General features: G+C 35.9%; 2 protein-coding genes and 2 non-coding genes across 5 annotated transcripts; 3 read left to right on the forward strand and 1 right to left on the reverse strand.

The window, feature by feature from the left end:
- Positions 1-6884: 6884 nt before the first annotated feature.
- LOC141662467 (small nucleolar RNA R71) lies at positions 6885-6991 on the forward strand. Its single transcript, XR_012550583.1, has one exon. It is a non-coding gene; the product is annotated as a small nucleolar RNA R71 (small nucleolar RNA).
- Positions 6992-31490: 24499 nt separating this feature from the next.
- Positions 31491-40526, forward strand: LOC141724525 (methylthioribose-1-phosphate isomerase). Of its 2 annotated transcripts, none has more exons than XM_074526695.1 (9): positions 31491-31738; positions 31867-31922; positions 36601-36759; positions 36890-36989; positions 37184-37326; positions 37465-37570; positions 38639-38777; positions 38892-39160; positions 40153-40526. In XM_074526695.1, the coding sequence occupies exons 1-9, from the start codon at positions 31670-31672 to the stop codon at positions 40225-40227; spliced, it is 1116 nt and encodes a 371-aa protein (XP_074382796.1). In that variant the 5' UTR covers positions 31491-31669; the 3' UTR covers positions 40228-40526. The 2 variants fall into 2 exon arrangements, with proteins under 2 accessions (XP_074382796.1, XP_074382797.1); XM_074526696.1 differs by having other exon boundaries at positions 31492-31738; positions 36584-36759.
- Positions 40527-42347: 1821 nt separating this feature from the next.
- On the forward strand, positions 42348-42797 carry LOC141660396 (uncharacterized). The gene has a single exon (XM_074467381.1). It carries the CDS (start codon positions 42348-42350, stop codon positions 42795-42797), a length of 450 nt encoding a protein of 149 aa, XP_074323482.1.
- A 27456-nt stretch (positions 42798-70253) lies between these two features.
- Positions 70254-70360, reverse strand: LOC141662438 (small nucleolar RNA R71). Its single transcript, XR_012550555.1, has one exon. It is a non-coding gene; the product is annotated as a small nucleolar RNA R71 (small nucleolar RNA).
- Between the last annotated feature and the right edge of the window lie 1729 nt (positions 70361-72089).

Raw genomic sequence — 72089 nt, forward strand, 5'->3', positions numbered from 1 at the left:
ACTAGCCATTTGACACCTAGCCACACTTAGCAACGAATTCCATTTTTTACTCCATTTTTCCTTTTTCACGCCTTTATCACTAAGAACCTATTATAAAATTCTAAGCATAATAATTAGATTAACCTCGAAAACAATCAGATCATAACAATAATCTAGTCCTTAAGTATTCTCTAAGACTTAGTGAAAATACAAGTGCTTCTAGCATGCATATCAACCTACATGACTCAATGTCACTTTAATGCTATCACTACACTCGCATCAACATCACAAATCAGTCGGTAAATCATCGCAAAAGGGATCATGGCATATGCATGAGCTACATGATATGATAAACAAATAAAACTAAATAAAAATAAAAAAAACTATATGGCAAAAAATTATGCAACTATATGAACTAACTATCATGAATATGCAGCTATATGACACACACACAAAATATTCCTTAACTACCACCCCCAAACTTAAAATCTTCACTGTCCCCGGTGAATGTAGTAGAAAGGAACACAGGGTATACCTACTCGGAGTCATCATCATCATCACCCTCAGTGGGTGGAGTATCAGGCAGCGAATACACAGAGTCCTCACCAAAAACTGGCCACTTTATGTCAGCTCCAAGGCCTCGAAAAGCAGTCCCTAGCGCAAGGGTGAGCTCTTGAGCAAACCTGCTCTGTGTCTCGTACATAGCATCCATTCGCCGTGACAGCCTCCTATACTGGGCATCAGTCATCCCAGCACCCTCCTGAGCTCTTGAAGAACCAGCCTCATCACGCCTCGGCCTCGCCATAGTATCACCTCGTGCTGGACGCCCTCCTGGAAGATGATAACCCAGTCCATGCTCCTCGGGCTCACCACCGGTCCACTCCTGCATCCCATTCAGAGTCCCAGAATCATTAGGAGCGGCCGACAACTGCAACTGCTCATGAGACGGCCAGCTCACTCCCACCGCTCGGCAAAGCTTCGTAACCGTGGATGCATAAGGGATGTTCATGTGCTTAGCTCCCCTCAAAAACTTCAGAATTCCTTGGTAGATGAACTCACCAAGGTCCACATAGTACTCCTCATTCAAAATTCTCCACAACAACTGTGCTCTCTCTACTGTGACCTCATGTGCATGCAAAGAAGGCAGAATATTAGAACAAATAAACGCATTCCATGCACGGGCATACCTGTTCATTGCGATCGCCGGAAAGTGATGATACTCCCTAGTTCCATTCTTGAAGGTCCAAACTGTGCCCGACCTACAGAGAGTAGCACAAATCAAATCCAAGTCAAAATCCTCAGCAGTCTTCTCGTTCCAGTTCTCCTCCGTGGGCTTCCTCTCTCGCTGCCCAATCACAAGGCGAATCGCCGTTGGGTGATAATCAACCGTCATCCCCCAGACCACAAAGAACCCATTCTTCTCGGCCTTCGCGTTCGCATAGAACTCGCGAACCACGCTCATCGGGACTGCTTCAGGTGACTCACAAAAAGCTATCCATCCCTTCTCAACAATCATAGGTAGCAAATCACCATCCCTCCCTGATGGTAAAAATCCCCTCTCCTTCAGAATCGGCTTCCCCAAAAGCCTAGTGTACTCCTCCTCCGCAGCTCTGTCATTCAACCGAGGCCACGCAGCAGTACCCCTCGAAGAATCAGCCGTAGGCACAGTGCTGCTGCTATCAATAGTCCTTGCTTTCCTGGGTGCCATTGAATCTGAATAAAAGTGCTTGAGAATTGTGTTTTTGTGTTTGGGAGAGAGTTTGAGTGTAGAAGTTGTGTGGGAGATATGTGGGATAGGTGTATGTATATATAGGGATTGGATTAGGGTAGAATTTGAATAGGAGTGGGTTTATGGGTAAAAATCATGGGAAAATGGGGAATAGGTCGTGGGTTTTATGGGCTGAATTTTGTGTTTTAATTTTCTGATTTTTTTTGGAATTTTATTGACTTAAAAACAAAAATTCTGGGAGCCGACCCCTGAGCGGGCGCTCAGCTTGCTGAGCGGGCGCTCAGGGGGTCACTGGAAAAAAATTTTTAAAGCCCAGTTTTTCTAATTTTTTTTTGGTTTTGGATAGGTTATTAACTTCTAAGGGTTCCTGTAACAACAAATCATGGGTTGCCTCCCATGCAGCGCTTCTTTTTCGTCATTAGCTTGACGTTGCGTACCTTCCTCAAGTTGACAATAAAACGGCACTAACCACTTCTCGGTTTGCCGTGTCCCCATAGTAGTGCTTCAAACGCTGACCATTAACCTTGAATTCTTGGTCCGGATCATTCTCAAAAATCTCCACCGCTCCATGTGGAAACACAGTTTTGACAATAAAAGGCCCAGACCACCTTGATTTCAACTTCCCAGGAAAAAGTCGGAGACGAGAGTTGAATAAGAGAACTTGTTGCCCCGGCACGAATAACTTAGGATGTAGCTTCCTATCGTGCCACCTCTTCACCTTTTCCTTGTACATTTTGTTGTTCCCGTACGCTTGGAGTCGAAATTCATCAAGTTCATTAAGCTGAAGCATTCTCTTCTTACCAGCTGCATCTAGATCCAGGTTCAACTTTTTCAACGCTCAATAGGTCTTATGCTCAAGCTCCGCAGGTAAATGACATCCCTTACCATACACCAGTTGAAATGGGGACATACCAAGTGGAGTTTTGTATGCTGTTCTGTAAGCCCAAACAACTTCATCGAGCTTTAAAGACCAATCCTTCCTTGATGGACAAACAACCTTCTCTAGAATGCGCTTGATCTCTCTGTTAGACACTTCCGCTTGACCATTTATTTGTGGATGATAGGCAGTAGCAACTCGATGATTCACATTATAATGCTGCATCATAGAAGTGAACTTACTGTTGCAGAAATGCGACCCTTCATCACTTATGATTACCCGAGGCGTTCCAAACCTTGTGAAGATCTGCTTATGAAGAAAATTCAACACTGCCTTTGCATCATTTGTTGGTAGAGCTTTGACTTCTACCCATTTTGAGACATAATCGACTGCCAGCAAGGTGTACTGATTGTTGCAGGATGAGACAAAAGGCCCCATGAAATTGATTCCCCAAACATCAAAGACCTCGACTTCAAGCATCAGATTTAACGACATCTCATCCTTTCTCGTCAAATTTCCCACTCGTTGGCAACGATCACACCTTAAAACAAATTGATGAGCATCCTTAAACAAAGTATGTCAGAAAAAACCTGCTTACAGAATACGAGCTACCGTCTTCTCACCACCATAGTGTCCACCATAAACTATGAAGTGGCAGTCTCGTAATATCCCCTCCGTCTCACAGAACGGGATACATCTCCTGATGATCTGGTCAGCTCCCTGTCTAAACAAATATGGTTCATCCCACATATACCACTTCACCTCATGCAGAAACTTCTTCTTTTGAGTTGAGGTCAAATTAGGAGGCATTATATTGCTGACAAGATAGTTTACAATATCTGCAAACCATGGCTCTTCCTCCTGAACTGCGAACAACTGCTCATCCGGAAAAGACTCGTTGATTAATGTCTTATCTTGTGAAGTAGACTCGGGATTCTCCAATCTAGAGAGATGGTCAGCTACTTGATTCTCAGTACCCTTTCGATCCTTGATCTCTAACTCAAATTCCTGTAGTAAGAGCACCCAACGAATGAGTCTCGGCTTCGAATCCTTCTTGGAAATCAAATAGCGAATGGCTGCATGATTAGTGAATACTGTCACTTTTGTCCCAAGCAGACAAGATCGAAATTTCTCGAAACCAAAGACTATAGCCAATAGCTCCTTCTCAGTAGTGGTGTAGTTCATTTGGGCCCCATTTAAGGTCTTGCTAGCATAGTAGACCACATGAAAGAGATTATTCTTGCGCTGCCCAAGAACTGCGCCTACCGCATAGTCACTCGCATCACACGTCATCTCAAACGGCTCTGTCCAATCCAGTGTCGTAATAACTGGTGCGGTGATTAAACTCTTCTTAAGAGTCTCGAATGCCGTCAAACATTCATCATCAAATTTAAAAGGCACATCTTTCTCAAGCAAGTTTCATAACGGCTTAGATATCTTCAAAAAGTCCTTGATGAACCGCCGATAAAAACCCGCATGACCAAGAAAACTACGGATTCCTTTCACCGAAATAGGCGGTGGAAGATTTTCAATGACTCCCACCTTGGCTTTATCCATCTCTAGACCCTTGCTAGAGACCTTATGCCCAAGAATTATGCCTTCACGCACCATAAAATGACATTTTTCCTAATTGAGCACCAAATTAGTTTCCACACACCTTTTGAGCACGGCACGAAGATTATTCAAACATTCATCATACGAATGTCCAAAGACGGAGAAGTCGTCCATGAACACCTCAACATTATTCCCAATCATGTCAGAGAATATAGCCATTATACATCTCTAAAAAGTGGTCGGGGCGCCACATAACCCAAATGAAACTCTGCGAAAAGCAAACGTGCCAAATGGACAAGTGAAGGTAGTCTTTTATTGATCCTCTGGTATAATACAAATCTGATTATACCCTGAGTAACCATCCAGAAGACAATAATACTCATGACCAGCCAACCTGTCAAGCATCTGATCAATAAATGGAAGAGGGAAATGATCCTTCCTCGTGGCCTTGTTCAACTTCCGGTAATCCATGCATACTCTCCATCCTGTAACTGTTCGAGTGGGGATGAGCTCATTCTTCTCATTTGCTACCATAGTGATACCTCCTTTCTTAGGCACACATTGCACAGGGCTCACCCAAGAGCTGTCAGCAATAGGATAAATGATGCCTGCATCCAGCCATTTCATAATTTCTTTCTTCACCACCTCCTTCATGATAGGATTAATCTGCGCTGTTGCTCAACAGTTGGCTTACTACCCTCCTCTAGCAGAATCTTATGCATGCAGTATGAAGGGCTGATTCCTTTGATGTCTGCTATGGTCCATCCAATAGCCGATTTGAATTCTCTCAAAATCCTTAAGAGCTTGTCCTCCTCACTACCTGAAAGGTCAGATGCAATAATAACAGGTAAAGTAGATGCATCACCTAAAAAAGCATACCTCAAGTGTTCAGGAAATGGCTTAAGCTCCAAGGTAGGTGCTTCCTCAATTGATGGTTTGAGCTTTCCTTCAGCATTCTTGAGGTCAGAAGTACCAATAGATTCAAACGGCATGTCCAGCTTTCGCCTCCAAGGAGAAGCATTAAGATATTGTAACTGCTCGTTGCCATCTTCATCATCACTGTCAAAATCCCCCACTAAAGCCTTCTCTAATGCATCAGACAGTAGCATATGATCGAGTTCGGAAGTAACCGCAGAATCAATCACATCCACTTTTAAGCACTCCTCATCTTCTGTAGGGAATTTCATTGCTTTGAATACATTGAAGGTCACATCCTTATCCTGCACCCGCATAGTAAGTTCACCTTTCTGCACATCTATCAAGGTACGGCCAGTAGCCAAGAAAGGTCTTCCCAAAATTATGGGAATCTTCTTATCTTCCTTGAAATTCAGAATAACAAAGTCGGCAGGAAAGAAGAGCTTATCCACCTTGACTAGCATATCCTCCACTATGCCCCTTGGGTAAGTAATAGAACGATCAACCAATTGTAGAGACATGTAGGTGGGTTTTGGATCAGGCAAATCCAACTTTTTAAAGATCGACAACGGCATCAGGTTGATGCTTGCTCCCAAATCACAAAGGCACTTGTCGAACGATAACTTGCCAATGGTGCAAGGAATGGTGAAGCTACCTGGATCTTTAAGCTTTGGAGGTAACTTTTGCTGTAGCACCGCGCTGCATTCTTCCGTTAGAGCAATGGTCTCAAGGTCATCCAGTTTCACCTTCCTAGAAAGAATACTCTTCATAAACTTCGCATAAGTAGGCATTTGCTCCAGAGCCTCAGCGAAAGGTATATTGATGTGAAGTTTCTTGAACACCTCCAGAAACTTACTGAACTGCTGATCCAGCTTTTGTTGTTGCAATCTCTTAGGGAAAGGTGGTGGAGGATAGAGCTGTTTCTCCCCTGTATTACCCTCAGGCAGAGTGTGTTCAACAGTAGTCTTCCTTGGTTCTGCCGCTTTTTCCTTTTGCTTAGCTTCTTCATCTTTAACTTCAACTTCTCCTTCTTTTGCCTTTTCAGCATCAGCAACTTTCCCAGACCTTAAGGTAATAGCCTTGACTTGCTCTTTTGCTTCCTTCCTGCCTGGTACTTCCATGTCACTGGGAAGTGTTCTAGGTTGACGATTGAGCACTGCATTAGCTATTTGACCGATTTGATTTTCCAAGGTCTTGATCGAAACCGTCTGACTCTTTCACAACAGCTTAAGTTCCTCAAAATCAGCACTAGTGGGTGCAGTTGCACTTCCCTGTTGAGGACATGATTGCCTTTGAGCATACTGCTGTGGTTGCTGGAATCCAGGTGGATTGAACTGTTTACTCACACCTTGCTAATATGGCGGCTGAATAACATTCTGATTATTACCCCAGCTGAAATTTGGATGATTTCTATTGTTAGGATGATAAGTAGCTGGCACAGGCTGCTGTTGTCACTGATAATTGTTCACATACTGAACAGATTCGCTGACAGGAGAACACTGATTCGTAGCATGAGAACCTGCATAAAGCTCGCAAACCATAGCTAATTGACTGACTCCATTGGTAGCTAGAGAATCGACCTTCATAGACAGTGCTTGGAGCTGCGTTGCAATAGCGGTGGCTGCATCGACTTCCAGAGTACCTGCTACCTTCCCAGGCATCATCTTCTGAGTTGGGTTTCGATGCTCATTTGCAGCCATAGTCTCGATAAGATTATAAGCCTCAGTATAGCTTTTGGCCCACAAGGCGCCTCCAGCTGCTGCATCGAGCATGGGCCGAGATTGGGCCCCCAAACCATTATAGAAACCAGTGATCACCATCCAATCGGGCATTCCATGATGTGGACACTTTCTCAATATTTCCTTGTAGCGTTCCCAAGCTTCGCACATAGATTCTGTAGGTTGCTGCGCAAACTGAGTAAGAGCACTCCTCATAGCAGCAGTCTTTGTCATTGGATAAAATTTCACCAGAAACTTTTATGCAAGATCTTGCCAAGTAGTGATGGACCCAGCTGGTTCAGAATGTTACCAGTCCTTAGCTTTGTCCCTCAGTGAGAATGGGAAAAGCCTCAGCTTGATAGCCTCATCAGTCACGCCATTATATATGAAAGTACTATAGATCTCGACAAAATTCCTTATGTGCATGTTGGGGTCTTCAGTCGCAGCTCCTCCGAAAGAAACAGAATTCTGCACCATCTGAATAGTGCCCGGCTTGATTTCAAAAGTGTTAGCTTGAATAGTCGGATGAAGAATGCTTGACTGAATGTCATCAATTTTAGGTCGAGAAAAATCCATAAGAGCTGGATTGGCCGGAACAATACGATCACCCATGATTACTGGTTCTTTCTGCTCACTTCCTGAATCCGAATCTTCAAAATCTATCTTCTCCGGAATATCAAGAACTTCGTCTGTCTCCTCAGCTGTGTCTAAAGTCCTCTTGCGAGTACGAGAACGAGTTTGCATAAACGCTCACTAAAGTACCTGAAACACAACCGGAAATAATAAGTAACAAAAACGTCTTAATCACTGAGTCCTAACGACCAATGATGGTAAGTACATAAACTAAACAAATACGCCGAGTCCCCGGCAGCGGCGCCAAAAACTTGTTAGGGCGAAAACACGCGCTAATAACACATGCAAGTATACGCGTTCGCAAGTAATATATAATACTTTCTAGTTCGTTCCCACAGAGACACAGACTAATTATGTTCAATTAAACTCACTCACCAATGTATATTTACTTCTCAATGTTAAGACACTAACACTTAGAATTGTTCACTAATTATCAACTACAATTAACTACTAAAATTAACCACTTAATTAACACTTCGAATTAACAATATTAAAACACTCATGAGATCACAACTTCATTACTACTTCCTTCAATAGTCATTGTTATTACCCTTAGCATGCAACAATGATGATATTAATCGAATAACACGAAACTGATAAAAGCCAACTTTCTTTGTACTAATACCATTCTACCAAACATCCAAAATTAAGATAGAAGTTGAATAGGCATCAATTATGTTGAGTCCCTATATGTCTACAGAAATTGACAACATAATGATTTAAGCACAAGTTATTCCTTTTGATTACACAAGGCGAATAAAACGGTTAGAGTTACCCACTAATCATGCAACATCATACATGAACCTATGCTAGCATGGCAAGTTCTAAATCTCAAGATCCACCGTCCCTTCATAAGAGATTAACACCCTATCTTATATGTTCGCGACGCACATAAGACGAATACGCACAACCAATACTAGATATCATACAATCATCACACACTAAGATATTAAACAACTAACTAAAGAATTCCATAGTAAATCCGTTACGACCCCATGATCACGATTAGCCCATGATAGCACTTATCGTCATCATGGGTTCATATGAAAACATGATAAATAAACACAGGATAATAATAACTAAACTAATTATATTAAACCAGAGTACGTCACAAGAGTAAATAGGTTCAAAGCAAAGAAAACTAGCATCCAATGTTACAACGAAATAAAGAATCACAAGAAAATATGCTTCCTCTTCATTGCGGTGTGCTAAAACGGTCTTCTTCCTTATCTCCTTCTCTCCTCGCTTAATACAATGATCCAACCTAGTGAAAACGTCTCTCAATTTACTTATATAGAAGTCCCATAAAACTCAGATTACACAGAAGTTGGAAGCCAAACAGAAATAGAAGTCTAAAATAATTTATCTTTTTTCCCGATCTTGCGCGACCGCTCAGCATAGCTGAGCGGGCGTTCAGCTTCCTGCGCAGCCGCTCAACATAGCTGAGCGGGCGCTCAGACCCCTACTGGATTTTTTCTGAGTTTGCTCCGTTTCTTCGCTGTAATCTGCTCTTCTCTTCCCTCTCTCAATGCTAAACACTTGCCAAGGCTTATCCTTGATGATTACTCCCTCGAAATGCAACTAATACCCTGAAATGCACAAACACTAGAAAAATGCATCAAATACACAAAATACTTGATTTTGTTAGGTCCCAATTTGTTTGTAGAAGGGGGGTTGAATGCAAACAATACCGTTTAATCGAATAAAATGCGGAATAAAATTGTGAAACAAAATTCAAGTTAAATAAAACTTTTATTAAACTTGAAAGGTGTTACAACTACGGTATCGGTTACAAGGGATTAATCTCAAATCAATTATTACAAATCTAGAATAAATTCGACATGAGCTTTTTCTATTTTTGTAATTAAAAGATCAAATGCTAAATGCGATTTGAGATTAAGTTCTAGGGATTTTAATCCGCTAGATTGATATACAAGAACAAGATAAATATTTCTAGTTGATTGGATTTAACTTTACAATCTAGAAATTTAATCTTGAAGAAAAGCAGATGAAAAATAAAATGTTATGCTTTTGTTTTCTGCTCCTTTTTCTCTTGTGTGTTCTGTTTGATTGGATTCTGTAAGTGTTGATCAACAAAAGTCTTCTGCTGCTTTTATCAAACACCGAACTGAAAAATGTACTGGCATGACAATCTCTTTGGCCAGCAAGACTTTCGGTATGACAATATTTACAACTAGCAAGACAATCAAAATGAACTAGCAAGACTTTCGGTATGACTATTGATTGTCATACCGATTGTCATATTAGTTCAAATAAATTGTCTTGCTGAATTAATAACAGATTTTAATCTAAACAGAAATTCTAATAAGACAATTAAATGTATTGGCATGACTTTCGGTATGACTATCAATTGTCATACCGATTGTCATACTAGTTCAAATGAATTGTCTTGTTTTGAATTTAAGCAGATTTTAAACCAATTAAAATCTTGTAAATCCTCAATATTAATTCTAAATTAATTAATCAATTTAATTCAATTAATCAATAAATTAATCTTTGCAGATATAATTTATTTTCTTAATTAAATTATATGACTTAATTAATTAATAGAGAATTAATACTAACCCTGAGCAGCATCCATTCTTCTGACAATCTTCTGAAAATCACTGAGACTTATGAATCAATTCCGCCACTTCAATGCTGACACTCGATGTACTGTCTGGTTCATGAGTGACTAACTTCCGTGACGTTTCTTCATGTCTTGACTTTGATACTCTGATTAAATCCTTGTAATAAATGATACCCTGACAAGATCTCTGTCACTTGATTAAATCCACGATCTTGATTTATATCACTGAGGCATGATCAAATTCTTGAACTTCTTCCAGTGAATCTTCAAGTCTGCAGGTTTCTTTATCCTTTGACAGATGTTACTTTGTGAGATCTCTCTGATGATAGATCCACTATTTACTTATTACATTCTTATTTGAGTTGAGTTAAATCCTCGAATAAACGAATAGGCTATGACATATGCCTTTCAATCTCCCCCTATTTGCTTGTTAGACAATAACAACAAATACCTAGAGGATAACTCAACTAACAAATAAGAAAAAGATATAAACAGTAATGTAAAGTAAATAGCAGAAAAGTTCTGGATTATATTTAACATTTTCCAGATTCCAAATGAAATTTACAAGTGAATACAAGATAGATGTTCCTCTAGCCTGAACATATAACTACATTAGACTATCTTGATTCATAAAGCTCTAATCATATTACATTGAGTTTTGAGCTAATTGACTTCAGTTGTCTTCTCTTCTGACTTCACCTTCTTCTAAATCTTGAAGCAATTCCTTGTCAAAGACACGATCCTTTTCTGAAGTGAAGCTTGCTGGTCTGACTGGTTGAACTCCAATTGACTTCAGCTTATTCTTGATCTGATTGTACCTTTTAATATTCTTTTCACAATAAGCTTGAATCAAATCAGCAGCTTGAGTCTTCAACATGGATGAGTATCCAGCAGTTCTTAAATGATGTTCCATCCAGACCAGATGCTTAGCTGAGTAGTCTTTAAGAGATTGTACATCTAGCTGACAGATTTGAAGACAATCAGACTTAAAGAATCTCACCTGATGAGGATTGTTGACCACTTGAGGACTAGCCCTGCTGGCAAACTCTTTAAGCCTTTCTCGAAGAACTTCATTCAATTCTGAGCTTCTTTTGACTTTGTTTAAAAGAACCCAAATCTCTGACAAAGAACGATTCTCAAATAGATGAAGTGACACCTTGAAAGATCCTTCACTCTGACAATATACAAAAATGCTCATCTCATTTAGGGATCTATCAAAAGCAGCTGTGATCCTTGAGACTTCAGTCTTGATAGCATTCATGTACATGTCATTGTTAGGATTTGAGATTTCCAGCTTGTCAAGAAGATGTAAGAACTGCCTATCATTGTTAGTGCTCAGCTGAGGCATATCAAGTACTCTCCTAGCTTCATCCCATTTTTCACCAATCTTCAGTCTGACATCTCTTCTCCTTTCTTGAGCCTTAATGTCATGAAGACGTTGCTTTTGAAGAGTTTCTGTTCTTTGAATGTCTTTCCTCATGTCAATGATCTGAGAGACCTTCTTGAGTTCAGCTTCTTTTCTTTTCATCTCTGACTGCTCCTTCTGAAATTCTTTCTCAAACAGAGGATCCACTTGAGCTTCTTCTTCCCATTCTCCAAAATCACTTTCCTCTTCAGCTTCAAATAACCCATCTTTATCTTCCTGAACTGGTTCAGTAGGAATGTTAAAAATATCAAAGTCATCCTGTTCTCCACTGTAGTAGACATCATCAGCCTTTCCTTTGTCTCCAGCAGAGGTATCTTTTTCCTTCCCTTTGGCACTCTTCCCTTTTGTTGTTTGTAACTACGGATCCTATTGTACGGGAGAGGTGGTAAACACAAGGTGATTTCCTAGTAAGGGAAGAAGCTGTTAGGGGAGTACCATTGGTTTTTATCTGCGGATCCTATTGTACGGGAGAGGTGGTAAAACGAAGGTGATCTTCTTTAATCAGTTGATTCTCATAGGGGGAGAAGCAAGAGATATGGGCTTCTCAACATGAAATGTGGTTGTACAAATGAAGATGGAACTACTTGAAGATATGTTCAGTCTAGAGGAACATCTACTTGGAATCTGGAAAATGTTAAATCTCATCCAGAACTTTTCTGCTATTTACTTTGCATGTATGTTTATATCTTTTTCTTATTTGTTAGTTGAGTTATCCTCTAGGTATTTGTGTGTTATTGTCTAACAAACAAATAGGGGGAGATTGTAAGTCATATGTCATAGGCCTATTTGTATATTCGAGGATTCAACTCAACTCAAATAAGAATGTAATAAATAAATAGTGGATCGACCGTCAGAGAGGTCTCGCAAAGTAATATCTGTCAAAGGATTCAGAAACAAGGTTCATCTACAGACTTGAGGAGGTAATTCACTGGAAGAAGTTCAAGAAGTTGATCATGCCTCAGTGATATAAATCAAGATCGTGGATTTAATCAAGTGACAGAGATCTCGTCAGAGTATCATTAATTACAAGGATTTAATCTGAATTTAATCAGAGTATCAAAGTCATCCTGTTCTCCACTGTAGTAGACATCATCAGCCATTCCTTTGTCTCCAGCAGAGGTATCTTTTTCCTTCCCTTTGGCACTACTCCCTTTCTTCTCCCCCTTAGTTGAGGGATCCTCTTCTGACCTTCCTTTGGAACCTCCATCACCTCCAGAGCCTGATCCTCCACCAGACGGTCCTTCAAAATAAGTTCTTTGTTCTTCATTAGGGCAATGAGAATTCTTGATCATGAAATATAGGTGCTTCATCCCTTCATTGAGATGTTCCATGCCCGTCTCTATCTTTAGAAATCTTGAGGAGTCCAGTGAATGATTCATCTCAACGAGGTCTTCAAGAGAAGTCATTCTTGTATGTAGAGAGCAGAAGTTGGATATGTCATCAGCTGATAAGTTGGAGTGTCCTGAATGGAATTGAGCTTTGGTATTACAGTGGTCTTGAGATCTGAGATGTCATTCCTTATGATTGCCAGCTGATTGTTGACAGAGGTGGAAGAAGAAGACCGTTCAACCACTTGTGCTTTGAATGCTTGAGCTTCAGCTTGGCTTTTAGCAAGTTCTTCTTTTAGAGCAGCAATTTGAGCTAACAGGTTTTGAGTATCTGTGTCTGTGTGTGCTCTCACCTAAATTTCACTCGTGTTTGGTTCACTCACCTCACGTGCTTGTGTTTCTCTCAATATAATTGCTCGTGAGGAGTCTTCCTGTTGCTGTTTTTCTGTACCTGCAGTAAAAATCACCCTAGCCTCTTCAAGAGAGGTCAGTGGTGGTGCAATGGGAATTCGCGAGTCCCGATCCTCAGTCAAACCTATCATTTCATGTGAAATAGATGTCTGAATTGCTTCAGGGATAGATTGACCGAGTTGCCCTCCACTTTCTCCAGATAAATCTGCGAGTGGAGAATCCCGTGAGGGAGCCAGAGGTGTTTGATCTGGGAGGGGAGAAAATGACTCTATTAAGGATGACGGAGAGTCAGATTTTCCCTCTGAAGCATGTGACTGCTCTTCTGCCGTAACTATGGCAGGCACTGTAACCGACTCTACGTGCACTCCTCGCTCTGTGTCCTGAGTATGATCTGGGGAAGTGTATGGTTCCATTGTGAGTAATGGAATTGTGCTTGACTCAGTACAAGATGCCATGGCCCTATGGCGAATTTCAATAGATGCATCCTGTTGAGAGAATGCCTCTAGTAACTGTTCATTGGCCATTTCAAAGTCCATGTCCTGTTGGGAGGACAAGGATGGGCTTTCAGATGCCTCAGTATATGTTCTTCTTTTCTTAGGAGGAGGCAGAGCTGAGGGTTCACTCATATTTAACAATGCACTACTTCCTAGTAATCTTCTGGGTAACATTTTAGACAGTGGGGGAGAGGTTGAGATAGAATGTGACTTTGTGTTTGGCTCTATGACCTGGGATTGAAGCTGTGGTTCTACAACTTCATGGTCAGCCCTATCAACCACTGGGGGTCCTTCAACAGAAGTAGGAAGGGAGTGAGAGTGAGGAATTACTACCTGTAATGGAAGAGCATCTGATGTTGGAGGAGCCTGGGTGGCTTGAACCACTGGAGGTTGAGGTTGCTGTTCATGACCGGGAAGATTGAAAATAGGTAAAGGAATATAAGTGGCCATGAAAGCAGATACAAGTACTGGAACTTGCATGAATTTGAAGGTTGTGTCTTGGCAAGTATAAATCTTTTTGCTAACTGGAGGGGGTTCGGTTACTGTAGAGTTAGCAAAAAGGGCTTTGTGTTCAGGTGTGAGAAGATGATCTGCTATAAGCATGAGAAAACGAGCATAGTAACATGATACCCTACGATTTGTAGACTGATCACGTAAAGCAGAAGTTAGACATCTCAAGAGAATGGGAAAAAGTAGTTTGCCAAAATTGATCCTTTGATTGAAAACAACCGCAAGACCAATATACTGCAGAGTGGAAGTGATGTTATGAAAATTGAATTTTGTGCAGTTGGCAAACACTTTGGAAAGTATATCGAAGAAAATATCCCATTCAGACACCAAATTGGATTTAGAAAGTTTGGTTAAATTGATCACCCCCTGATAGTGAATAGCATGGAAAAAATTTGTGATATCATTTTCAGAGGGTAAATTACATAAATTGTCTAGTGGAAAATTTAACGCACGATTGACGACTGTTTCATCAACTACATACTGTGTGTTTGCGACGGTGAATGAAAAAGATTTTGAATCATCGGCCACAGTAGAGGTTGTGCAAATCAGTCTAAGAAGATCGACATTTAAAATCACATTTGATTTTATAGCAGAGCTAACAATCGAATGGTCATTTAAAAATCTAATCCAAGGCTTAAATTTTTCAACATCACATTTTTCCGGATTAAAATAACCAACCTGATTATGCGCGACAATTTGGAAATTGAGAGCCATTTAAAATAATAATAAGACACACACTTTCAGAATTTTAAGAATAATATTAAGAAAATTCGAATTAATTAAATTAATTCAATAATTCGAATTAAATTAATTATAATCGAAAAATTTAGACAGGAATGTATCTCGTTAAAATCCTTAACTCACAAACACAGTTGAAAAACCCAAAAGACACAAATCAGAAATTAAAATTAAAATTTAAAAATAACCAAAATAAATAAATAAAATAAAAAACAGAAACTAATTTTGATTTGTTTTTGTTTTTTTTTTAACAAAAATCCAACAACACCTCTGTATATATATACTTGTATGTATATATCACAGAGTGATGAATTGGTATGCTGAGTAAGAACTCGAGCAAAGGAGAATCAAATGGCAGTTTAGTTTGATTTTGATCGAAGAGAGAGAAGAGAGAAAAGATAACTGTTGGAATTTGAAAAGAGAGAAACTGAATGAAAATAAAAACACACATAAACGATTAAGTAGTATAACTGGTATGACAATCCGGGATTGTCATACCGATTGTCATACCAGGTAAAAAGAAAGAAAACAAATAAAAGAATAAATACTAAAATTATAACTGGTATGACAATCTGATAGTCATACCGATTGTCATACCAGTATAATAATAAAAGGAAAATAATTATATATAAGGTTTATAACTGGCAAGACAATTGATAGTCATACCGATTGTCTTGCCAGTATAAAACTGTACTGAATAACATAATAAACAAAATTTAAACTGAAATGACTTTCAGCAAGACAATTTCAATTGTCTTGCCGATTGTCATATCAGCTTTAAACACAGAAACACACATATATAAATATGTACTGGAATAAAGACTTATATAACTTAGTAAAAATATCAGAAAATATTTACAAAATAGTAAAACTGAAATACAGACCTATAATATTTACAGAAACAAAGACAATATATCAGAATTTATTATTTTTATTCTAAAAATAGATTTCTATTGAATTTTAGAAAATAAAATTCATAGAAAAATATTTTTAGAGAAAATAAAATATTCTGAGATATTTTAAATTAACAAGTAGGGAAAATAAAAACAGATAAGATAATATAAATTACATAGAAATAAGCAAGAAATATGATAAAATGATAAAATAAATTTGCAAATGAATTTTTCATTTATGAAAAATTCATTCAAGAACAGATCCCAGATATTAACCAAATTAATCACTAAAACTATTCAACATGCCCAATTTACCAACTAATCTGGTAAATGTGGATTCGTCAAGTGGTTTAGTGAAAATATCTGCTATTTGTTCTTCTGTTGGAACAAAAAATAGTTCAACAGTACCATTCATGACGTGCTCTCTAATAAAATGATACCTGATATCAATGTGCTTTGTCCTCGAGTGCTGCACAGGGTTGTTGGTGATGGCTATTGCACTTGTATTGTCACATAAAATAGGAATTTTATTCAATACAGAGCCATAGTCTCGTAGTTGGTTCCTAATCCACAAGATCTGAGCACAGCAGCTTCCAGCAACAATATATTCAGCCTCGGCCGTTGAGTTGGAAACTGTTTGTTGTTTCTTGCTGTACCATGAGACTAGTCTGCTACCTAGGAATTGACAACTCCCTGAGGTGCTTTTCCTATCAACAACACTTCCTGCATAATCTGAATCTGTATATCCGACAAGGTTAAAACCAGATTCTTTAGGGTACCAAATACCTAAATTTGGTGTTCCCTTAAGATATCTTAAGATTCGTTTAACAGCAATGAGATGAATATCTCTAGGATCCGCTTGGAACCTTGCACATAAGCATGTAGCATACATAATATCTGGTCTACTTGCAGTAAGATAGAGTAACGAGCCAATCATACCTCTGTAGCTTGTGACATCTACCTTAATGGAGTTTTCACATGGTCCAAGCTTGACAGCTGTAGTTGATGGAGTCCTTGCTGATGCAGAGTCCTCTAGATTGTACTTTTTGAGGAGTTCCTTGAGATACTTGGATTGACAAATAAATGTTCCATCTAACCTTTGATTTACTTGTAATCCAAGGAAGAACTTCAGCTCTCCCATCATGCTCATTTCAAACTTGCTGTGCATTAACTTAGCAAATCTCTTACAGAGATTATCATTAGTAGACCCAAATATTATATCATCCACATAGACTTGGACTAATATAGTATCATTCTTATGTTTTTTAGAAAAGAGAGTTTTGTCTATGACACCTCTAACAAAGCTATTTTCAATAAGAAATTCAGAGAGAGTGTCATACCATTTTCTTGGAGACTGTTTGAAACCATAGATTGCCTTGAAAAGAAAGTAGACAAAATGCAAATGATCTGGATCTTCAAAGCCAGGAGGTTGCTCTACATACACCTCTTCATCCAGCTTCCCATTCAGAAAGGCACTCTTGACATCCATTTGATAAACTTTAAAGTTTGAAAATGCTGCGAATGCCAGAAATATCCTGATGGCCTCAAGTCTAGCCACTGGAGCATAGGTTTCATCATAATCAATGCCTTCAGCTTGAGAATACCCTTTAGCTACCAGTCTTGCCTTGTTTCTTGTAACCACACCATCTTCATCTAGTTTATTCCTGAATACCCACCTAGTACCAACAACTTTCTTGTGTACAGGCCTAGGTACCAGTTTCCAGACTTGTTGACTTTCAAACTGATTGAGTTCATCTTGCATAGCAATCACCCAATCTGGATCAGTCAGTGCTTCTTCAATTTTCTTAGGTTCCATCTCAGAAAGAAATCCTAAGAACAGACACTCATTTTGAGTAGCACGTCTAGTTCTGACTCCAACATCTGGATCACCAATAATCAACTCAAAAGGGTGAGCTTTATTCCAGACAGTCTGTCTTGGAAGATTTGATCTTGATGATTCGCCTTGAAATTCATTGTGATGTTGTGTCCTACTAGATGATCCTTCAGTATCTCCCCCTGAGTTGTTGCCATGTTGACTTGAAGATTCTCCGTCAGTAGCAGTGGTATCTTCATTGTTGCCAAAGTTTCCATCACTATTACCTTGAGTATCATCATGATTAACAGGTTCTTCACCAGCAACAACCTCAGGTTCTTGACCATGTTCTGATTCTGAATCTGACGTATCATCAAACTTCAGTTTCTCAGAAGGATCTTCAGTTTGGATACTAGGGAGTTTAGTGTCATCAAATGTAACATTGACACTTTCAGTTACTTTGTGTTGATCAATGATATACACTCTATATGAACTTCTTCCATATCCAACAAAAATACCCTCATATGCCTTTGCCTCGAACTTACCACGACGATCATCTCCATCCTTGAGCACGAAGCATCTGGCACCAAATACATGAAAGTATTTGATAGAAGGTTTCTGTTCATTCAAAATCTCATAAGGAGTTTTCATGAAGTCTTTGTTGATTAGAGTTCGATTCTGAGTATAACATGCAGTATTGACAGCTTCAGCCCAAAAGTACATTGGAAGACCTGATTCACTTAACATCGTTCTTGCAGCTTCAATCAATGTACGATTCTTCCTTTCTACCACTCCATTTTGCTGAGGGGTTCTAGGAGCTGAAAATTGTCTGGTAATCCCTTTGTCTGTACAGAATCCATTGAGAAGTGCATTCTTGAATTCTGTCCCATTATCTGACCTTATTGCTCTAACAGGGACGTTAGAATCTAACTCAATCATCTTGATATGATCAATCACAACTTGTGGTGTTTCATCCTTAGAGTGAAGAAATAAAACCCACGTATACTTGGAATAGTCATCAACTATCACAAGACAGTAACACTTCTTTAACATTGAAAGGATATTAACTGGACCAAATAAATCCATGTGCAATAATTGCAGAACACCAGTTATGGAAGATGTGTCAGTGCCTTTGTGACTTGCTTTCTTTGACTTTCCTTTCTGGCAAGCCTCACATAGTCCTTCTGGAGAGAATTCCAGCTGAGGCAGACCTCTTACCAATTCTCTTTTGACAAGAGAATTCATTGTTTTGAAATTGAGATGAGAAAGTCTCTTGTGCCATAGCCAACTCTCATCTGACGATGCCTTTGCATAGAAACAATTGACTTCAAGATTGCTTCCAGAGTTCATGTCAGCTACGAACAGATTTCCTTTCCGGATTCCCATTAAGGAGGGTTTTTCACTTTTCTTGTGCAGAATCTGACACTTCAGCTTGTCGAATAAAACATTGTAGCCGTTGTCACAGAACTGACTAATGCTAAGCAGATTGTGTTCAAGTCCTTGCACAACATATACATTTTCAATGATAACATTTCCAGCTAGCAAACAGCCATATCCCTCCGTTAAACCTTTGCTGTTATCTCCAAAGGTAACCACTGGGCCAGCTTTCTCAACCACATTTGATAGCAGGGCTCTATCTCCGGTCATATGTCTTGACGATCCGCTGTCAAGAATCCACACTACCGGTTGTACCTGTTTAATGCCCTGCAATACAAATGGATTAGACCTTCTTCGGAACCCAAGCTTGGCTGGGTCCGGCATACTTGTAAAATTGGCCTTTATCAGGCAAAACAACATTCTTAATTTTAATATTCTCAACGTTCTCAATGACTGAACATTTGACCTTGTGAACAGCCTTGACAAATTTCTGTTTAGGCTTAGGCACAAATATCTCCTTTCTAGCTTTAGGAGGACTAGCAGTCTTAGACCTATCATGCTTTCTATTATTCACATGCTGACGAGGAGTAGTCTTATCATTAGAAACATGCTTACCATTAAAATAAGCAAACATCAGATTAAAAGCACAAGACATACAATCAGGAACACCACATGCTTTATGAGAAGGATTAACAATAGGCAACTTATGCATGGTAGACATGGCATTTTTGTTATCCAACTCATGTGTGTCTGAGTTAGTCTCAGTTGCTTTCACAACCTTGACTGGAACTTTTGACACACTTGACTTGGAGACAACTTTCCCATTAGCATTATCTTCAGCACGGATTTCTTCTTGAATAATAAAAGAGGTCTTATCAAATGGTTCAGCAATTGATTCTTTATAGAGGGGTTCATCAACACCCTTAAGCACATGTGGTACTTCCCTGCCTTTAGCACAGACATGAGGAGGGGAGTTTATGCCTAATTTTCCAATAGCAGCATTGTAATCATAACCTATACCAGATGTTTGATTAACAGCTTGCTTATTATAAAACTCTTTGGACTTCGAACAAGAATTAAAGTAAGCTTTAACCTTAGCCTCAAGACCAGTGATCTTGTCTTTAAGAATAGTTTCAAGTTTTCTATAACAGTCAACTCTATTCTCTAGAAAAGACACTTGATCTTTTAATTTATCTTGATTAATGTGTACAAGTCTTAATTCATTGACCTCTTTCTCAAGGTCTTTGATTTGTTGATTTAACAATTCATTATCACGACGAGCACAATCTAAGGAACCTCCTAGATGATAAACTAATTCAGCATCAGTAAATTTTACCTCTTTTCTTGACGATGAGGTGCTTGTATCACTAGCCATGAGAGCAAGATTCCCAACTTCTTCATCTTCACTGTCAGTATCATCCCAGCTTCTTCCCTTTGCCAGGTAAGCCCTTTCAGATTTACTCTTCTGATTAGAATTGTAAGAGTTCTTCCTAGCTTGTTTTGGCTTCCTGCATTCTGTGGCAAAGTGTCCCAACTCATTACAGTTGAAGCATCGAATGGTGCTTCGATCAACCATCCCTGTTTTATACCCACCACTGCTGGTGTTAGAGGATGAAGATCCACCTTTCTGGAATCTGTTGTAGTTGGACTTGTACTTGAACTTGGGATTCCTTTTGAATCTGACATTTGAGAATCTCTTGATAATCAGGGCCATTGACTCATCCTCCAATTGCTCCAGTTCTTCCAAGGAATAATAATCATCTCCTGATTGATTTGTAGTAGGAGAATCAAATTCTGCTACTATCACATTATCTTCAACCTTGGAAGACTGTACCATTCTTTCTGACTGTTGAGATTGTTGTTGATATTGTGGTTGTTGTTGTTGTTCATCAGCTACTAGAGCAGTAGACGTGCTGACCACTCTTCCTTTCCCGTAAACTTCCTTCTGCTGAATCTGCTCCAACTCGTAAGTCTTTAACACACCATAGAGCCTTTCCAAAGAAATCTCACTCAGATCTCTTGCTTCTCTTATGGCAGTGATTCTATGTTTGAGATGAGTTGGCAGTGTTAAAAGGAACTTTTTGTTGACCTCCCTGATGGAATAGTATTTACCATTAATGTTCAGGTTGTTGATCAATGCATTGTACCTCTGAAACACTTCAGTGATTCCTTCCCCTGGATTGGATTTAAAGTATTCATACTCAGAGGTTAGGATTTCTAGTTTGTTCTCCCTAACTTCCTCTGTGCCTTCATTAATAATCTCAATAGTTTCCCAGATATGTTTGGAATCTTTACAATTCATCACATGTCTATTCATCAGGGGATTAAGGGAATCTACTAAGATTAATTGAAGGCTAGCATCCAGGGAGGCTTCTTCTATTTCAGCAGGAGAGAAGTCCTCAGGATCCTTCACATAAGTTCTCGCTTTGGTGATCACCACATCATTTTCTATTATCTCTGGTTCAATAACCATAGGAATTTTTGGACCCTTCTTCAACACTTGCAAATATTTGGGATTAGCAACCTGTAAAAACAGTAGCATCTTCTTCTTCCACATAACATAATTTTCTTTATCGAAAAGTGGAATTTTAACGGTTCCAACTTTTTGTGTAGTCATTATGAATTTTTTGAGTGAATAAAAAATTCAAGAAGTGAAAGAAACACAAAAGTCTAGGATCTAGATTTGTACGTTAATCAGAAGGCTCTGATACCAATTGTTAGGTCCCAATTTATTTGTAGAAGGGGGGTTGAATGCAAACAATACCGTTTAATCGAATAAAATGCGGAATAAAATTGTGAAACAAAATTCAAGTTAAATAAAACTTTTATTAAACTTGAAAGGTGTTACAACTACGGTATCAGTTACAAGGGATTAATCTCAAATCAATTATTACAAATCTAGAATAAATTCGACATGAACTTTTTCTATTTTTGTAATTAAAAGATCAAATGCTAAATGCGATTTGAGATTAAGTTCTAGGGATTTTAATCCGCTAGATTGATACACAAGAACAAGATAAATATTTCTAGTTGATTGGATTTAACTTTACAATCTAGAAATTTAATCTTGAAGAAAAGCAGATGAAAAATAAAATGTTATGCTTTTGTTTTCTGCTCCTTTTTCTCTTGTGTGTTCTGTTTGATTGGATTCTGTAAGTGTTGATCAACAAAAGTCTTCTGCTGCTTTTATCAAACACCGAACTGAAAAATGTACTGGCATGACAATCTCTTTGGCCAGCAAGACTTTCGGTATGACAATATTTACAACTAGCAAGACAATCAAAATGAACTAGCAAGACTTTCGGTATGACTATTGATTGTCATACCGATTGTCATATTAGTTCAAATAAATTGTCTTGCTGAATTAATAACAGATTTTAATCTAAACAGAAATTCTAATAAGACAATTAAATGTATTGGCATGACTTTCGGTATGACTATCAATTGTCATACCGATTGTCATACTAGTTCAAATGAATTGTCTTGTTTTGAATTTAAGCAGATTTTAAACCAATTAAAATCTTGTAAATCCTCAATATTAATTCTAAATTAATTAATCAATTTAATTCAATTAATCAATAAATTAATCTTTGCAGATATAATTTATTTTCTTAATTAAATTATATGACTTAATTAATTAATAGAGAATTAATACTAACCCTGAGCAGCATCCATTCTTCTGACAATCTTCTGAAAATCACTGAGACTTATGAATCAATTCCGCCACTTCAATGCTGACACTCGATGTACTGTCTGGTTCATGAGTGACTAACTTCCGTGACGTTTCTTCATGTCTTGACTTTGATACTCTGATTAAATCCTTGTAATAAATGATACCCTGACGAGATCTCTGTCACTTGATTAAATCCACGATCTTGATTTATATCACTGAGGCATGATCAAATTCTTGAACTTCTTCCAGTGAATCTTCAAGTCTGCAGGTTTCTTTATCCTTTGACAGATGTTACTTTGTGAGATCTCTCTGATGATAGATCCACTATTTACTTATTACATTCTTATTTGAGTTGAGTTAAATCCTCGAATAAACGAATAGGCTATGACATATGCCTTTCAGATTTCAAGACACCAATTTAAGCTATTTTAAGACGTTCTAAGTGGTATAAAATGCCACTTATCAGATAGCATGACATGTTTAGCGACAGTAACTCTTAATGATTAGCGGGTTATAACACTTTTTAAGTTTTACCCATTTGCACATGCAATCCTATTACTACATAATTCGCTTACCGGATAGGGTTCTCACATGACAAGAAGTTGGTTATCACAAAGGTGTTAAACAAGAATGCTAGGTAAACAGGTTATGCAAATTGTTTATGAATTTTAAAGAACCACAATAAGGAAACAAAGGTACATAGATAAATAGTTCAAGTACAACAAGTTCTGAAAATAAAGTATAATAACAGAACATGATTAAACAAAGAAAAAATTGGAATATATCCCCCTATCTACCCCTAACTTCCACCTAGCTACTACTGATACAACCAACACTAAGAACTAGATCACAATATAATATAAGGGGAATCTGACATCTGACCAAGCATCCCAAACCTACTAGAGCTGAGAAATAACAACAGCAACATAATATGGGCCCTATCAGAAGTCCCGTCTGAACTAATAACCACAAATAACCATGGCGGTCAAGAACCTCCCTCAACACTGACAGCATTCATTACAACAGCTTATGAACTCTGCGGACCTCGACATCAGCATCACTGCAGGAAGGACCCTCATCCAAACGTCTACAGGTAACCTGCTCAACCATCTCGATACGAACACGCCACTCGGGCTCAGGCACCAACATCTGCAGCCTAGACCCTCGAGCCAACCTATCTACCAAAGATCTCAACTCAGGTATACGAGCAAACATAAAGTCACGGTCCTGAGCCAAATCATCACTAACATGGGCAGGTACTGGCACAACAAGAATCCTATCGGGAGTTGGGGACTCGAGCATAGGAGCTGGGGAATCTGCCCTAACAACTGACGACTTAGGTACTGGCATCATAGGGGATACAGGCATAGGGGCAACATTGTCCTCAGATGGATCCTCCTCGGTATATGAACTAATGTATTGGGGCACTCCAGATGCAGGTAGAAGGGTATCCTCGGAAGAACCGAGAGGGCTTTCAGGAGGGGTCGAACCAACATCACTACCACTATCATAATCCTGAAATAAAATATAAAACAGCAACCAAGAAACAACATTAGGGTTAAATCAAACCTTCAACTAACTTGATGCCCTAACTCTAATTACTTTCTCAACCTACACTTACTTAGACTATACCTAATAGTCTAACTCAACTCTATATGAGTCGAACACTCTCGTAATATTTAATGACCCTTAGTACCCTTTTATCCTAACTTGTCTCAGGGACTAAATCCTGTAGCTCTAATACCAACTTGTGATGCCCTAAAACTCGGGGTTAGGAATGATGACCCACAACACTAATAAACTAATATAATATAGCAGCAGAAATATAATAAACCTCGAAAACTACTAGGATCTAAACATGATAAAGTGTGAGACAAGATTACAACTACCAACCAGAATATTATGAATACAACCCTTATTTTAAATAAATCCAAAGTATTCGATTCCGACTTGGAATCGGCAGATAACCCAAAAGTATCTGATCCAGCTATTACAGTTTCCATCAATTATCGACGCTTCCTCACACAACATCTACATGATATGGCACCTAAAATCTGACGGTACGATAGGGACCACCAGGAACACTCTTCCGAGCGGTGCGGCTAAGTCTGGCCAACTTCTTGCTTAATTGTCAAGGTTAGCTCAACACAAATAAATTAACTAAACGGCCCAACAAGTAACTATTATACAGTTCTAATATCAAAACAATAACGACATTCAAAATTTTAATAAACTAGGTGGCAATATTACAATATATCTAGGAAAGGATCCCAGGATAAGGATTCAAGGGATTTGAGGTTCATGTGATAATTAATCAGTTTCAGGATCAAATAATAGGGTTCTCAATGGATTTCAAAAATTCCAAGATGTTTGAGTCAATAAACGACAGTTTCAAATTATTATGAGTCAAATTCAAATTACAATTCAAGAGATAGTTCTTATTATACAATAAAACCTTTTTCATCATTTTAAACAACGAAGAACCCTTTTTTGATTGGACTTAACCATCTTTTAATTATAATACGGGTGATTAGCCCGTACTGACCTCCCTCCGGTCATTAAGGTACCTATGACATTATTTCAGCCTATATACTGGACTAGCCCAACTAGCCTCCTAAGTGACTAGACTAGTCTCACTAGCCTCTAACGTCTTTATTCAATCTTTAGGAATTCATTAGAAAAACCTTTATATTGTAAAACACATAAGTGTTAACTAAATTATTTTTAACATTACCAGTATTTGAAATCATTTGGACTCTTTCAAGTCGAAAATCATTCTTAGGTTCAATTCAAGGATTCAAGGGGAAGTAAGCAATTGAAACGAGGAAACGTAAGTTGAGGAAATGAGCAATCATTAAATATAGGTATTATCAGAGTCATTAACAAGATGGTTCTTAAGAAACAATACATTGACAAGCGTCATGTTTACTGTTATAATGATCTAGGTAAACAAGGTATTAAACAAAAAGGTTTATCAATTCATATTCATCAACTGTATGAATAAGATCATCTATTCTATCAATATATATCATATCAATTCTCTGTGATCAAATCATAAGTATTAAGAAATCAGAGTTACTTGCCTCACAAGCTTTCCTGTTTTACTGAAACTGAGCTACTACCACCTAGAGCTTCTTTTCCTTTCCTAGAACGAATGCCTTCGCTTTCCAAATCTACAATACAAAACGAACCCTAATTATAAACCTTATCAATTCCCGATATTTCTCAGAACGTCTAACTTTCTACCCCAATCATATTATTCACTTTTCTAATTATACTTACACCACGCATAACACATAATAGGTTAGCACCTATATACACTTTATACTATCGATTCGGCAATATTCTACACATAGAAAATAAGCACGTAATCACATAGTCAAGCATGATTAATCTATTTTCAAGTCTCGCTGAGACATTTCGTCGATATTACTTATACATATCTATCATTTCTCTCAAAAATTGGGCATGACGTATTCGTAAATACGCTATCCCTGTTTTGAAAACAACAATCAACCACAATAATCAATCATAATAAATTACACTTAATCACTTCCTAGCACTTAGCACATAACATGCAACTCCACTTTAAATGATTATGAACAAACGACTTAACATACCGAGTCAAAACTATTGCATGAAATTCAATTTCACCTTATAAATCACAAAATCACATATTGATATCCAATTATTACCAAAAACTTGAATTCACAACCGAATTGAACAATAATTGGATTTTTTAAAGTTACTAAAATTATTGGCTAAGCAAATGCAGTCTATCCCATATCAATTTCCTAGCTATTCGAGTCATAACATATTAATTCGAACCAAACTTCAATATTTAACACAAAATTCGAACTAAAACAAGAATTCGAAAATCATATTATTCGAGCATCATTTAACTAGCATGCAACCATTCGAAATCAACATGCATAATCTCAAATCAAAAACCAAATTTAACCCCTTATTCGAACCAAAAACAAAGATTCAAAAATCACAAAAAAATCAAAATTTCTTTTAAACTAACATGCAATCATTCAAATAAATGGGTTTAAATTTTTAGAGCTCAGTCATGGCATCACAGCTCACTACCGACTCACCGGAGTTCATCGCTGGTGGCGGCGGTTCTCGGTGGTGCTCTCAAATCGAGGGGTTCCTACGAAAAACCACCTATTTTCTTCTTAAGAATCATCACCAACACATTCATCTTCATCAAAACCGAACCCAACACCCAAACCCGAGCATAAACTCGAAAAAGGGTTTAAGGGTTTCGACTTTTATTGACACAAAATCAACATTCAAGCTTGAATCAAGGAACTAGAGCTGAAATGGAACTCAGCCATGGTCTTGGATCAGAAAAAGAACAAGAAACGAGAGTGTGAAATAAATATTAAATAGGTATAAATGTAGGGGCATAATAGTCATATGAATTAATTTACTCATTGAACCCCCTAGTTGTTGTATTACATATGTAATAGATTCCTATACTTTTTAATTTGGACCTTATTACTCGAAATTGTGTTATCAAGGGCAACACCCTTCTAATTTTTATGTTATTATTTGTTGAAAATATATATTTCTACAAAAACAATATTACAAATGTTTTGCCACTTTTAACGTGAGTCTTAAATAAATTCATTTGAAAATGGGTCCACCTCTACATTAGGCTTAGTCATTGAAAATATATTGATACGAGTTCCTAATTGAACTCATCGCGATTTATGTAATTCGAGGACATATATGATGCAATCTTAGGATCACATCACTTATCACCCACTATTAAGATCATATAAAGATCACAGTTAATGATCTGAAAAAAAAATTACAGTTAAGGAGAATCGATCTCCAGGTTCACATATTTTCGCGTCTCTAAAAATAATCAAGACAAAGTATCAAAGTTATAACAAAAGATTTATGATCTCTACCCCCGAGTCACATCACAATACCAATATCATCAAAACCTACCTCAAAGCTATTAAGTTAGGGTCTTCACGGTTCGGTTCGACTCATTTTTTATTGAAAGTCGTTACCAAATTATGTATGTTGGTTCATTTTTTACCCATTTTCTGTTTAGTTAACCGCTTACCGATTTCGATTTTCTTCGGCTTTTAACCTAATTAAAAAGTATTGTGCGAATTTAATAAAATTAAAAATATTATAACAAAAAAAATAATTATGATGGTACAACTTCTATTATTATAAAGATATAAGAGAGTATATAATTTACTTTAGAATTAAAGACCAGAATAATACTGATTGTGCATATAATAGAAATAAAATCGACACAAGGTACTAGTACCACTTCGGCTTCCATTTACTGAAAATTAAGAAAAGCAGTAAATAACACAATCTGTTAATTTGTTGATTATAGTTAACTATATTAGTATTTATATAATAAATAATATATTATATATAAATATATAATATTATTATAAAAAAATATAATATTATATAAACAGTTCTGTTTTTCGATCCGGTTTTAGGATAAAATTGTAACCGTTACCAAATCGTTCCATTGTTCGGTTCGTCTGGTTACGGTTAGTTTCGATTTTTGTGGGTTTCGATTTTTTTTGGTGCGATTTTTCAGTTTTTTTTGTCCGGTTAATTTTTGTTTGCTCACCTCTACTCAAAACTATAATTCCAGGCATTAATACATTCAATCCGAACCTATGGGGGCATCTTATTATGACTCGAAGACCCATGACTAGGAATCTGGAATCGCTTAGATGTATGGTTTTTTTTATATGTGGCTGGTTCTCCAGAGGTTACACGCTTTATCCCTGGGATCACAACCCAAGACCAGATCCTTAAGGATCATATTCGAGGTTCTAACTTATATATATATATATTATCTTTCATTAGAGTCTTTGTAAAATATAATTTAACGTAATATGTAAACGAGGTAACATAACTCAACATGAAAAAGAAACACATAAATTATATTAACAATGAAGTACATAAATCATGAAGTCAGAATATTGAATAAATATAAAGAATCAAAATATGAAATTAAAGTTTGAAGTCTGTTGTAGAGTCAGGGAATTAAGTCCATTAACATGTATAAAAGATGAGAAGACTTAAAAACAACTTCTCATTTTTCATCTTCATTTTGAAATGGTGAACATCCTCCATAAGAATCCTAGAGGTAGAGTTTTTAGATCAGACATAGGAACTGAGTACAAGCATTACACAACGATTCTGCTATGCACAAAAAATACGTAAGAAATTAATATAAAATGATATTCTACCTCTCAAATGTTATTATATCAACAAATCATAAAATTACCTCTTAATCATAATATCAGCAAAAGCATGTAATAAATAAATCATAAAGTTACTTTAATCCTGATTTTCCTTGATAAATTAATTAATTCAGCAAAAGCATATAGGAAAAGTACCGAGTTACGTGAGTCCATCTGGATTGTAATAGATACAGGCGTTTGACTGCATGATACATGTCGATGTAGAGAATCCCGTCCTAGTTTGCTGCATTCCTGTATTATCATTATTCAATTTCAGAGGCATTTCCTTGTTCGAGCTGTGTAGAAGAGAATTATATGATGGCTACTGCATGATATCAAAATTTGAAATTTTCATGAATAATTTTGTCAGTTCCGTAACCAATATTCATTACACGATGTCTAATCACCAGCTTGATCATTGTTTATTCATGGTAAAAAAATTCAATATAAAATAACTAAAAAATACATGTTATTCCGTCATATACCTAAAAATCGTTAGACAAACCTGAAGAATTCCTTGATTGGATTAACGAAAAAATGGTTAGACATACATTAAATCATAAACATAAATTAATAACACATCTCATAATATCAGAGATCAATTGTCTAACCAACCTTTTTGTGTAGAAGGAGATAATGATCCTAGAGACAGTCTCTTCTAACCTACTGCAGATAGGAAGACTGATTTATGAGATGCATTGTTTGGCTGTATTTTTGAAACTACAAAAAATAACAATGAAAATAGAAGTAAAACACATTTGTATAGCGAGAACTGAAAAATAACATATTTATATTCGATTAGTCTAAATACTGGGATCTCTGTTCTCAATATGAAATTTGACGTTGGGCTATCATCAAATAATGATTTGTGAGATGCATTATTTGGCTGTTTTTTTGAAACTATAAAACAACAATCAAAATATAAGGAAAAAAGAAGTAGATATCAGTAACATAAGGAGAGAACGATCCATGACTTACGACCTGTAAACACCTAGAATGCTTTCATAAATGGAGATTTTACATTAAAATAAAAAAAGACGTCTATCGTGTAAAAACTTAAACCCTCTGTCCATCAGAATTAATAACGAAGATCGTGACTGTAAATAAAAATCTATTACATATAGTTTTTTTCCATAAACGATGATTATTATTGTATGCATATATTTCTATATTTGAATGTAGTAACTGTGAATTTGAGTTTGACAGCAATGATCGATTATGGAAAATTTATTTAACAATGTAATCAAGTTTAAAAAAAGGGGTTGCTCCATATCATGGATAGTCCAATAAACTATATTCAAAATACATTGATTTATCTATTAGGGTTGACTCATCGTCAAAATGGATGCTCCAAATATTTTTTTATGGACCAAAAAGAACATGACTTGAAAGTTTGTTTAAAAGGATAAAAATGGTAATTTAAAAGTTTAATGTTAGCAAATATTAGGAATATATTGATAGTATATAAAAGATGATATATAATACAAATATTTAAAACTATACTAAAATAATTAATTTATTTAAAAATAAGTTTTTATAATATAATTTTTGTTGATAATAACATTAATGACAATTGTTCATTGATTACATAAATTAATTATATATTTTAAATTGAGAAGCATTCGTAAATGTTTTCAACTTTTTTTGGTTAAATTAATTTGATTTTTTTTCATTGTTCAATATTTTTCTTAAAAATAAAAAATTGTGAAAATTTGAAAAAACAAACTGAAAATATTTTCAATAAGTAAACGACCCCAAAAATTTAGGGAATTTACCAAAAATACTACTTTTTATAATTTGCAATTTTACTAACTTCTCAAAAGATTTACCAAAATTCTATTTTAATTTGAAAATATTTGCAAAAATACGATGTTGCATAATAGGTTGCAATTTAGTGTAAATTGTGCAACAATTTTAAGTTGTATTTCAGATTGCATTTTATGTTGCAAATATGGTTGCAATTTACAGAGCGTATTTTTACATTTTTTTTATAATTTCAAGTTGCAAGGTTATAAAAATGGTTGCATATATTTTTGTAAATCTATACTATAATATAATAACCGAAATGGAGTATAATTTGGTATTTCTTTTTTTTTGGTTGGTTTGGTTATCCCCATTTATGTATCTTTTTAATCAAGTGAATAAGACCGTTAGATTCAAATATTAAAAGAATATATATTATTCAAACTCTCAGGTTCGAACCCCGCCAACAACACACTACTAAAACTCTCACAGGTTCGAACCTCACCAACAACAAATATTTATACTATTATTTTTACACTACTCAAGATTAGGTTCGAATTCCGCCAATAACAAATATTTATATTATTATTTATAAATATACTAATAAGATAATGATTCAAAAAAAATTATTATAATTTTAAATATTATAAAAATATTAATAAAGACTCGTGTATCGCATGGGTTGTAAAATTAGTATTTTTAAAAAGTGATAGTATTTTTACAAAAAATTTATAAAATTTCGGTATTTATGAAAAAATCCCAAAATTTTATTATTTAAACTTTAAAAATTTGTAAATCTTGTGGCCGGTGGCCGTAAAAGAAAATTAGAATTAGAAAGCAATAAGAATGCAACTAGTTGGGGAATAATAGGAGTGGTGGGGAAAGTGAGTAGGCGGCGCGTAACATTTACATCGTCTTGTCCCCCCAATAATAATACACGACAATATTAATAGTTACTAGTAATTTCATATATATATATATATTGGTATAATTATAAGCAAACATCACCGAAACATAAAGGGGAACATGGCAGCACAATCCAACTCTCTCCAGTCCATTCGCTACAAACGGGGCTCACTTGAGTTACTTGATCAGGTTTCCTCTTGGTTGTGTATGTATATCTGTTAAGACCAAGACTGTCTTGGTCCAACAATATCTGTATCTATCCTGCTCTTGCTTTATCTAACTTCACATTTACTACTTTATATGGTTTGTTTTAACAGAGGAGACTTCCACTTGAAACTGTTTATTTGGAGATTCACGCTGCCACTGATGGATGGTATTTTTTTTTCTCCTTCTCAACAACTAATTTGCTTTAGATATTTATATGTACCGTGTGTTTGTTTGTTCGTTGTTGAATACACTAATTTACTTATGCTTCGTTTGCTTATTATTTTTGCCTGCCTAAAACCCACCCGTGCATTATTATATTATTTTAAATAATTGTTATTGTATTTTTTTATAATATTTGATTAATTATATTTGTTAAAAGAGTAATTATGCATGAATAAATATAGTTGAATAAATCTTTCAGCATATTATAAGAGCTATTTACAATAATTAAATTTTAAAATCGGTAATTCATAAACTGACCCGAGAAATAGGTTTTGAAAAATATTTATCCGGCCCCTGTTAAATAGATCATATGTTTCAATAAGAATATTTGTAATTTATAATTACTTACATTGTTAATAAGATTCAAATCTTGGACTAATTTATATATTAACTATTACTATTATATCTAATTATGAATATGATTCAAAAAATTCAACTATTGGAATTGAAGTGACCAAACTACAACTGAGTAATTTACTGGAGATCAACATGGTTTTGACCAAATTACAACCGAGTTTCCTAAGATTGACTTGGTTTTTTATTAATGGTTTACCTTGAGAGATATTAGCCTGTTAGTGCTAATGTGGGCATGGTATATCTTCTAATAAACTTCGATTTTTGTTTGACTTTAAAATGAGCGATTCGGGACATAAACAATCTATTTAATAATATTTTGTTTTAGTTGGTCTAAATATTTTTTTGTTTTAATATTTTTATCTTGAATCAATTGTATTAATCTAATTTAGCCCTAATGAATAATATATATTATTTTGTTTTTTTCGGACACTATTATACAAAAGTGACAAATTATCTCTAGTTTTATTTTAATAAATTAGTATGGATATTATAAATTGAGAAGAAAACACATAATTATATAAGGTCGTTATATCAACGTATTTCAAGTAATTATAATTAGTTTGTTTTGAATTTTATTTTAGTCTGGTTTGAATATTATTTTGTTTTAACCCGGATGAGTAGCATATTCTTTTTTAACCCAGGTGAGTAGCATATTCTTTTTTAACCTGATGTCATTATATCGACCACAAATTATCTTTAAATTTTAATTTTATTTTTAGCCCGGTTTAATAGTATTATTTTTTTAACCGTGTCATTAGTATTTATTATTTTATCAAGTCCAATGCAGCAAATCCACTTAACCATATTTAGTATTTCCTATTTGTTAATTTGGCCCAGATCAATATTATAATTTTGTTTAAGCCTGATCGAATATTGTATATTATTATTTTTTATCCCGAGCCATTACACCTACCACCGAATTATCTTTTGATTTGAATTTTGTTTTAGATGGTTCAATAGTATAACCTTTTTTGGATTATTTTGTTTTGGCCCGAGCCATTATACATATTTAATTATATTGAATTTTGTTTTAGGCCGTTCAATAATATAACCTTTTTTGCCCGATGAATATATATATTATTTTGTTTTGGCCTGAGCCATTGAACATATATAATTCTCTTTGTATTTATATAAATATTTTGTGAATATTAGTTTATTGATGAGAGTGTTTTACTCAAAATACGTGTGAACAAACGATCAGATGACTATCAATCACGATCAGATGACTAGCAATCAAATTTTTAATGTTTCATTTTTAATTTATCTATTATATTATATATATAATAGAGCAACTAGGGGTTTGTGAGATAATTTATTCATATTAAAATTACCGAATTACCCCTAATAATTGTAGGTTAATAATTATTTTCATTTCATACGCATGTATTAATTACATCTAATTTAATATGCATGTTTAGGTACTCTGACTCATTATTACGTATATTTATTAGTACTTCATTCTTTAATAATAACAATTCATAACTTTCTATGGATAAATTAAATACGTTTTTAGGAAAAAACAATATTAGTGTACGAGACCGAAGCACGAATAGTAGAAATTATTCTTGATTCTAACAATCCGAGAAACTATTATAAAAATGCATAATTTTCATATAATGGTTAAAACTATACTTAAATATAAATTGGATTAAATTTTTTAAAAATATACTTGATATACGAAAAAAATTGAAAAAACTCAAGGATAATTAATATTAATATTATGACACAGACTTCGAGTCGAGGGGATCATTAGTCTAACACGTACTTCTGTCAAAATCAGCAATCATGTATCCCATTTTCCGCACTATTAGCATTCAAATACATTAATTATTTAACAAAATTATTTATTCGCATTTTGAACATGTCCGTGCAAGTACGGGCTAAGAACCACTATAGACTTCTATTGTTTTAGCTTAATGTTAAAAGTCGAAAAAACATGTTCTGCCCATATAACCACACCCCAAAAAGGCAAAAAGTACTCGTATCATTAGGTACTAAATTATCCCTCATAATTATATATGTTAATGACATTTCATTTAATATATATATAGGCAATTGATCACATAGAAACTAAACTTCGAATAGAAACTAGAAACTAATCTACACCACACTCAACTAATCTGCACCCCTCAGACCATCTCTAACCAAACTCTAAAAATATACTTTTACACCATTTTGGTGTAAAACTTCTCTCCAACCCAACTTTCAAAGTTAGACCATTTTGGTGAGACACAAAAAATTACACCAAATTTGGTGTCACACTAAATTTTTAGAGTTTTGTATATTCCCATGTTAACCTTGTATTCCTTTACTAAAAACAAATTTTTTTGCATTTGTGTCTAACCATTTTATTATTTTTTACTTTAATTTTGTACTTTAGTAATAAAGTAAACTATATTGTACAAGAATGATGTAAAATTTAGTGTTGGTGGGTTGGAGTTGAATTTAAAAATAGTGTAGTTTTTACACCATCTTGGTGTAAAAATTACACCAAAGTAGTGTAATGGGTTGGAGATGCAATCACACAAAATCTCAGCTTTTCCCCTCCGTTTTTAATTTGATTTTTCCTGTCAAACGGTATGTTTTTTTTAAATCCGACTTCACTGTATTTTTCTCCATCTATCAACGATCGATTTGCATCCGTATGTGATATATTTTGAAGTAATTTACAAAAAAATATTTGGTTTCTAGTTTCATTCTAAAATTGGTTTTTATTAGAGTAGCCCCTATATATATGTCAATTAAATCTAATTTGATATGCATGCTTTAATTATTCTAACTCATTATTACGTAAATTTATTATTATTTTAATATTTAATATTTTCAATTTATAACTACATAATATAAATAATATATATATATATCTTAATATAATTTGAACATTAAACATGATTATAACACACTATTTAAAATTTATTATTTTGAGCGTATATATTAAGCACAACGACTATTTTAGGAAAAACAAATTAGTATATGAGAATTTAAGTACGAAAAGCACCGGTATAGATAGATAGTATAAATATTAAATTAAGGATTGAAATCCAAGTACTTAAATATAATGAATATATAAATTTTGTTTTAGCTTCAGTTACATTATATTGACCAGGATTATCATATTTATCACTAATTTTATTTCAACCTGAATTCATATAATATATAAAAATGGGAAAAAGTTGGAATTTAACTAATTGTTACGGTCTTTTTATTTTATGTTCGCAAAGTACATCAGTACACATATCACAAAAGTAGATTATTCTATATTTAATTAAAAAGATATCTTAACTTCAGTATAAAGATACATGGTAAAACAATAAATAAAAAGTTGAAATTGAAAGTTTGACCTTTATTTGAAAATTGAAAAAGCATTTTTTCAAAATAATATTGGATTTAATCATGAAACGGATAAAGGTAATAAAATTTGAATTGGCTGTTTGAAAAAGCTAAGTATTGAATCTTTATTGTATTATAATTTGAAGTAGACTTCTTTTGGATTTTAATATAATTTGAATTAGAATATAATATAAATTAATTTAGGGCCATTAAGTAATTTCAGCAAGTACCGACCGATCGACTACCAAACTTTTAATGTTTCGTCTATTATAATCTAGTATAGATTTTCAATTTCGATTTTTGTACTACATTTAGGATTTGGATAGGATTAATTATGTGTATGTACTTTTTGAGTTCTGAGAGGATGGAATTTTTCCAATTCAAATTTATGTGGGAAGTCGGATGGTTTGGGAATTTGTTTTTAAACGAATTCATTTTTTTTGAGTTATGCTGAGTTCACGATTTTCCTTTTGTTATAATTTTTTCTTGCAATCAGTATAACCTATATGCCCTTCTGTTCTTGGAGTCTTGTTATGATTTATTGCAGACTTGTCATATTGAGATGCCTTAGGATGTTAACAACACTGGGGGTGAAAGTTTTGTTTCTTATTTATAAACTATGTGTCAACTATTTCTTTCTTTACTTGGGGACACTTAAGGAAAACAAGTTGAATTTTTGAACGTACTGTCTACTGAAAACTGAAAAGCAATGACCTTATACTGTCAATCTAGCTTATGCCCACCAGTCACTATTAAAATTAAGTTATATACTTGGATGTTTTTGGAAGCCTGGCCGAGTGATTTTGTCGAACAGTTGTGTACCAATATTTTAAATTTTGTGTTTGTGATTTGACGAATAATTACTTACAATATTTATCTGTTGTCTATGTATTATTTGTCATGTCATATACACTGAAGATCCCTTGTTGAATTAGGGAAGCAATCAAAGATATGGTGGTTCGTGGGGCACCTGCAATTGCTATAGCTGCTGCCCTATCATTAGCAGTAGAAGTATCTACTTTGGATTCTTTCAATGGATCTCCTAATGATGCAGCATCTTTTCTGTCAAAAAAGTTAGATTATTTAGTCTCAAGGTAATGTACATGTACACTTATTGTCCTCAAGCAATAGCAAGGTGTAGCTGTAGTGAAGTATTGTAAACAATGTCGTTGCGGATATAGAGTTTCCCAAACTAGAGCTGATATCTAAAATGTCTTTTTTTAGCCGACCAACAGCAGTGAATCTTTCTGATGCCGCGACTAAACTTAAAGAAATCTCATTAACGGCTGCTTCCTCTGCTTCTGAAACCAAAGTTGTTTTTCAGGTAGTTCTTATTTTGTGATTAATGTTATAAATATTGATGATTTACTTTATATGTCCTAAAATATTGATAATTTACTTTATCTCTTCTTAAAATAGTTTCAGTAGTCCTATCCCAGTTTCACCTGATGGTTAGATTCAATGACATTTGTAGTGTTTGAATCATTTATCCTTTTCTGTTCCTCTTAATTACCCTAGGCGTACATTGAAGCTGCTGAAATTATGCTGGAGGATGATGTTGCTTCCAATAAAGCAATTGGGTCATATGGAGCTAGTTTTATTGTACAACACCTCAAAGAGTCTAAAAAGGTCTCTGTTCTGACTCATTGCAACACCGGAAGGTAGCCCCTCTCTATCTCTCTTCATCATGTTGTTTATCTCAATCATCTATATCATGATTAATTTTTAAGATAGCCAATGCGTTTCAGGTATTTAGCATCTAGTATACATCTATTCTAATTGCTAAATTATGTCTGCAGTCTTGCAACAGCTGGCTATGGGACTGCCTTAGGTGTGATTCGATCACTTCATGCAGATGGATTATTAGAAACTGCATATTGTACTGAAACGCGCCCCTTCAATCAAGTGAGTCTATAACACATAAACTTGAGCATCTGCATTGTTAAGGATGAATGTTGAAATACTCTCCTCTACTTGTACGTTTGGAACTATAATCCATGATTAATTATTTAGTTTTAGTATTACTGCTCAAGGACTTATCCCTTAAATCAAGTTAGTATACGTGCATGCTCAACTTCTGTTTTCCTATTAATTTCTTCTTCAATATAGCAGAACATTCCGTGTAAGTTATTTACCATTTTCACAATCTGAGCAGCTGCATTATTTAGGTAAGGACATAATTTGTCTTCCTGCTCCTATCTGATGGGAGCAATCATTTACGACTACCAGTGATCAGTTATTATTCAGATTACCGGTGCAATTAAAAATTATAAAACATTTTGTAAAGCACTTGTTCTTTTAACATATATATTTGTATACTTCCCTCCACGTGAAATTCAGGATCTGTATATGGCTATACGCTGTTTTCTCATTATCACATCCCTAGCAACAGTATTAATTTAGTATGTATACGTCAAGTGTCTGCCTTACAAAATTGACAACTATTACCAAGAGCACCAATTCATGTACCGGTTATTATTGTTAATGAAAATCTGATAGCTTCCAGTTTTTAATAATATAATATAAAGAATTTGGACGTTTAGTGCTTGGATACAAATCTTCAACCCTATGAAGATAAATCTCTAATTATTCGAACATCCTGGAGTAGAAATATACATCTATGTGCATGCACGCAAGTGATTTATGCACTGTACAGGGTAACCATCATATTAACCCTGCCCGTCCACCGGAAATCCATCATATGGAATACAATAAGAAATTTGGCTAATAGTGGAAGTTCTGATGGAAAGTGTATTATTATAAATTCTCAACTGTTTGTGGGATCTCCTGCTTACAAAGTGTTTATGTTTACTATTCAAAGATCATCTATCATACACATTATAGGAGTAATGAAGACATACAAATTTTGACCGTAGTTACTCTATATGGTGTCTATAAGTTGCGTCATTGCACAACCATATTTGGTTTCATATAATAGTCGGCATCAGACTTGAGTTTTTTTGATAATTGCAGGGATCCAGATTGACAGCTTTTGAATTGGTGCATGATAAAATTCCTGCTACTCTTATAGCAGATTCTGCTGCAGCTGCTTTAATGAATGCTGGACGTATAAATGCTGTCATAGTTGGAGCTGATCGTGTGGCTGCCAATGGTACATCAAGTTGCAAATATTGATAGTTACTTTTTCTATTTTTCTTGGATAATTGATACGTAATTTATCAACATTAGCTACCTATTTTGACGTAAAAGTTAACTTACTTTTCAGGTGACACTGCTAACAAGATTGGGACATATAGCCTTGCCCTAGTTGCTAAGCACCACAATATTCCATTATATGTCGCAGCACCCTTGACTTCTATTGATCTTTTACTTACTTCTGGACAAGATATTGTTATAGAAGAAAGATCTTCCAAAGAATTACTTAACTCTCGTGGTGGACTTGGCGAGCAAGTTGCTGCATCTGGAATCTCTGTTTGGAACCCTGCTTTTGATGTCACCCCGGCTAACCTGATAAGTGGTGTCATTACAGAAAAGGTCCTCTCTCCAATTCTCTCCCTCTATTCTCCATATACATTTAGGTTAGTGAACATGAAATTACAATATCGGCATGTCAAAGACAGACTGTTCATTATGTCAAAGACAGACTGTTCATTACATCTAATACTCCTTCCGTTCCTCAATAACTGGCGGTAAAAGTCAAAGATAATTAAGTTTGACTGCATACCTAACTTACTAAATATTTTTAAATATTTAAAAATTATATCTAATAGTAAATCAAATATACTTTTAATGATATTTTTTCCGTACTTTTTATACTTTATAGTAATTATTAATTATCAGTCAAAATTGGGCTGGTTTGACTTTGAAATTTTATAATACGCCAGTTTTAATGTAATAGAGGGAGTATGTAATAAGCATAAAAGGAATATTTTTTCAAGGTACTACCAAACATATGGGTTTAAATCCTACCAGCATAATATAATACTTAATTTATGTACTCTAAATGTTTGAGGTTTGAACCTTGGCAATTACAAAAATTATCATTACATGTTTATTAGTGAAAGGCAACTGTTTAATACTTGACAGCTGCATAGTTTTTACTATGTAATAGAATAAATAAAGAGCTTGATTAATTGATAAGGACGTCTATTACAATAATATATCAAAAGAAATTTACTTTCAGCACATATATGATTATGTAAATTTGGAGGTGATATATTTTAAAATTCAACTCATTACGAACTACACACGAAGTCGAGTTGGCTCAGTAGTTATCATCTCACGGCCAAAAGGTTATGGGTTCGACTTTCTTACACAACATGTCGGGGGTCGTTTTATGGAAACCGACTCTCTACTCGTTTGAGTTAGGTTAAGGCTATGTACATCCTGCCCTCCTCACACGTACTCCTCGAGTGGGAGATGTGAGGATGTTACCTTACTGTACAAAATTTCATGCATTGCAAGGATAAAGAGCTTGTTTTTTTAAAACTGTAGGTCACTTTATTTCCTCTTTCTTTTTTCCACAGGGTGTCATAACAAAGTCGAAACCAGATGCTTTTGATATTAAGGGTTTCGTGGAGAAGATATCTGGTGTCCCATAAGAATGAAGGCGTGATTTTCTCAGAGTGGGGTTAGCAATTTTGTATTGATTTTCAGTCCTGTTTAAAACCAAGTAATTTTTAAATCTTTTTGATTCACAAAGTATATGTGATTCGCAAAGTAAATGTTATACTACTGGTTTAACAAATTGTTGCAGTTATGGTAATAAGAGTATCTGCAAGTATTAGCAGGTGACAAATTATATCAAAGTTTATAGCATTTATCTAGAAATGCTTATGCATGGACGTTATAGTCTGGCTTGTAAAACTGCAACAATTTTTCAATGATTACAGTTTCACAATCCTCTTTTTGCAGTGTGATTCTGAATTGATTTTTTTTACAACAATCAAAACTTTATTTCTTTAATTTATAGGGAGTATTAAGCCTTCTTATGAAAGAGTTCTTGCTCTAGCAGTGTTGGTCACTCCATCCACGGGTGTGATTTCATTCAGGTGTCTGACTGTACCAATTTAGCAAGTAATTTTATGTTACATGTATGACATACATATGCCAGTAACCCTGTAATGTTTTTACGAGTTCTGAGATGTACATGAACAGGGGAGTCACTTGTGTTTTGTAGCTCTAGCCTAGGGTTTCATGATGCATTAGCCAAATCACATATACTCAAAAGAGTTGGACATATATTGTGGTTATCCCAACATGCCTATATATCACTAAAATAGACTCAGTCATAACAAAATTATGGTCCCAAACAAAGGACAGAATTTTGTTACCATATATAATGTGCCACGAGTACTCCATTTTCTGGGAATGGAGGTCACTTGTGCATTTCCCTATCTGATAATGCCCTACAAATTCTTCTATTTATATCCATGTTATATTTCACGTCTTGCACATGGCTCTCACTCTCTCCTTCATTAGATGATCAAAGTCTCGCATGCATGACATCTATAATACAATGCATTTAGGAAAATAAAATAATTAAACTATGTGGCGTACTCCTATTTGCTAAAAAAAATGATTAGGATACTAACTTCACTTCACTGATTGTTGGGTGGCTTGGTGTTTTGTTATGAAGCTCTATGGAATCAACATTAGTGTAAGGTCCACCTATGTAAGACAATTCCATACCATTTGATAGGTACATCACTCTCATGTAACTCATGTTTATTTGTTTATATATAAGAATGCAACATTAAGGAAGACCTTGATGCTTAAAATGCTTAGTTTTCTTTTTTTAATTTAGTAATTTACATTTTCACATTTTTTTTAGTAGCATAGCTGGATAGTAAAACTTTTACTACAAACTATCGGTGGGACTTGTAATGTTCCATTGCCGTGTGTTTTGTACTGTGACAGGATACAAAATCACCGGAGGAGGACGATGGTCCAGCGGTATTACATCCTCTCCGGCAGGAACATTACGAATTATGTATAGAGTAAGAGCTCGAGAGTTCAAATTTCACATATCTAGATTGCGAAAATCATATCTAGAATCGGAATGGTCTGTGTTTTGCATTATTCTTGAATTTAACATGAAATGAAAAATAAGTAATGGAGAAAGGAAAAGTTGATTGAGGCCGGTATTAGGGGCTAGATGTGAAATTACAAGCATAAAATATTTTTCACATGCAACAACTCCCAAACAACTATACTCGTAGTCATAGACCCCGGCACTAATTATTGGACCTCTGGCCTCTCATAGTATTAAAAAGAATATATATCAAATTTCAATGTAATCGCACCAAAAAAGTTGACATGCACAACAATTTAAGTCATAGAATATCTATCTTCTTTTGAGTACTTATCCCTCACCCGGGTAATAATGATAATCGACACCAGAAGCATCTGCACACATTGTTCTCCTTCTCTATTCTCTATTCCAACACACCCAAAACAGCCGTTTTCTTGCAACTACTCAGATAATGAAGAAGTCTACTTGAGGTTTCTTCATTTTCCTTCACATAACTGTTTCTGTAGAATCAAGGGTGCCAAAAAATGAAGAGTATATCTTCCGTGGTTGAGAAAACAAAAGAGGTTGTAGATTTTTTACGCGGTTATTACACTCTAGCCTTAGCTTTCATGTGTTCTTTTGATAAGTCAGTGTTAGCAGCACAATAAACTCTAGGACTTGAGAAACCCTGTTTCAAGAAAATACCCCATGTCAGATTTGGAAACACAAATACCTCTACCACCCGTAGCAAAAACAAGTAATTCTGCACAAGTTGAAGTGAAGATGGTGAAATGTGATTCTTGTGGATTTACAGAGGACTGCACTCCGGAGTACATATTGCAAATCCGCGACAAGTACAATGGAAGATGGATTTGTGGCTTGTGCGTGGAGGCCGTGAAAGATGAAGTTTTGAGATCAGATGGACATATAAGCACAGAAGAGGCTTTGGAAAGACACAACACTTTCTGCCTAAACTTCCAAGCTTCAAGCCCTCCTTCAAGTACCTTGGAGCACCCAATATTCGCAATGGGAAGAATTCTCAGAAGAAGTTTAGATTCTCCAAAAGGTCTTCGATCAACTCCAACTAGTCCAGTTCAAAGGATTCGTCCTCCTTCGTTGCTTCGTTCTACGAATTGTTTCTCTTCTATGTCTCGATGAGTCACATATTGGTACAAGTCTAGTACTAGACCAAAGCACTTTCTAATCAATCCTGCAAAGTACAAATTGCAGTAGTTATAGTTTATGATCTCCTTGGCTTTGAACTAAAGAACTACGCTGAATCAAATTTAACATGTATCTTAGTGTGCTTTTAAGTCGAGCAATATTAGAGCATGAAGTTTAAATTTCGAATCTTGATTTCGTGATTATGGAGGTGTGTTAAAAATCCAAAAAACCAAAGCCTTGGCCATATTTTGAATATGCAAACAGCAGTCCTTGGACTTTAGTTTGGTCAAGCACTATCCTATTAATTCAGGCATATTTTACTGCAATTAGAATTAAGAAATTGTGTGGAATGAGATACAGAAAGGAGGGAGATAGGTTCAGAAAGAAAGAGAGGCAAAATTCAGAACAAGTCATCAAGTTATTAATTTCGTGACTCATACAATGGACTCCTCTAATACTTGATACTACTTGAAATATACGGATACTAAGCTAAATTAACACTACATTCGTATTGAAAATGAAAATTCATTTGGTGTAGATGCAGGCTGTATCGCTCGAGAAATCATTATCTTCATTTTTAATTTTTAGAATATTTTTATTCAGTCAGTTAAGTAATCCGGAAATAAAGAGGTTAATTATTTAGTTCGTCTATTTATTTTTTAACCTGGTTGTATGATTAATTTGGGATTTGTTCCGATTGAATTTTTTTCATGTTATTAATAAAATTTGCTATAAATTTGGAAAATAAATGAAAATTCATTCTGCCAATTTTTTTGGGTTTTAGCACCGAATTTTGATAGCCAAACCAGTTTTCTCCTGAACTGATACTACTCTTGTCTTTAGCTCCAGTTTCCAGCTCAGATCTAACGTTAAGGTAACAATTTTAATCATTTCAAATAATTCCCTCCTCCGGCTCTTGTTGCTGACCTTGGGCATTCCTTCTGCCATTGTAAGGTATTATCCTGTATTTTTATCTCGTATTTCGACTTATATCTATTCGAAATTATGATACATGTCTCGTATTCATTTTATAAATGATACAAATATGACGGAAAAATTAAACTCATATAAAGTATGATCTCAGATATGAGCACTCATATAACCGCTCAAATTAGGTTTCATATTATTTTCTATATTACGATCCTATTCGAATATCAAAATATGATCCATGGCTCATATTCAATTCTAACTCATTTATAAATTATATTTTTAGCCCCTTATATTTTTAAGTAAATAATCGTTTTATAATTCTTAATATATTCTGTAAGTTTAAATTTCCTACAAAATACGATTTATTAAACGTGATAAATTATATGTGTGTATATATAAGTTTTAATTCATAATAATAATAATAATAATAATAATTTCTTTAATATTATTTATTTTATATAAACACATACTTCCGAGAATTTTCGTAGGAAGTATTACGATAATGTGAGTTGATCGTTGTCAACATATAAATATTTAAGGAAAAGTTTCTTTTGACACTATAGTCAAAATATTTAAATTATATTGAAATAATATTTTTCGAAATTGGGATAATACTAACATGATTTTCTGAAATTTAGAAAATATTTAAAATAAGAATTATGATTTTTTAAATCATCTAAAATAATTAAATAAATACTTAATAATTAATTAATATTTATTAAATAATTAAAACTCGAATAATCTATTTTAAATGAATATTTGAAATAGTAATCCTCAATTGATTTATGTTTAAGTTATTAAATTAAATCTTAAATAAATATTAAAGGTTTAAAATTATTAATTAAGTAATCGTCTAAGAATACTTCTTCTTTTAAATGAATATTCGAAGTAATATTCATAGTTTAAATATATAATATAAGTTGAGGTAATACGATCCTTGAAAATCGTTTTTATAAAAATTCGAGGTGTGTTAGGAATATGTTGTGTACTTGATGATAACTTGAACAAAACACTTAGTAAATTTTATTTAAGTGAATTTTGTAGCTTTCAACGGATGATCATTTCAACATCCGTTGAAAGAGTAGCTTATGTAACAATAAGATTAGTAGCACATTTCTGCATACTTATATAGCTTAGTGATCTAGATGTTGTAGAACGTTTAAGTCATGTTGGTTACTAGATTGATATGTAAGATAGGTTGATTAATTATAAATATTAGATGCCTTGTAATCTTGTATAAATGAAATGGAGTTAACTGCCAAGAAGACAGTCTCAACGGATGATTCACAAAGCTTCAACGGATGATCAACTTAAGTCTCGACGGATGATCAAACAGAGTTTCAACGGATGATCAACCAGAGTTTCAACGGATGATTAACCCGAGTTTCAACGGATGATCAAATTCAAAAGAGCAGTTGATAGTGACTTGACAGTCACATGCATTGGTTGTATGCAAAAGAAATGTGGCAGCCTAATTCAGGTTTTAGAGAACAAAGAAACATTTCCATTTTCATGCTAAACTGAAGATATTCAAAGATGCTGGAAAGAGAAGTGAAGAAGCATGAAGTTAGACTAGAAACATTTTGTCTTATTTATTTGTCTTCTTATCATGTAACTTGGTGATATATAAACCAAGAGTAACAAATTGAAAATTATCCAAATGAGTAAGCAATTACCAGAGAAATAGAAAAAGCTACATCTGTGAAGAATTTCTCTATTCTTTGTGTGTTCAACTGGTAAGCAGCTGTGTGCAAATATTGCATCACAGAGTTCTCATATTAATATATATCTCTGGTGAAAAAGTTCAATCCACCAGAAATTTTTTAAGTACTTGTATTTAAATACTTTGTGTTTTGATTTCTATACTTCTTTCATTCCGCATCACTGCTAAATCAAACACAGTTATATATTTATTGAAGAACTGTTCTTAAAATTAAAAAAGTAGTCAGAATTACATTCAACCCCCCTTCTGTAATTCTTGTTTAGATTGTTTGGGAATAACAATTGGTATCAGAGCAAGCTCTTGAAGAACAAAGAGTTTAAAGATCACAACAACTAACAAGATGAGCAAAAAAGATGTTAGAGTAAAGATTCCAATCCTGGACAAAGACAACTGTAACGCCCTCCAAACCCGGGGTATAAGTCTGGGGGTTACTAGCTAATCACCAAACCTGTACAACCTGTATAACAATTAAAAAAATATATATCTAAACCCTTATATACTAACCAGGATCTTTTTAGGTTGAAGTATGAAAATAAGAACCACAATCTAACTTTATTACAAATAAAATTTAAAATATTACAAACTCTATTTATTACAAGCCATGGTCTAGCAAGTTTTAAACTACTTTTCTCAATTATTCAAACCCACACATTAACTATGTACACTACACCTGCTCAGGAAACTCAAAGCTTTCTTCTTGGATTGGGATCAACACCTTGGGTATGAGAGGGTCCCGCGGCTTGACTCGTTTCTTTACCACTCGAGTCTTGATAGGTTTCATTTTCCTTCTTAACTGAAAACAATAAGGTGAATAATAACACGAAAGGGGTGAGCCATAAGTTGCTCAACAAGTCCGCAATATATAAACAGTGATATAGTAAGTTAAATGTATCGGTAATTTGGTTACATCTGCAAAGATATAACCTCGCGAGAAAAGAATGAAGGCCACTGTCCGCGAATATCAAACAAACTAAAGTGGATACAAGTTCGTACCTATATCCTGCTGATCAGCCAAGATACAGTGTAGATCCATACCTTAATGTATAGATCCATTCGGGTACCCAGCCTCCACGGCCCAACACAAGGGTCCGGTTAATTCCCGGTCCTTAGGATCAAGTGTAAACCTGATCCTAATCGTCACCATCCAGTCCATAGAGGAGCAACCAGAACAATCAGTATGCTTTAATATATTCCAACACCGTAATATATCAAAATATATGTATATGTGTATAACTATTGGAATATGAATAGAGGATTCAACGAATTAGGAGAAATCAGGAATCGAAATAAAATGTGAACTAAGGAATAATTATTGTGTATCAGCGTTTGTGAACAAGAATCATAAGTGTGCAATTGCGATAAAAATATGAAGTAATTTCACTATTTTGAAATTAGAATAGGGGAAAAACTTGCCTTTCACGCGATCTACTCCAAGTACTTCACCGTCTTCTATCACCGACTCGACTCGCCTTGTTGGCTTTTCTTCTATTAAATAAATATACTTATTTAGTCATTCTGCATCTCAATCGCGTCTCAAACCGACTTCACATAGCCCTTATCGTCTACCCATACACGTATTACCAACTCGTATACTAATTATTAGCAGATAAGACTCAGTTAACCACATAATTCATATAAGCACGTAAATCACATAGTCATTCTAGGTTTAGAATAATTTTTAGAATCGTAATCGACTCGCTATTCGCTTAACTAAACAATATCTGGTTCATTTTCTATTTTTCGGGATTTATTGAACTTGTCTTTATACGCAATACGGCTTACAAGTAATTAAATATCGAAAGTCGACTCACTTCTAAAAGAAATTAGGATTTAATACTATTTTTAATGAAAACAAATCATTTTTCTGAGTCAAAGGGCTTTCGTTTCGCTCAAATCGGATAAATGGTTCAATTATTATTCGATAAATACAGATAAATTAATTTATTATTCAATATAAATATTTATTACTAATTATTAAACCTTAAAAATACTTTTAAATTATTATTTAGGGAAAAATCAGAATTAAAAATAATTTTCCATAATTTTTGGAATTAAAATGAATTTATTATGATTTATTGGATTAATTATCAAAATAATTAATCATTTTTAAATAATTAATAATTAATAAATAATAAATAAATAATTAAAGAAATAAGTAATTCTAATTTTTTAGAAAATATTTCAGAATTATTTATAATATAAATCAATTAATTAAATAATTTATAAAATAAATAAAAACTGATTTTATAATTAATAAAAATAAATATAAAAATATTTTTTTAGAAAAATTTGTCGGCTTCCGGGTAATCTAAACGGGTCAATTTCAGGGTCAATTTCCGGGTCATGAAGAACATGACCGGAAAATTCCCAGAATCCGGCCACCGGCCAGGATTCCGGCCAGCCTAAATCAGGCCAAAAACAACATCGTTTGATGTAATTTTTACATGATTTCAATTTCAAATCACTACAGCAGTTTATCTCCGGCCAAAACGAACCAAAAAAATCCCTGAATCAACTTCTCCGGCGAAATCGATCAAATCTCCAGCCAACTATCAAAATCACTCATTTGTACATGAACCTTCGATTTTAATAGCTCAAATAAAAGCGTATGAACTCTACAATCAAACCCCTAACATCTCAAGAACCAAATATTCACCAAAATAAAAAACGTATAAATCAAAAATTAAGTGTAAACCCTAATAATCGAATATCACTATCCAGGAATCGTTCGTCCAATTAAATACCATGAATCAACTGTAAACATCACAGAGAAGCTATATCAATCATCAAATCATCCTAATAACCCTAGAATCAAAAAGACCCAATTCGAACATAAACCCTAGAAATCGAAAATCAAAATATACGAGTTAAAACTTGAAATTGATGGTAAAAATAGATAGAACAGATCAAAATTTTTGATTTGATTACTTGAATCACTTGATTTAGTGCAGAAAATTGATCAAAATCATCGGTTAATTCTTCAACCCGATTCTGACAAACCCGACTTCAGAGAATTTTTGATAATTTTCTGATTTTTAATAATTAATTAATAATAATTAAATAAAAATTAGGCTATTTATAGTAGGTAAAATAATACTCCAAATTAAAATAAAGGCCCTAAGTATACATCTTTTAAAATTAATTGGCCCCTAATTTTATATATTTTGAGTATTAAATTTTAATTTTTAAATAATTAATATATACAATATATATGCCAAAAATTGTGAATAATTCAAAAATATAAAGAAATGGTATAAATGAAAGTCCTATAATTTTATAAAAATAAAAATATGATTTTTGTGGGGTTTTTAACACCCAATGGGGCCCGAAAAGTCATTTTTCGCAAAACAAGAAAATTTATAAAATATCTAGATGTTCAGAATAACGCGATGGAATAAGCCGTTCTAAGGAAAATAAGGCCAATTATTTTATTTAAAATATCAACTATTAAATCATTGTTCGGGTCGTATAACTTTTGTTACAAAGGCTTTAAATACGAAATAAAATATCCGAAAAATACCCTGAAAATACCCGGACAATATAGAATACAAATAACACGTAACAATTAGAGTTTTATAACTAATTACACATAAATGACATAATACAACACTTAATTTATCTTTATTACGATATAATACAAGCGTAATTTCCCAGTCGTTACAACAACTATCAACATTGGAAGGTGAAGATGCACCTGCATCTCCTATCTCAAGATGTAGCATATTTGGACTGTACAGAGGAAGGTCCACATGTCCCTATGAGAGCTGCTACAAGAAATGAAGCATCTGTCCCAAAGCCTAGAGCAAAATGGTCTGATCCAAATATTGAACAAGTTCATAAAGATAAAAATACCATGAACATTCTGTTTAATGGTGTTGATGGTGACATGTTTGATAACATCATTAACTGCAAAATTGCCAAGGAGGTATGGGACACAATATAAATTATTTGTGATGGAACAGAGCAGGTAAGGGAAAACATAATGTAACTCTTGATTCAGCAATATGAGCATTTCCATAGTGAAGAAAGTGAGTCACTCACTGACATTTTCAGTAGATTTCAAAAACTACTGAATGCTCTAAAGTTGCATGAAAAGGTCTATCAAACAAAGGACTCAAACCTCAAATTCCTTAGATCTCTGCCAAAGGAATGGAAGCATATGACAGTCTCATTGAGAAATTCTCAAGATTACAAGGAGTTCACCTTGGATAGACTGTATGGGATTCTAAAGACCTATGAACTTGAAATAGAGCAAGATGAGAAGCTGGAGAAAGGAAGAAAGAAAGGAGGTTCCATTGAATTAGTTGTTGAGCAAGGAAAGGAGAAGGAGATAAAGGTTGAAGCTGTTGAATCTGCACCAAACCCTAGAGTTTGTGAAGGAAAGGGAAAATGGCTAGTAGCTGAACATGAAGACAATCTTAGTCAAGATGACATGAATGACATATATGAGCATCTTGCTTTTTTATCCAGGATATTTGCCAAGATCAAATTCAAGAAGAATTTTGGAGGAGCTAAGTCAAACAGAAACATGGTTGATAAGTCTAAATTCAAATGTTTCAAGTGTGGCTTGGCAGGTCATTTTGCTAGTGAATGCCGAAAGTCTGACTCTTGCAAAACGAAGTTTGAGCCTGTTGATTATAAACAGAAATATTTTGAGTTACTCAAACAAAAGGAATGGGCTTTCATCACACATGAAAATGACTGGGCTGTAGATGGATTAGAAGAGGATGAAGTTAAAAGCTATGTCAATCTAGCACTTATGGCCAAATCAGATGAAACAGAGGTCAGTTCATCAAGTAATCAGGTAATCACCACTAATCTAGCACATTTATCTAAAGTTGAGTGTAATGATGCCATAAATGACATGTCTACTGAATTATATCATCCGCGTGTTACACTCAATTCTCTCACTAAAGAAAACACTAAACTTAAAGAGAACAATATGTTTTTAAGTGAAAGAAACATTGTGTTAAAAACTCAATTTGTTGAGTTTGAAAAACTGAAAATAGAATGCAAGATTGCCAAATATGAATTGACTGAATCCTTAAAGAAAGAGGATATTTTAAGAAAGTAGCTTGAATAAGAACATGAAGTAATTAAGGCATGAAAATCATCTAGAGATGTCCATGCTCAAATTACTAAAGTTCAAGGTATAGAATCCTTCTGTGAAGCAGCCTGCAAAAAGAGCAAGGAGAAACTTGATTCCAATTTGGTTGAAGGACTTTCAACGGATGTGGATTCGACGGATGATGAACATTATCTGTCGAATAATCACAAGGTTTATCCGTTGAAAAACAATGAGCCACATCCTTTGAGTGAAAGTAAACCAGTCAACAAAGCCAAGCTGGCTAAATTAAATGAAAAATATGGATCAGTTTCTAAGAACTTTGTTCCAGGAGAAACAAGTCAAGTGAAATAGAACAAAAGAGTCAATGTAGGGCATCTGTCCATTAAGCAATTAATTGACAGATTAGAGATAATTGAAGTGAAAGTAGAGTCCAAAAGAAAAAATAATAGAAATGGGAAAGTAGGAATTAAAAAATATAAAAACTACACACCTGATAAATATGCACCAAGAAAAATCTGTGTTAAGTGTGGTAGTGTTAATCACTTTTCTGTTAATTGCGAACTTGTTGTAACACCCCCAGATCCGGGGTCGGGGATCCGGGTTGTCACGGTCTTTCTTTCCACAATATCACTTCACTTAATTAATAATAAATAACCTCATGCTGTGACCCCATACTAACACACACCACAACCCGTTATAGTCTCAGAGATGAAATTGAAATAAGTACAAGTCTTTGAGTCCACAATTTAAAAGTTATTACAACCCAAAACGATTACTTGATAAATTTACAGTTAATTGCCATTATCTGCCACAAGTTATAATTATACATAATTTGATTCTCAAAAGTAGATGGTCTGCACTACAATGGATCTACCTCTGCAGCTATAGCAGCTACAACATCATCGGGAAGACGCGGGACGCTTCCGACGCGCTTGCGCTGGGTCTGCTGGAGTCTGGCCATCTCTCCTAACTGTTGTTGTGTGATGAAGAAATAAAGCAAGAGTGAGCCTTACAGCTCGCAAGATAATACATAGTGATAACAATAATATAAGTATCTAAATGGATACTTAATAGAATCTCTATCATGTGTAAGATAATTACTTACTAGATATAAGTAAAAACAAGGAATGAAGTTACCAATACTTCACCACACTTATATCATTTATAAAGCTACTTGAACTACCACCGTTCAAAGTATTATAAGTTTTAAGAAAAACATCCCATAGATGAGACCACAAGTTAAGACTTGAATAGATTCAATCTTTGAAATATTATTGAATGAAAAAGTTATGAGATACTTTATTTAGTCCCGATATATATATATCCACATATATATCTCTTTAAACATTTCCTGGAACCTCTGTTATGTAAAGTATGAACAGAGTTTGAAACATCCAATAAATTTTGGAAAGGAAAAGAATTTTGGCATAAACCAGATATCTTGCTGATCAGGCAAAGATATCAATAAGTAACCTTTTCTACTAGTAGATGGATGAATCCCCCACCGGTCATCACCCTGGCCTCATAAGGACCTTGTGCTGGACCGCCACCCGGCCTCTTACGCGTTGATGGACTGCCACCCAGCCACTTACACAATAATAGACCGTACCCCGGCCTGTCGCTTATGCCGACTCAATTAGATGGGCTTACTTCCCGAACATTGGGCAAGTAATCAATTCATTTACCAAAACTGCAACCTCGTTGCGAATATAAAATACACCACAGAGCCGGATTCCCCAGGTTTTGAGCGAGTATTTAAATCCCCTTAAAAAGGAAGATCTTAAATATAAAAATGAGTTTTGGGATCCGCTCTAACTTTAAAAATCATTTTGAAGACTCGAAAACACTTTATAGAGTGTTTGGAGTAAAGCTGATTTAATGAAGTAAATCAGTCCCCAGAATATTTAGAAAATGACTGAATATTATTATTTAAATAATATTCCCATAAAGGATAATCTTTATAAAAATAATTGAAGTAGAAGTATTAAAACTTATACTTGAAACGAGTATTAAATAACCAAAGATATACTTATATGAAAGTACTATCTTTATTTGAATAATTGAAAATAAGTTTGATTATTGACACCTTATTCTTTAATAAAATAAAGAATATATTTCAGTAATAAGCGGAGTCATAATACCTCGAATGAATATTATAAATAATATTCATAAAATAAAGGAGTCATACATCCTCGATTGAATATCCAAGTAATATTCAATAATAATATAAAGGAGTCATAAGCCCTCGAATAATATTCGAAATAATATTTATTTAATAAAATAAAGAAGTCATAAGCCCTCGAATGACTATTCATAATAATATTCATTAAATAAAATAAAGTTAAAGTTATCGAATAAACCTTATTCGATTAATAGTTTTGAAAACTATGACCATATATATATATAAATATATATGTATATATATCCATATCCATATATACAAAATCTACTCGGGATCCTCGACTCCCGGTTTTAGAAAATATTTTCACCTTTGGGTCCCTATACTAAGGGTATATGCAAGTTACCGCTATTCTCTAGCATAGGTATTATCAACTGAACCAACAGATATATATTTCAAGAATATGAAACATGCATGCTTATATACCATATCACATGCTACAATATATCGCAAGAATTTTGCTAAATAACCAATATGCATTTATCGCAAGATCATGCATATACAAATGTATACATCACAATAACAGTATAACGGATAGAATACTTGCCTGAGCGACTCGGGGTGATAAAAGGCTCGGGACGAGTCTGGTAACCTATAAACAACAAGTAAGTTGGAATTAAACCAAAATCACTTGTAAATCTATACTTTAACTAACTTAGACTCTAACGCTTGTTTTGCGCTCACTGATTTGCTTAAGTCACTTGGGTACCCTCGGCTCCACCATTTTTAATAATTTAACCTTTACGAGTTTTAAAGCGATTCCTTCGCGAGTGTCTTACCAACTGCCTAACACACTTACCATAAATGTTTTATACATTAATTAACCCTTTTTGGTCTTTAACCTATGTTTCAAAGTAAGGCGAGGGAAAAAGTTTCGTTCGCGAAACGCCGTTACTTGAAACGGTCATTTCTCCTAAACCGTGCATCGGAATCGAACGAACTACATATCAAAACGAAGCTCGTAACATGAGCTATCTAAACATGGCAGTGGTCATAAACTAGCAGGGGGTTCTCGGGTACTAATGCTATGCACAAAAACAGTCCAAAGAAAATCGGACGTTACGACGGCTATGTTTACGCGATTTCCAAATTTTAAACCATTCAAAACCAACCACAAACCAACCTCAAATCCAACATACAACCAACACCCATCCTTATCACATCATAACAATCCCAACCAATTCAATTTAATCATTCATACTTATGCCTAAACTTAACTTTAATCATACTTAAGTTCTTTTAAATCAAAACCACAACAATTACCATTTCATTTCACTACCATTCCAAATCCCAAACTCTAAATCATAACAACAAGCTACAATATCATCCCACTAATCAAAATCATCTTATAATATATAGGAATCTAGGGTTTGGAGATGGTATACCTTCCTTGAAGTGGTGGGAGGAGCTAGGAAGCCTTAAGAAGCTTTGAGAAGTCTTAAGAATGCTTGGATCTTCAAGAAAAACAAGAAAAGTTCAAGTTAAAAAACTTGAAAACACTATTCATTGTCTTCTTCTTTGATTAAATGAAGAAGATTGAGAAGGAATTAATGGCTTAAACTCATGATATAGTCCTAACTAAGCATGAAGATGATTAGGGAATTATCTTACCAATTTAGGAAGCTTGGATCTTGGATTTTGAAAAATCTTGCCTTTAAAAAGTGAGAAAGCCGAGAGCAATGAAGAACTAATGCCTTGGTTGCTTTTTTGATTTTTGATGAAAATGATTTTACTTGGCTTGGTTGACTTGTTTTGTATTTGATTTAGTCAATTACCTTCTTGCCCTTGAAATTGTGTGGTTACAAAGCTACCACACCTCCTTCCTTCCCATGTCATGCTTATATCATCCTCATGATGTCATCCTCCCTTCCTTGTCCTCTTTCTATTGGTTGGATGACATCATTCCCACTAATCCCTTTGATTAACTTCCTAATCGTTTGCCTAATGACCGCTGATCTGTTATACGATTCGCTTAACTTTCGTTCTCGTTTATCGTTTGAAGGATCATACCCGGGATCTTATTACTTAGGTTCCCTTAACCTTTCTTAATATATTATATTCCTTTTTATGATCCTCTATTATAATCCTTTAATTTAAATCTTTTTTTTATCCTGTTACCTTATACTCAATTCTCTCCGTATCTTGTGGATTTCCGGGAAAAACCAAAGTGTTCAGAATTGGATTCTGACGATCTTTACATACACTTATATATTACATAGAGTACTAATAATATCCCAGAATATCCATAACAGAACCCCTACATAGTGTTGCGTGAAAAGTTTTCTCATTCAGCTAAAACACTATTCACAAGGGTTACAAAAAGTTGAAAATTTTGGGGTTATTACAGTCTCCCCTCCTTAAAAGGATTCCGTCCCGGAATCAAACAGAAAACAAATGGGGGTACTTTTCTAGCATTGTGCTCTCTAGTTCCCAAGTTGATTCTTCCACATTATGATTCTGCCATAGTACTCTGACTAGCTTGATCACTTTGTTCCGAAGCACCTGCTCCTTCTTATCCATAATCCTTACCGGCTCCTCCACGTAAGTTAGATCTGGCTGCATATCCACCTGCTCGTACTCCACTATGTGCCTGGCATCCCGATGATACCTCCTTAGCATTGACACATGGAACACATTATGAACTTGTTGCAAATTAGGGGGTAGGGCTAGCTCGTAAGCTAACTTTCCAATCCGTCTTAATATCTCAAAAGGTCCAATGTATCTTGGGCTTAGTTTTCCTTTCTTTCCGAACCTCATTAATCCCTTCCAAGGGGATACTTTCAACAGTACTAAGTCCCCTACTTCATATTCCTTGTCCTTTCGGGCTAGGTCTGCATATTTCTTCTGTCTGTCTTGGGCTGCTACAAGTCGCCCTCTGATAAGATCCACTATATCTTTGGTCCTTTGGACCACTTCGGGTCCGAGCATCTTCCGCTCTCCTACTTCATCCCAGTATAAGGGAGATCGACACCTTCTTCCGTACAGGGCCTCATAAGGCGGCATTCCGATGCTAGCAAGAAAGCTATTGTTATAAGAAAACTCGATCAACGGCAGGTGATCATCCCAACTTCCTTTAAGGTCTATTGCACAGACTCTCAACATATCCTCTAGTGTCTGGATGGTCCTTTCACTCTGTCCATCCGTCTGGGGATGGTACGCGGTACTCATATTTAACTTGGTCCCCACACACTCCTGAAAGCTCCTCCAAAATCTGGAGTTGAACCTGGGGTCTCGGTCTGAGACAATGGACGCTGGGACTCCATGTCGCGTCACTATTTCCTTAAGGTAAATGTCCACCAGTCTATCGACTGTGTATCTCTCATTGATAGGAATGAAATGAGCTGACTTTGTCAGTCGGTCTATAATTACCCAAATGGCGTCGTGATTGGCTTTCGTCCTTGGCAAGCCTACAACAAAATCCATCGCTATCTGTTCCTATTTCCATTCGGGAATCTCCAGGGGTCGCAAAAGTCCACTGGGTCTCTGGTGCTCTGCCTTTACTCTTTGGCAAGTCAAACACTTGTTTACCCATTCTGCTACGTCCCTCTTCATGTTGGGCCACCAGTAATATTCCTTCAAATCCCTATACATCTTTGTACTTCCCGGGTGAATGGAATACCTTGAACTATGGCTTTCATCCAAAATCTCATCTTTAAGTTCTTGAACATTCAGAACCCAAATTCGGTAGGAGTACCTCATTATCCCTTTATCATCTTTCTCAGTATGGATCTCCTCTCCAGTCATTGACTCTCTGCCTTCATTCATTATTTTCTCCTGGCACAATCTGATCTTTTCCAATAACTCTGGCTGCATTGAGATCTCAAAAAGCTTTTCAGTTCCGGTTCCGGTTACCTTTACTTCTATTTCCATTCTCTCAAAATCCCTTATCAACTCTTCTGAAGTCGTTATCATTCTGAGTCTTTCCTTTCTACTAAGGGCATCAGCCACCACATTGGCTTTCCCTGGATGATAGAGAATCTCACAATCATAGTCCTTGATTAGTTCTAACCATCTCCTCTGGCGCATGTTGAGCTCTTTCTGTGTAAATATGTACTTGAGGCTCTTATGGTCTGTGAAAATCTCGCACTTCTCTCCATACAAGTAGTGCCTCCAAATTTTTAAAGCAAATACTATTGCCGCAAGCTCAAGGTCATGAGTAGGATATCTAACCTCGTATTCCTTCAGTTGTCTCGACGCATACGCAATAACTTTACCGTGCTGCATAAGCACACATCCTAATCCTTTGTGCGACGCGTCACTATATATCACAAAATCTCCTTTTCCGTCCGGCAATGCTAATACCGGAGCCGTTATCAACCTTTTCTTTAATTCCTGAAAACTGTACTCGCATTTCTCCGTCCATTCAAACTTCTCTGTCTTACGAGTAAGTCGTGTCAAAGGGGCTGCGATCTTCGCAAAGTCCTGAACAAATCTACGATAGTAGCCGGCCAATCCTATGAAACTCCTTACCTCTGTGGGTGTGGTTGGCCTTTCCCAATTTGAGACCGCCTCTATCTTGGAGGGGTCGACCAATACTCCTTCTTTATTGATCACATGACCTAAAAACTGTACTTCATTCCGCCAGAATTCACACTTCGAGAATTTGGCATATAACTGCTCCTCTCTGAGTATTCCTAGAGCTATCCTCAAATGCTCTGCATGTTCTGCCTCAGTTCTTGAGTAGATCAAAATATCATCGATAAAAACTATCACACACTTGTCCAAGTACTTCTTAAATACTCTATTCATTAAATCCATGAAAGCCGCTGGGGCGTTGGTTAATCCAAAGGACATTACCAAGAACTCATAATGCCCATACCTGGTACGGAACGCTGTCTTGGAAATATCTTCGGGTTTAATCTTTAGTTGGTGATATCCAGTTCTCAGGTCGATCTTGGAAAAATAAACAGCATCCTTTAGCTGGTCAAACAGATCGTCTATTCTAGGCAATGGGTACCTGTTCTTTATGGTTAGCTTGTTCAACTCTCGATAGTCTATGCACAACCTCATGCTCCCATCTTTCTTCTTAACAAATAAAACTGGTGCTCCCCACGGAGACACACTGGGTCTTATCATACCCTTATCCAAGAGTTCCTGCAATTGGATAGCTAATTCCTTCATTTCTAATGGGGCTAACCGGTAAGGTGCTTTTGAAACTAGCGCTGTCCCTGGGGCCAACTCAATAGCAAATTCAATCACTCTATCGGGTGGTAATCCCGGAAGGTCTTGGGGGAATACATCTTCAAATTCGTTGACTACTGGAATATCTTGTAAGTTGGGCACCTCCTTCTGCGTGTCCACCACATAGGCTAGGTAAGCCTCACTTCCTTTTCGTAGCATCCTTTTGGCCTGGGCCATAGTCAAAAATTTCTGCGTCTGCCTCTTTCCTCTAAATATAACTTCTTTCTTCCCGGGGATATTTAACTTAACTTTCTTCCCTTTACAGTCTATCTGAGCATCGTTGCTAGATAGCCAGTCCATTCCCAAAATCACATCGAACTCCCCTAATTTAAAAGGAATCAGATCAACACTGAAAGATTGCTCCCCTATGCCTATCTCACAGGCGGGGTGAATCTGGTTAACAGGAATAATTTCATGATTGGCTATTTCTACTTGTAAGGGTTCTATCAAGGGTTCAGCCTTAAGTCTTAACTTACGCGCAAGGTCCTTTGATATAAAAGATTTAGTTACTCCCGAATCAAATAAAACATTTGCACTGACTGAATTTAGAGAAAGGGTACCTGCTATCACATCTGAATCTTTCATAGCATCCTGGACTGTCATGTTGAAAGTCCTCGCAGTAGGTGGCTTATTAGAAGCAGCCCTGCTTGCTCCCGAAGCTGCTGGTTTGTTCATTGGGCATTCCCTCTTCCAATGACCTGGGCGTCCGCACTGATGACAAGTGGCGGTTGGAATGACGGCAGGGGTTGATGATGGGCACTTATTTGAGTAGTGGCCTTCTCGACCGCACTTAAAACAGGTTACTGGCTTTCCTTTACACTCCCCAGTGTGATTCCTTCCACATATGTTACAGGCTGGCAATGGGGGTCGAGACTGGTTGGAATAGGACATTCTTGACTTCTGGCCGCCCTGGCTCACACTCATACTCATTGGACGTTTAAACCCAGTGTTCCTTCTTGGTAGGGACACTGCTCCTCGATTAAATCTAGTTGGGAAGCTCCTTCCTGCGGAACCTCCACCCATGCTCATACTTTTCCTCTTTATTCCTTTCTTCTCTCTTTCCTTCTGCATCTGTTCACTTCCAACTTCTACAATCGTTGCCTTTTGCACCAGAGTGGCATAGTCCATAAGCTCAAGGATTGCCACCCTATTCTGAATCCACGGTTTCAGTCCCTGCTGAAACCTCCTAGCTTTCTTTTCCTCGGTGCTCACAAACTCCGGCACAAACCTTGATAACTCAGTAAATTTCGCCTCGTACTCTGCTACAGACAAGTTATTCTGCTTTAGCTCCAAGAACTTGAGCTCCATCTGGTTTTCCATAAACCTCGGGAAATACTTTCCCAGAAACAACTGACTAAATCTCTCCCAGGTTATAATAGCATCTGTCTCCATGTTTTTCTTGGCCTCCCACCAGTAGTTAGCTTCTCCTTTCAGAAGGTAGGTAGCAAATACAGTCTTCTGTGCCTCCTCGGTACTCAAAATCTCAAAAGATTTCTCCATTTCCTTTAACCATGCCCTTGCCTCAACTGGGTCGGCTGATCCGTGGAACTCAGGGGGCTTAAGGGACTTAAAAGCCCTGAAAGAGTTTGCCACAACATTGTTACTTCCTTGAGGGGGTGGGTTGGGTTGACGTTCCAAATTCTGCCTTAGGAGTTGCATGAACTGGCCCATGGGATCCATGCCTGGGTTTGGTACTGGTTGCTCAACCTCGGTTTCTCCTTCTTCAGCCTCTATCTCAAATCCCTCAACATCATATGTTTCCTCTTCCTCTTCATACAGGGAGTCATCCTGTTCCACATAATCCTCATCTTCCTCTTCACTGTGCTCCTGGTTCCTATCATCCTGGTTATGGCTTCCCTGGTCTTCAGATCCAGGGTTCGCCCTAGTTCCAATCTTTCTTGGCGGCATGATTCTGATAATAATAAAAAAATTATTGGGAACAATTCAACGTTAGGTCACAATCATATACAACATTGTGCCTTGCACAGCTCTTAAAATGGGGAGAACGTATATCGCAATTCTATTATTTTAAGAAAGTTCTAATACAAAGTGCAGTAATAATAATGATAAAAACAGTGATCCCGTCACTATGGAACTGAACCGAAAGGAAACAAATATATACATAATGCGAGAAATACATAGTTTGATCTGGTCAAAAGTACAACAGTGCTACAGTCATCTGTCCCAAAAGTGATACATAAGAGTCTATCTGTCTAGTCAGAAAAAGGGATGCTATATACAAGTCAACTATCCCGGAAAATTGGCTCTTACTAAGGCCTCGGCTAACTAGACAACTAGACTATTCCATCATCAATCCTGAATCACACACCGGAGCGGGTCAGCTCCCAAACCCTTTCCATCGCACGACGGAAGATATAGTCGGCCTGCCGCCTGGAGATCCTACCATGCCTGTCCCCCTAGAGCGATCTGAGCCTCGCTCGGGATGTGAGCTCTATCCCCGTAAGCTCCCTCCTCAAGGATCGGGGTATAGAAGCCCTAGTCTCATAAGCTCGGGTACGCCTACCCGCCCTCTCTGCATCCAACTCCCTCCTGGCCTCATCTAGTCGGCCCTCGGCAACAGCCACTTGGGTCCTCAATACATCCTGAACATATCCATGAGCTAACGAAGACTGCCTGTGGGCAGGGTCAAGAGGTGGTGAATCCGGAGCCGCTGAGGGTGCCTCCTCGGTCTGCCTAGGCTCGGAAGTATGGGTCTCTGAGCTGTCATCATCAGGAATCCAAGATAGTGGTAGAGGGGTAGGGGCTCTAACCACCGGAAGTGTGGGTAATGGGGTACCAACATACACTACCATAGGTCCAACACGCTCCTCAGCTACTGGGACCTCATCCAGGTCCTCCTCATCTGGAATAGCAATAACCTCTGTCTCTGACTCCTCTCAGGGGTCCTCCTCATCTGAAATAGCAATGACCTCCGTCTCAGGCTCCTCTGAGGGGTCCTCCTCATCCTCCTCCATCTCAGGCTCCTCCTGATCCTCAACATCTAGCAATGCCTCATCATGCTCACGCTCGAACATCTCAGGGTCCTCTATCTCAGGCGCCTACACATTAAACGAGCTAAGTTACTATCATGATACTTATAAGGGTTCCCGTAAGGGTTTTAACTGTCAGTACTACTTTAAGTAGTCCGACCATGAACTTGGCAAGAGTTCTTATTATCTTTGTGAGTTTGTTATTATATCGACGCATCATCTCTGAGGTTTATAACGCTTAGCTCTGATACCATTTCTGTAACACCCCCAGATCCGGGGTCGGGGATCCGGGTTGTCACGGTCTTTCTTTCCACAATATCACTTCACTTAATTAATAATAAATAACCTCATGCTGTGACCCCATACTAACACACACCACAACCCGTTATAGTCTCAGAGATGAAATTGAAATAAGTACAAGTCTTTGAGTCCACAATTTAAAAGTTATTACAACCCAAAACGATTACTTGATAAATTTACAGTTAATTGCCATTATCTGCCACAAGTTATAATTATACATAATTTGATTCTCAAAAGTAGATGGTCTGCACTACAATGGATCTACCTCTGCAGCTATAGCAGCTACAACATCATCGGGAAGACGCGAGACGCTTCCCACGCGCTTGCGCTGGGTCTGCTGGAGTCTGGCCATCTCTCCTAACTGTTGTTGTGTGATGAAGAAATAAAGCAAGAGTGAGCCTTACAGCTCGCAAGATAATACATAGTGATAACAATAATATAAGTATCTAAATGGATACTTAATAGAATCTCTATCATGTGTAAGATAATTACTTACTAGATATAAGTAAAAACAAGGAATGAAGTTACCAATACTTCACCACACTTATATCATTTATAAAGCTACTTGAACTACCACCGTTCAAAGTATTATAAGTTTTAAGAAAAACATCCCATAGATGAGACCACAAGTTAAGACTTGAATATATTCAATCTTTGAAATATTATTGAATGAAAAAGTTATGAGATACTTTATTTAGTCCCGATATATATATATATATATATATATATCCACATATATATCTCTTTAAACATTTCCTGGAACCTCTGTTATGTAAAGTATGAACAGAGTTTGAAACATCCAATAAATTTTGGAAAGGAAAAGAATTTTGGCATAAACCAGATATCTTGCTGATCAGGCAAAGATACCAATAAGTAACCTTTTCTACTAGTAGATGGATGAATCCCCCACCGGTCATCACCCTGGCCTCATAAGGACCTTGTGCTGGACCGCCACCCGGCCTCTTACGCGTTGATGGACTGCCACCCAGCCACTTACACAATAATAGACCGTACCCCGGCCTGTCGCTTATGCCGACTCAATTAGATGGGCTTACTTCCCGAACATTGGGCAAGTAATCAATTCATTTACCAAAACTGCAACCTCGTTGCGAATATAAAATACACCACAGAGCCGGATTCCCCAGGTTTTGAGCGAGTATTTAAATCCCCTTAAAAAGGAAGATCTTAAATATAAAAATGAGTTTTGGGATCCGCTCTAACTTTAAAAATCATTTTGAAGACTCGAAAACACTTTATAGAGTGTTTGGAGTAAAGCTGATTTAATGAAGTAAATCAGTCCCCAGAATATTTAGAAAATGACTGAATATTATTATTTAAATAATATTCCCATAAAGGATAATCTTTATAAAAATAATTGAAGTAGAAGTATTAAAACTTATACTTGAAACGAGTATTAAATAACCAAAGATATACTTATATGAAAGTACTATCTTTATTTGAATAATTGAAAATAAGTTTGATTATTGACACCTTATTCTTTAATAAAATAAAGAATATATTTCAGTAATAAGCGGAGTCATAATACCTCGAATGAATATTATAAATAATATTCATAAAATAAAGGAGTCATACATCCTCGATTGAATATCCAAGTAATATTCAATAATAATATAAAGGAGTCATAAGCCCTCGAATAATATTCGAAATAATATTCATTTAATAAAATAAAGAAGTCATAAGCCCTCGAATGACTATTCATAATAATATTCATTAAATAAAATAAAGTTAAAGTTATCGAATAAACCTTATTCGATTAATAGTTTTGAAAACTATGACCATATATATATAAATATATATATATATATCCATATCCATATATACAAAATCTACTCGGGATCCTCGACTCCCGGTTTTAGAAAATATTTTCACCTTTGGGTCCCTATACTAAGGGTATATGCAAGTTACCGCTATTCTCTAGCATAGGTATTATCAACTGAACCAACAGATATATATTTCAAGAATATGAAACAGGCATGCTTATATACCATATCACATGCTACAATATATCGCAAGAATTTTGCTAAATAACCAATATGCATTTATCGCAAGATCATGCATATACAAATGTATACATCACAACAACAGTATAACGGATAGAATACTTGCCTGAGCGACTCGGGGTGATAAAAGGCTCGGGACGAGTCTGGTAACCTATAAACAACAAGTAAGTTGGAATTAAACCAAAATCACTTGTAAATCTATACTTTAACTAACTTAGACTCTAACGCTTGTTTTGCGCTCACTGATTTGCTTAAGTCACTTGGGTACCCTCGGCTCCACCATTTTTAATAATTTAACCTTTATGAGTTTTAAAGCGATTCCTTCGCGAGTGTCTTACCAACTGCCTAACACACTTACCATAAATGTTTCATACATTAATTAACCCTTTTTGGTCTTTAACCTATGTTTCAAAGTAAGGCGAGGGAAAAAGTTTCGTTCGCGAAACGCCGTTACTTGAAACGGTCATTTCTCCTAAACCGTGCATCGGAATCGAACGAACTACATATCAAAACGAAGCTCGTAACATGAGCTATCTAAACATGGCAGTGGTCATAAACTAGCAGGGGGTTCTCGGGTCCTAATGCTATGCACAAAAATAGTCCAAAGAAAATCGGACGTTACGACGGCTATGTTTACGCGATTTCCAAATTTTAAACCATTCAAAACCAACCACAAACCAACCTCAAATCCAACATACAACCAACACCCATCCTTATCACATCATAACAATCCCAACCAATTCAATTTAATCATTCATACTTATGCCTAAACTTAACTTTAATCATACTTAAGTTCTTTTAAATCAAAACCACAACAATTACCATTCCATTTCACTACCATTCCAAATCCCAAACTCTAAATCATAACAACAAGCTACAATATCATCCCACTAATCAAAATCATCTTATAATATATAGGAATCTAGGGTTTGGAGATGGTATACCTTCCTTGAAGTGGTGGGAGGAGCTAGGAAGCCTTAAGAAGCTTTGAGAAGTCTTAAGAATGCTTGGATCTTCAAGAAAAACAAGAAAAGTTCAAGTTAAAAAACTTGAAAACACTATTCATTGTCTTCTTCTTTGATTAAATGAAGAAGATTGAGAAAGAATTAATGGCTTAAACTCATGATATAGTCCTAACTAAGCATGAAGATGATTAGGGAATTATCTTACCAATTTAGGAAGCTTGGATCTTGGATTTTGAAAAATCTTGCCTTTAAAAAGTGAGAAAGCCGAGAGCAATGAAGAACTAATGCCTTGGTTGCTTTTTTGATTTTTGATGAAAATGATTTTACTTGGCTTGGTTGACTTGTTTTGTATTTGATTTAGTCAATTACCTTCTTGCCCTTGAAATTGTGTGGTTACAAAGCTACCACACCTCCTTCCTTCCCATGTCATGCTTATGTCATCCTCATGATGTCATCCTCCCTTCCTTGTCCGCTTTCTATTGGTTGGATGACATCATTCCCACTAATCCCTTTGATTAACTTCCTAATCGTTTTCCTAATGACCGCTGATCTGTTATACGGTTCGCTTAACTTTCGTTCTCGTTTATCGTTTGAAGGATCATACCCGGGATCTTATTACTTAGGTTCCCTTAACCTTTCTCAATACATTATATTCCTTTTTATGATCCTCTATTATAATCCTTTAATTTAAATCCTTTTTTTTATCCTGTTACCTTATACTCAATTCTCTCCGTATCTTGTGGATTTCCGGGAAAAACCAAAGTGTTCAGAATTGGATTCTGACGATCTTTACATACACTTATATATTACATAGAGTACTAATAATATCCCAGAATATCCATAAGAGAACCCCTACATAGTGTGGCGTGAAAAGTTTTCTCATTCAGCTAAAACACTATTCACAAGGGTTACAAAAAGTTGAAAATTTTGGGGTTATTACACTTGTTATGCCTGCTTCCATGTCTGCGCCTCCTTCATTTCCCAGTATGCCTATAATGCCTGTGAATGTTATGCCTGCACATAATTTGAATGCACAGTTTGCTAATATGCCATTTGCACAAAATCCTTACTATACTGTATTCAGTATGCCACAGATGCCATTTAGCATGCCATACTGGATTGACATGTTTGCACATAATATGCCTTTCCATGTTAACCAGCATGTGCATGATAATTCTGCAATGATGAATGGTTTTAAGGGCTCTAATCAATTGACTAAGGATGAACTTCAAATGTCTAAGTCAAATGAGGACAAGCCTAAGAAACCTAAGAAAAAGGCTAACAAAATAGGACCCAAGGAAACTTGGGTACCAAAATCAACTTGATTTGATTTTGTTATGTGCAGGGAAACAGAAAGAATCTTTGGTATTTAGGTAGTGGGTGCTCAAGGCACATGACTGGAGATTCTACCCTACTCACTGAGTTCAAGGAGAGAGCTGGCCCAAGTATCACTTTTGGAGATGACAACAAGGGTTATACTCTGGGATATGGCTTGACTTCAAAGGATAATGTCGTCATTGAGGAAGTTGCCCTAGTGGATGGACTCAAGCATAACTTGTTGAGTATCAGCCAGCTTTGTGATAAGGGCAACTCAGTAACATTCAATTATGAAGCCTGTGTTGTGACTAACAAGAAAAACAACAAAGTGGTTCTTACTGGAGTAAGAAAAGGAAATGTGTACTTAGCTGACTTCAACTCATCAAATGTAGAATATGTCACTTGTCTATTTAGCAAGGCAAGTCAAGATGAAAGTTGTCTATGACACAAGAAGCTGTCCCACCTTAACTTCAAGACTACGAATGAACTGGTCAGAAAAGATTTGGTAAGAGGTATTCCTCAAGTGGAATTCTCAAAGAATGGACTGTGTGATACATGTCAGAAAGGAAAGCAGATTAAGGCATCATTCAGAAAGAAGCTTGATTCAACAATTGAAGAACCTTTGCAACTACTGTATATGGACTTATTTGGACCAGTCAATGTATTGTCCATCTCAAGGAAAAGATACTGTCTAGTAATTGTGGATGATTTCTCAAAGTTCTTTTGAATATATTTTTTAAAGTCCAAAGATGAAGCTAGTGAAATCATCATCAATCACATAAGACAAGTTAACAATCATCCTGATTTCAAAGTAAGAAAAATCAGGAGTGACAATGGAACTGAGTTCAAGAATTCTGTGATGAGATTATCTTGTGAAGAGAATGAGATCATGCATGAGTTTTCAGCAGTAAGAACTCCATAACAAAATGGAGTGGTGGAAAGCAAAAATAGATCTCTTATTGAAGCTGCAAGAACAATGCTGGAAGAATCAAAATTACCAACATATTTTTGGGCAAAAGCTATGAATACTGCATGCTACACTCAGAATATTTCTTTGGTTAATCAAGCAAAATGCATGACACCTTACCAATTATTCAAGAACAGGATGCCAACATTGAACTTTCTTCATGTCTTTGGCTGTAAATGTTATATCTTAAGGAATCAAACTGATCAACATGGAAAGTTTGATGCCAAAGCTGATGAGAGAATTTTTGTTGGATATGCAGTCGGAAAAGCATACAGAGTCTACAATCTCAGAACCAACATTGTTATGGAATCTGTACATGTTGTGTTTGATGATAAAAAGATTGAAGGACTGCAAGATGGAGATTTTCATGAAAGCCTTAACTTTGATAATGTTGAGATGATTTGTGATGATAGTGATGATGAAGATGATCTAGAACCAATGTCTAAGGAAAATGCAGAAAAATGTACAACTAATGTAGCACATAATTCAACTCCTGTCGAAAGACCAAGTGCATAATCCGTTGAAAGACAATCTGCATCATCCGTCGAAAGGCAAAACTCCACATCCATTGAACCATCAATAGGATTTGAGAGCCAATACAGATCACAATAAGAATGGACCCCAACTACAAGTCAAAGATCCACAAACTCAGGGGGAGTTTCTTCTAATGAAAACTCGGTCACACATCAAGACAACAATGGGGCCTCTTCATCTAGAGCTAATCTACCACAACAGATAAAATGGACTAGAGATCATCCATTTGAATTAATCATTGGTGATGCATCCTCAAGAGTGAAAACAAGAAAAACAACTCAAGAGGAATGTCTATATAGCAGCTTTCTATCTCAGGTTGAGCCTAAAAAGGTAGAAGAAGCTCTTTTGGATCCTGATTGGGTTTTGGCTATGCAGGAGGAGCTAAATTAATTTGAAAGGAATAAAATATGAAAGCTGGTACCCAAGCCTAAAGGAAAGAATCCTATTGACACCAAGTGGGTATTCAGAAACAAGATGAATGAAAATGGTATAGTAGTCAGGAACAAAGCTAGATTAGTTGCTAATGGCTATTTTTAATAAAAAGGAATTGACTTCGATAAAACTTTTGCTCCTGTTGCAATACTTGAAGCCATCAGAATTTTCTTAGCCTATGCAACCCATGCCAATTTCAAGGTCTATCAAATGGATGTCAAAAGTGCCTTTCTGAATGGAGATTTGGAGGAGGAAGTGTATGTCAGTCAGCCTCCTGGTTTTGAAGATCCAAATTTTCCAGAATATGTCTGCTATCTTTTGAAGGCACTTTATGGACTGAAGCAAGCACCTAGAGCCTGGTATGACACTTTGTCAAAATTCCTTTTAGAAAATCATTTCACAAGAGTACTGTTGATAAAACTTCATTCTATAAAAATGTTAATGGCTCTAGTATACTTGTTCAAATTTATGTAGATGATATTATATTTGGCTCTACAGATGAAAAAATTTGTTAAAAGTTTGCCAAATTGATGCAAAGTAAATATGAAATGAGCATGATGGGAGAACTAACTTAATTTCTTGATTATAATTTAAGCAAGTTAGTGATGGAATATTCATTAGTCAAACCAAATATATTTATGATCTCTTGAAGAAGTTTGACTTAATGGATTGTACATCTGCAAAAACTCCCACGACCACTACAACTAAACTTGAATTAAACACTACTGAAAAGTTTGTGGATATTTGTTGTGTGGAATTTATGTCATTTTATAACGCTCCGTAAAGCTTTGAATTGGTGTTTTATACTCAAGTTGTTGGTGTTTTAATGTGTTTTTGTAGTGTTTTGCATTTCAGGCATTTAATATGAATTCAGGTGATCTAGCATTATTTTGATGCTATTATGGTGTTAGGATGGTGTCAAGAAGATTGCTCGTGAAAAGACCAGCTCAAACCGATAAGAAAAGAAGAATTCAGGATTTTCTCCAAAGAGTCAGCGCGCCCGCGCTGTAGTAGCGCGCGACCGCGCCAGGATTATAGAAGTGCAGCGCGCCCGCGCTGGTGAAGCGCACGCCCGCGCCAGGTCGAATTCCAGGAATCCTGTTTCTACTCTGGTTTTGATCTGAAAGACTTCTAATCTGCATGGGATGCTATATAAACATAACTTATGATCATTTTTCATAACAAGATGTACCAAAGCTTAAGGAGAAGGCATAAGAAGACCGTAGAGCATAATTCAACCAAGGCGAAGATGATCTAGTTTATTCTTGTGATTCTTTATTTTAAGTTGTAACTTTGGATGCTAGTTTTCTTACTTTTGAACCTATACTCTTGTTTCGTTCTTGGTTTATTATTTATTCAGTATAAAGACTAAGTTTATTATACCATGCTTTCATCGGAACCCACGTTGATGATGACTCCGATTATGGGCTAATTGTTATCGTGGGGTTCTAGCGGATTTATTTATGGATTTCTTTAGTTAATTCATTTCGATGCCTTAGAGTGTGGTGATTGTATGATATCCTAGTATTAATTGTGCTTATTCGTCTTATCAGCGTCGCGAACTTATAAGATATCTTGTTAATCTCTAATGAAACAAAAGTGAATTTAGGGGTTTAGAACTTGCCATGCTAGCATAGGTTCATGTATTTGATATGCATGATTCATAGGTAATTTTAACCATCTTACTTGCCCTATGTAATCACGATAGATAACTTGTGCATTCAACCGTTATATTGTCAAATTCTATAGACATATAGGGTCTCAATATAATTGGTGTCTATTCAACTTCTATCTCTTTTGTGGATTTCTGGTAGTATGGTATTCGTACAACAAAAGTTGGCGTTTATCAGTTTCATGTTATCTGATTAGTGTCATCACCATTGCATGCTAAGGTTAAGAACGAAAAGGCTATTGAATGAAGTATTTAATGAAGTTAGAATCCCATGTTTGTGTCATATAGTATTCAACTCTCTTTATTCTCTAAGTTAATGTTCTTTAGTATAATCTCTTAGTTAAGCGTAGTTAAAACAACCTCAATTTGTTATTCGTCTTAGCATTGGATAATAACCATACCATTGCTGCATAAGTACATTGATAAAATTAACTTAAACTAGTCCATGTGGGAATGAAATAGAATTAATTCTATATTACTTGCGTGAATATTAGCGCGTGTTCTGGCCCTAACAAGTTTTTGGCGCCGCTGCCGGAGACTTCGGTGTTAAATTTTAGTTTATGTGTTTGTCATCATTGGTCGTTAAAGTTCAGTGACTCGGACATTGTTACTTACTAATTTTCTTGCCGTGTTTCAGTTACTCTAGCGAGCGTGTATGCATACGCGTTCTCGGTCTCATAAGAGAACACTGGATCAAGCTGAGGAAGAATTTGTAGTAGCTAAGGATGTTTTCGAGGAAGTTCTTGTCGAGGAGAAAGTTGAAGAAAAAGCATTTATTGTAATGGGAGAACCAGAAGCGAATCCAAAGGCTTCGATGGATTACTCTCAACCAAAGATTAATGATATTCAGTCTAGCATTGTCCGACCAGCCATCTCGGCTAACACCTTTGAGATCAAGTCGAGCACGATTCAGATGATATATAACTCAGTTTAGTTTGGGGGTTCTCCGACTGGAGACCCCAACATGCACATCAGAGATTTCATCGAGATCTGCGACACTTTCAAGTTCAATGGAGATTCTGAAGATGCTATTAAATTGAGGCTTTTCCCATTCTCTTTGCGGGATAAAGCGAAGTGTTGGTTACATTCTTTACCATCAGGGTCTATCACCAAATGGGAGGATCTTGCTCAAAAGTTCTTAACTAAATTCTTTCCTATGGCGAAGACTGCTGCAATCAGAAACGCACTTACTCAATTCGCTCAGCAATCTGGAGAATCTTTATGTGAGGCTTAGGAATGCTACAAAGAGATGCTTAGAAAGTTTCCTCACCATGGGATGCCTGACTGGATGATCATTAACTGCTTCTATAATGGTTTGGGTGCTACTTCTAGACCCATGCTTGATGCAGCATCAGAAGGAACATTGTGGGCTAAAAGCTATGATGAAGCTTATGAATTGATTGAACTGATGGCTGCTAATGAATACCAGAATCCTACTCAGAGACTATCTCAGGGCAAGGTAGCAGGAATTCTGGAGTTAGATACAACTATTGCTATAACTACTTAGCTTAAGGCTTTGACGATAAAGGTGGATTCTTTGGCTAATTATGGAGTTAATCAGATCACTAGTGTCTGTGAGCTTTGTGTTGGTGCCCATGAGACGGAGCAGTGTGCTATTTATATAGAATCAGCTTAGTTCGTGAGCAATTTTCAGAGGTCGCAACAACCTGTGCCAGCCACCTATCATCCGCAATCATCTTAACTTTAGCTGGAGCAACACTCAGAATACGGTTCAACAGCCTTATCAGCAATATCCAGTAAAGCAGTACACCCCCTGGTTTTCAGCAACCGCAATATGCACTAAGACAACAACTCCAGTTGCAACAGTCTAATGAAGAATCTGAATTGGAGGAGTTGAGGCTCATGTACAAGAGCCAAGCGGTTTCTATCAAGACATTGGAAAAATCAAATTGGACAAATTGCCAATGCGTTGCTAAATTATCAACCTGGTATATTCCCTAGTGACACTAAAGTGCCAGGAAATAGGGAAGATAAGGAGCAGGTAAAGGCAATTACATTGAGGTCTGGGAAGGTTGCGAATCCCGAACACTCTCAAGATCTGGATGAAGAAGCTGTGGCTGAAGAAGAAGTGCAAAAGGAAGCTGAAGTGGAACCAAGGAAGACTACTGTTGAACACACTCCTCCTGAGGGTAATACAGGGGAGAAGCATATCTATCCTCCACCTCATTTTCATAAGAGGATGCAGAAGGAAAAGCTGGATAAGCAGTTTGAGAAGTTTCTGGAGGTGTTCAAGAGACTTCAAATCAATATACCTTTCGTTGAAGCTCTTGAACATATGCCTAGTTATGCGAAGTTTATGAAAGGTATACTTTCTCAGAAAGTGAAGCTTGATGACTTAGAGACCGTTGCTCTCACAGAGGAATGTAGTGCTGTGCTGTAACAGAAGTTGCCTCCGAAGCTTAAAGATCCTGGAAGCTTCACTAATCCTTGCACCATTATAAAAGTTTCATTTGAAAAATGCTTATGTGACTTGGGAGCTAGCATCAATCTGATGCCTTTGTAAATCTTCAAGAAGTTGGACTTACCTGATCCAAAGCCAACTTATATGACCTTACATTTAGCCGATCGTTATGATAACATATCCACGAGGCATTGTGGAGGATGTCTTGGTCAAGGTGGATAAACTCATCTTTCCTGCTGATTTTGTAATTCTTGATTTCGAGGAGGATAAGCAGATTCCCATAATCTCGGGAAGACCATTCTTGGCTACGGGCCGAACTTTGATCGATGTGCAGAAGGGTGAGCTCACCATGCGAGTGCTGGATCAGGATGTGACTTTCAATATGTACAATGCCATGAAATTCCCTACGGAAAATGGAGAGTGCTTAAAAGTGGAGTTGGTCGATTCTGTGGTTACTTCAGAACTTGATCAATTGCTTAGGTCTGATGCCTTAGAAAATGCCTTGTTAGGGAATTCAGATAGTGAAGATGATGAAGGTGATGAGCAGTTGCAACATCTGGATGCTTCTCCCTGGAAGTGGAAGAT

The sequence above is a fragment of the Apium graveolens genome, chromosome 5, assembly GCF_009905375.1.
Source record: "Apium graveolens cultivar Ventura chromosome 5, ASM990537v1, whole genome shotgun sequence".
Lineage (NCBI taxonomy): Eukaryota > Viridiplantae > Streptophyta > Magnoliopsida > Apiales > Apiaceae > Apium > Apium graveolens.

Coding starts and splice junctions, on each gene's coding strand:
- LOC141660396 (XM_074467381.1), top strand. CDS start 42,348: ATGTCAGATTTGGAAACACAAATACCTCTACCACCCGTAGCAAAAACA.
- LOC141724525 (XM_074526695.1), top strand. CDS start 31,670: ATGGCAGCACAATCCAACTCTCTCCAGTCCATTCGCTACAAACGGGGC. Junction 38,778..38,891: donor TGATCGTGTGGCTGCCAATG/GTACATCAAGTT, acceptor CTTACTTTTCAG/GTGACACTGCTAACAAGATT. Junction 39,161..40,152: donor GTGGTGTCATTACAGAAAAG/GTCCTCTCTCCA, acceptor TTTTTTCCACAG/GGTGTCATAACAAAGTCGAA.